This window comes from Oncorhynchus tshawytscha, linkage group LG18 (genome assembly GCF_018296145.1).
Source record: "Oncorhynchus tshawytscha isolate Ot180627B linkage group LG18, Otsh_v2.0, whole genome shotgun sequence".
Classification (NCBI taxonomy): domain Eukaryota; kingdom Metazoa; phylum Chordata; class Actinopteri; order Salmoniformes; family Salmonidae; genus Oncorhynchus; species Oncorhynchus tshawytscha.
In genome coordinates this window covers 30965725-31037813 of record NC_056446.1, presented here as the reverse complement: position 1 = coordinate 31037813, position 72089 = coordinate 30965725, and the positions used below count along the sequence as shown (strand labels likewise).

Here is a 72089-nt window from a genome sequence, read left to right as displayed (position 1 = left end):
ATAAAGCAGACATGTTATGCTCAATATTTAGTCATCTGCAGAGTAAAGACTGTAAAAACATCAGAACAATATGTCAAATTGACCTTAAGTGTGAAATTGAGGATGAGATCTGGTTGAAGATCTTGTCCAGGTCAGGGAGGAACACAAGGGAAGCCAGGAGGAGACTTGCTCAATATAAGATACTACATAGGTTTTATTTGACCCCAACAAGGCTTTAGAAGATGTGGCTGACTAACAATTTTCTGTGTTGGAAATGGCAAAAAGACACTGGGACATATTTTACTCACAATATGGGAATGTACATTAGTGCTACCTTGCTAGAAGAATGTTTTGAAATATTTGGAGGAATGGTTGGGGTGAACAACTCCAGTTTCACAGAGAATATGTCTCTTGGGCGATAGAGTTACCTAATGTAACAAATGATCACTGTTGGTATGGTTACAGCAGCTAGAGTAGGGTCATGCCACTCCTACTCTGAAACAGTGAATAGAATTAATGTTGGAGGAAGCATCTTATGAACAAATGCTTGTTAGGATCACTGGTAGAAATTACAATGGACACATTTTATTTGTCATGTTTCTAAGACTGGGATGTGATGACTTATGCTTGTGAATCCATTTAGTTTTGTATTATAGCTTGTGAGATGTGTGCTGTGTTGGAGGATATGTCTGGATGTCATGCTCAATTTTTTTTATGCTGTGCAATTTTTTATTTGTTTGTTTGTTTGTGGAAAAAATGAAAAAAATAAATACAACTTTAATAAGAACAAATGAAGGATTGCATGGCCAGGCAAAGGGATACGTTGTGTAATATTTTGACACGTTTAAGGCGTATTAAAGTGTATTATATAAGAGGGAAAAAAAATGCTGATTTGAATGTCATTGAGAAAACAGAGAAATGTCAAAGATTTTTTTTCCGCAAACAGCCTTTCTGAATTTATAAGTAATCCTTGAAGTAATCATCTAGGTTTTCAAAAGTATCTGTAATCTGATTACAATACTTTTGCTGGAAATGTAAAGGATTACAGTAACAGTTATTTTGTAATCCCTTACATGTAACGGCTTACATGTAATCCGTTACTCCCCAACCCTGCTAACCAGGGCTAGGACATTATCTGCATCTATATACTGGTATATATCTGTAATGCTTGATCATAAATAAATTATGGACTCATCTCCTAATACAATGCTCGATCTTAATGCTCAATCATACAATAACAACACCAATCACCTAACTGAAAAGAGGACTATCTCCCCCAGCGGTTTCTGAAACCTCTCACTCTGGTAAAAGAAAGGCTCAATAAGCCAGTGGCATGGCAAACTGGCATAAGCAAATATTCAACTCTCTGGCATAATTAAGAGATGCACCTCAGGACACCACTTTGTGTGAGTCAGACACACACACACACACACACACACACACACACACACACACACACACACACACACACACACACATACATAAACCAGTCCAAATCCCAATCAAATCTAACAAAGACAGTCAGTTGTGGACTGGCTCGGTCAGTGAGTGGAAAATAAAAATTGAAATTATGGGGCTTTATGTAATCTGTTTATCTTGACGTGAACGGCCTAACAATGCGCCGAAAAAGCTGTTTGTTTTCATCAAAACAAAGATGGGTGCCCGAAGGTCTCCTAGCTTCTTCTTCTTCTAGATGGTTATGCAACACAAAACATATGGTGGAATTGGATTTGTTTCATTGGTCAATGGAGCCACAGGTTACATAATAATACACAGTAGTGCTCATCAAACCAAACATTACTTGTCACATGCGCCAAATACAACAGGTATTCAATTTCACCTTACCGTGAAATGCTTACTTACAAGCCCTTAACCAACAATGCAATTCAAGAAAGATCACAGCAAGTTGTGATACAGCCCGGGATTGAACCAGGGTCTGTAGTGACACCTCTAGCACTGAGATGCAGTGCCTCAAACCCCTGTGTCACCTGTTCGGCCCGGATTTTCCTGTTGTCCACGATCAGCTCCTTTGTCTTGCTCACATTGAAGGAGGGGACTAAGCACACACCCCTGAGGGGTCCCAGTGTTGAGGATCAGCGTGGCAGATGTGTTGTTGCCTACCCTTACCACCTGGGGCGGCCCGTCAGGAAGTCCAGGATCCAGCTGCAGAGGGAGGTATTTAGTCCCATAGTCCTTAGCTTAGTGATGAGCTTTGTGGGCACTATGGTATTGAACGCTGAGCTTTAGTCAATGAACAGCATTCTCACATAGGTGAATTTGCCCAGGTGGGAAAGGGCAGTGTGGAGTGCGATTGAGATTGCATCGTCTGTGGATCTGTTGGGGCGGTATGCGAATTGGAGTGGGTCTAGTGTGTTCAGGATGATGGTGTTGATGTGAGTACACATCCTGGTAATCCGTCTAGCCCTGCGGCTTTGTGAATGTTGACCTGTTTAAAGGTCATGCTCACATTGGCTACCTAGAGCGTTATCACACAGTTGTCCGGAACAGCTCTCATGCATGCTTCAGTGTTGCTTGCCTCAAATCGCATTTAGCTCATCTTGTAGGCTCACGTCATTGGGCAGCTTGCCACTGGGTTTCCCATTGTAGTCCGTAATAGTTTTTAAGCCCTGCCACATCCGACGAGCGACAGGGCCGGTGTAGTAGGATTCAATCTTAACTTCTTGGATATAGGGGGCGCTCTTTTAATTTATGGATAAATAAACGTGCCCGTTTTAAGCGCAATATTTTGTCACGAAAAGATGCTCGACTATGCATATAATTGGCAGCTTTGGAAAGAAAACACTCTAACGTTTCCAAAACTGCAAAGATATTATCTGTGAGTGCCACAGAACTCATGCTACAGGCCAAACCAAGATGAAACTTCAACCAGGAAATGGGCAGAATTTTTGAGGCTCTGTTTTCCATTGTCTCCTTATATGGCTGTGAATGCGCCGGGAATGACCCTGCACTTTCTATCGTCTGCAGCATTGTGACGTATTTGTAGGCATATCATTGGAAGATTGGCCATAAGAGACTACATTTACCAGGGGTCCGCCCGGTGTCCTTTGTCTAAATTGGTGCGTAATCTACAAGCTGTACGCAGTCATCCAGTGATTGAGAGGAGAGAGGAGGCTTTCAACGAACGATATATCATGAAGAGATATGTGAAAAACACCTTGAGGATTGATTCTAAACAACGTTTACCATGTTTCAGTCGATATTATGGAGTTAATTTGGAAAAAAGTTCTGCGTTTTGATGACTGATTTTTCATTTTTTTTTGGTAGCCAAACGTGACGCACCAAACGGAGCGATTTCTCCTAAACAAATAATCTTTCAGGAAAAACTGAGCATTTGCTATCTAACTGAGTCTCCTCATTGAAAACATCTGAAGTTCTTCAAAGGTAAATGATTTTATTTGAATGATTTTCTGGTTTTTGTGAAAATGTTGCCTGCTGATGCTAACGCTAAATGCTACGCTAGCTGCGCTAGCTGTTACACAAATGCTTGTTTTGCTATGGTTGAGAAGCATATTTTGAAAATCTGAGATGACAGTGTTGTTAACAAAAGGCTAAGCTTGAGAGCTAGCATATTAATTTCATTTCATTTGCTATTTTCATGAATAGTTAACGTTGCGTTATGGTAATGAGCTTGAGGCTGTATTCACGATCCCGGATCCGGGATGGCTAGAATCAAGAGTTAATCCTGTAATGACGCTTTCCCACAACTTGAAATGCGGATGTTGCCTGTAATCCATGGCATCTGGTTGGGATATGTACGTACGGTCACTGTGGGGATGACGTTGTCGATGCACTTATTGATGAAGCCGATGACTGAGGTGGTATACTCCTCAAATCCATTGGATGAATCCCGGAGTATATTCCAGTCTGTGCTAGCAAAACAGTCATGTAGCGTAGCATCCTCATCATCTGACCTCTTCCGTATGGAGCGAGATACTGGGACTTCCTGCTTTAGTTTTTGCTTGTAAGCAGTAATCAGGAGGATATAATTATGGTTAGATTTGCCGAATGAGGGCGAGGGAGAGCTTTGTATACGTCTCTGTGTGTGGACTAAAGGTGGTCAAGAGTTTTATCCCTCTGATTTAAAACTTCTTCGGGATCGGTGTCCCTTCCACGGGACGGTTGAGCTAACTTAGGCTAATGCAATTAACATGAGGTTGTAAATAACAAGAACATTTCCCAGGACATAGACATATCTGATATTGGCAAAAAGCTCAAATTCTTGTTAATCTAACCGCACTGTCCAATTTAAAGTAGCTATTACAGTGAAAGAATACCATGCCATTGTTTGAGAAAGCACAATTTTGAACATGAAAAGCTGTTAATAAACAAATTAGGCACATTTGGGCAGTCTTGATACAACATTTTGAACTGAAATACAATGGTTCATTGGGTCACTCTAAAACTTTGAACATACACTGCTGCCATCTGGTGGCCAAAATCTAAATTGCCATGGGGCTGGAATAATACATTATGGCCTTTCTCTTGCATTTCAAAGATGATGGTACAAAAAAAATACAAAAAAGGTTGTTTAAAAAAAATATATTTTACCAGATCTATTGTGTTATAGATCTAGTGCACATACTCTATCTTTTCTTCACACAAATGAGGGGGATTTGGGCCCGCTCCCGAGAAAGCAGTATATCCTTCGTGTCAAACTTCTTAAAGAAAAAATCTTTGTCCAATTCGAGGTGAGTAATCGCTGTTCTGATGTCCAGAAGTTATTTTCGTTCCTAAGAGATGGTAGCAGCAACATTATGTACAAAATAAGTTTAAAAAAAAGAAATATCAAAATAGCACAGTTGGTTAGGAGCCCGTAAAACGGCAGCCATCCAATCCGGCACCATTCTTAAAAAATAAATCAAATAAAAATCCTTCATGTATTATTCACTAAAAGGGAGAATATTCATGCGCTTCCCTGTGTTGTCTGCCATTATATGTTCCATCATGTCATGGAGATAAAAATGTTTACGTTTCAAATAGATGAGCAGAATTATAATGACACCGCAAGCTAAGAAGTCATAGAATTTGCTCAATATTATCTCTTGTGAAAGTCAAGATGACTGTGTGGGAAAAAAAGTAGTTCTTGTCAAACTAACATTCAACTAAGTCAATAGTTAATGTTTCGTTACTAAAACAAACACCTAATCACCAGTACAATCATGTCTCTCTCTCGTCTACAGAATACTGATGCAACCTCTGGCAAGAAATAATCTAAAATGTTTGTAACCGGACATCGTCTTCTCCATTTTGCATCTTTTAATGTTCTCCTTATTTTTGGAGTTTCACGTTTCAGAAGAAAGACTGAAGTGCTTGAGAGGAACACACCACTAGATGTGATTTAGCCCTGAAAAACTGAAAGGGACAAGTGCTGCCAAGAGCCTGGAAGGGGAGGAAGCATATGCCTTAATTCTTAATAGGCTGGAACCAAAGATAACATAGAAACGGAGTCACACTGAGGCATGCATGAGAGCATCATTCTCATTGACGGGGCTGTAGTGGAGCAGGTTGAGAGCATCACCAACAAACTAGAATGGTCCAAACACACCAATACAGTTGTGAAGAGGGCACGACAAAGCCTATTCCCCCTCAGGAAACTAAAAATATTTGGCATGGGTCCTCAGATCCTCAAAAGGTTCTACAGCTGCTACATCAGGAGCATCCTGACTGGTTACATCACTGCCTGGTACGGCAACTGCTCGGCCTCCGACCGCAAGGCACTACAGAGGGTAGTCCGTACGGCCCAGTACATCACTGGAGCAAAGCTGCCCGCCATCCAGGACCTCGACACCAGGTGTTGTCAGAGGAAGGCTCTAAAAATTGTCAAAGACCACAGCCACCCCAGTCACCAGTCATAGACTGTTCTCTCTACTACCGCATGGCAAGCGATACCGGAGCACCAAGTCCAGGACCAAAAGGTTTCTCAAAAGCTTTTACCCCCAAGCCATAAGACTCCTGAACAGGTAACCAAATGGCTACCCAGACTATTTGCATTGTGTGTCCTCCCCAACCCCTCTATTACGCTGCTACTCTCTGTTTATCATATATGCATAGTCACTTTAACTATACATTCATGTACATACTACCTCAATTAGCCCGACTAACCGGTGCCCCCGCACATTGGCTACCCAGACTGTCTGCATTGTGTCCCGCCACCCACCAACACCTCTTTTACGCTACTGGTACTCTCTGTTTATCATATATACATAGTCACTTTAACCATACAGTACCTACATGTATATACTACCTCAATTAGCCCAACTAACCGGTGCCTGTATGTAGCCTTGCTACTGTTAAAGACTCACTACTGTATATAGCCTTGCTACTGTTATAGACTCACTACTGTATATAGATAGCCTTGCTACTGTTATAGACTCACTACTGTATATAGCCTTGCTACTGTTATAGACTCACTACTGTATATAGATAGCCTTGCTACTGTTATAGACTCACTACTGTGCATAGCCTTGCTACTGTTATAGACTCACTACTGTATATAGCCTTGCTACTGTTATAGACTCACTACTGTATATAGCCTTGCTACTGTTATAGACTCACTACTGTATATAGCCTTGCTACTGTTATAGACTCACTACTGTATATAGCCTTGCTACTGTTATAGACTCACTACTGTATATAGCCTTGCTACTGTTATAGACTCACTACTGTATATAGCCTTGCTATTGTTATAGACTCACTACTGTATATAGCCTTGCTACTGTTATAGACTCACTACTGTATATAGATAGCCTTGCTACTGTTATAGACTCACTACTGTGCATAGCCTTGCTACTGTTATAGACTCACTACTGTATATAGCCTTGCTACTGTTATAGACTCACTACTGTATATAGCATTGCTACTGTTATAGACCCACTACTGTATATAGCATTGCTACTGTTATAGACTCACTACTGTATATAGCCTTGCTACTGTTATAGACTCACTACTGTATATAGCCTTGCTACTGTTATAGACTCACTCCTGTATATAGCCTTGCTACTGTTATAGACTCACTACTGTATATAGCCTTGCTACTGTTATAGACTCACTACTGTATATAGCCTTGCTACTGTTATAGACTCACTACTGTATATAGCCTTGCTACTGTTATAGACCCACTACTGTATATAGCATTGCTACTGTTATAGACTCACTACTGTATATAGCCTTGCTACTGTTATAGACTCACTACTGTATATAGCATTGCTACTGTTATAGACCCACTACTGTATATAGCATTGCTACTGTTATAGACTCACTACTGTATATAGCCTTGCTACTGTTATAGACTCACTACTGTATATAGCCTTGCTACTGTTATAGACCCACTACTGTATATAGCCTTGCTACTGTTATAGACTCACTACTGTATATAGCATTGCTACTGTTATAGACCCACTACTGTATATAGCCTTGCTACTGTTATAGACTCACTCCTGTATATAGCCTTGCTACTGTTATAGACCCACTACTGTATATAGCCTTGCTACTGTTATAGACCCACTACTGTATATAGCCTTGCTACTGTTATAGACCCACTACTGTATATAGCCTTGCTACTGTTATAGACTCACTACTGTATATAGCCTTGCTACTGTTATAGACCCACTACTGTATATAGCCTTGCTACTGTTATAGACTCACTACTGTATATAGCATTGCTACTGTTATAGACCCACTACTGTATATAGCATTGCTACTGTTATAGACTCACTACTGTATATAGCCTTGCTACTGTTATAGACTCACTACTGTATATAGCCTTGCTACTGTTATAGACCCACTACTGTATATAGCCTTGCTACTGCTATTTTTCACTGTCTTTTTACTGTTGTTTTTTTATTTCTTTACTTATCTATTGTTCACCTAATACCTATGGTTATGGCCTGTAAGTATGCATTTCACTGTATGGTCTACACCTGTTGAATTCGGCGCACATTTGAACTCTCTATCTCCTTCTCTCTCTCTCGCTCTTCCTCTTTACCTCTCAGGTTTAAATGACAAAGACAACTTGTGGTAATATACAAGCAATGGCAATATAAGACGCAATGCCACATCCTTTTGGTAATTTACAACTTCACACATGGGACTTTTCTGGACATGTTTCACTTATAGACAGACCAGGAAGATGCCTAGGGTTACAAACACATTGAGATGTGTTTCATCCCCTATGATTATGGTAGGTGTAGCTATGTTTCCCTCTACCTCTCATTCCTCTCTAACTTTAGTTCTCTCTTTCTCTCTACCTTTTCTCACTCTCCTTCCCTCTCTACCTCTCTCCACCATTCTCACTCACAGGAGGTTGGTGGCACCTTAATTGGGGAGGATGGGCTCGTGGTCATGGCTGGAGCAGAATAAGTGGAATGTTATTAAATACATCAAACACATGGTTTCCATGGTTACTTCCAGGTGTTTGATGCCATTCCATTTGCTCCATTATGGCCATTATTATGAGCCGTCCTCCCCTCAGCAGCCTCCTGTGCTCTCACTGTACCTCTCTCTCTCTCCCTCAATCACCCTCTCTCGCCCTCCCTTTGTAGTTTCTCCCATTTTATCCTTTAATATCATTTTAGAATAGCCATTTAGGTGTGTATGAGAAACACATCATAGATCGTAACTGTAGAAAGATGTTCTATTTGATCACGATAACCTGATCTAACCAGTGTAGTCTACTAGCTGAGTACTGTGGGCTGCTGAATAAAGCAGAACAGATCCCGGCGGCCGGAGGAGTGCAGCAGTGTAGCCATGTTGTGCTGGGTCGGCTGGGCTGGACACATGTCCCCGGAGCTGCTCAGACAGTGCCAGGTCTTTGTACCTAGCCAGCGGGGCTTCTTGTCAGTGTCCCAAATATCACTCTATTCTCTATGTTGTGCAAATGTTTGAAAATGACGTTTTATTGTCTGCTTCATTACATGAGTTGCACGTTCTGTTAAGATGCATTACCATAGTCTAAATGTGACTTCTGTCATTCTGAGCAACGTGCGTGGACGCCCTAATGGGTTATACACCGAACGCATATGGATCTGGTACATTTCTCAAATAGCAGATCGATTCAAATCTTCCCGGTCACATTGTCCGGTGCCACATTAAAGGAAACCCTGGGTGTGTAAAAGACAAGCTGAAGCCTGAAGCTTGCAGTGTAGCCATGTTGGGTCGGGCTGGACGCATGTCCCCGGAGCTGCTCAGACAGTGCCAGGTCTTTGTACCTAGGCAGCGGGGCTTCTTGTCAGTGTACCAAATGTCACTCTATTCTCTATGGTGTGCTCTACTTTGGACCCGAGGGCGCTACATAGGGAATAGGGTGCCATCTGGGACCCAGACCTTCTCTCTGTGAGTGCGGCGGTTACACTGGAGAGAGATGCTAGCGGAATGGGCTGGCACCTGAAGCTCCATTTCTGCCTCCAAGCTCCAATGCCTCGCCTGATTGCATAAGAACTTGGCGTCAGTGGCCAAGGTTAAAAACTGTCTGATGTCTTGTGTGCCCATATGAATGTCTTCTCCTGTTGAACTACAATGATGAAAAAAAATGTTTTCTTCTATTTGTTTTCAGGCTTTTTATATCTTATCTTATAACCATGTTGCCACATCCCAGACTTTACTGTGTGTTAATGGTACACTCACTGTGTTAATGACGGCTCTCTGGTATCCTCACTGTGTTAATGACTACTCTCTGGTATCCTCACTGTGTTGATGACCGCTCTCTGGTATCCTCAATGTGTTGATGACCGCTCTCTGGTATCCTCAATGTGTTGACGACTGCTCTCTGGTATCCTCACTGTGTTAATGACTGCTCTCTGGTATCCTCACTGTGTTGATGACCGCTCTCTGGTATCCTCACTGTGTTGATGACTGCTCTCTGGTATCCTCACTGTGTTGATGACTGCCCTCTGGTATCCTCAATGTGTTGATGACCGCTCTCTGGTATCCTCAGTGTGTTGATGACCGCTCTCTGGTATCCTCAATGTGTTAATGACTGCTCTCTGGTATCCTCACTGTGTTGATGACTGCTCTCTGGTATCCTTAATGTGTTAATGAATGCTCTCTGGTATCCTCACTGTGTTAATGACTGCTCTCTGGTATCCTCACTGTGTTGATGACTGCTCTCTGGTATCCTTAATGTGTTAATGAATGCTCTCTGGTATCCTCACTGTGTTAATAACTGCTCTCTGGTATCCTCACTGTGTTGATGACTGCCCTCTGGTATCCTCAATGTGTTGATGACCGCTCTCTGGTATCCTCACTGTGTTAATGACCGGCCTCTGGTATCCTCACTGTGTTGATGACTGCTCTCTGGTATCCTCAATGTGTTGACGACCGCTCTCTGGTATCCTCACTGTGTTGACGACCGCCCTCTGGTATCCTCAATGTGTTGACGACCGCCCTCTGGTATCCTCACTGTGTTGACGACCGCCCTCTGGTATCCTCAATGTGTTGACGACTGCAACTCTGGTATCCTCAATGTGTTGACGACCGCCCTCTGGTATCCTCACTGTGTTGACGACCGCCCTCTGGTATCCTCACTGTGTTAATGACTGCTCTCTGGTATCCTCACTGTCTTGATGACCGCTCTCTGGTATCCTCAATGTGTTAATGACCGCTCTCTGGTATCCTCACTGTGTTAATGACCGCTCTCTGGTATCCTCACTGTGTTAATGACTGCTCTCTGGTATCCTCAATGTGTTGATGACTGCTCTCTGGTATCCTCACTGTGTTAATGACCGCTCTCTGGTATCCTCAATGTGTTAATGACTGCTCTCTGGTATCCCCACTGTGTTGATGACTGCCCTCTGGTATCCTCACTGTGTTGATGACTGCTCTCTGGTATCCTTAATGTGTTAATGACTGCTCTCTGGTATCCTCACTGTGTTAATGACTGCTCTCTGGTATCCTCAATGTGTTAATGACTGCTCTCTTGTATCCTCACTGTGTTGACGACTGCTCTCTGGTATCCTTACTGTGTTAATAACTGCGCTCTGGTATCCTCACTGTGTTAATGACCGCTCTCTGGTATCCTCACTGTGTTGACGACCGCCCTCTGGTATCCTCAATGTGTTGACGACCGCCCTCTGGTATCCTCACTGTGTTGACGACCGCCCTCTGGTATCCTCAATGTGTTGACGACTGCCCTCTGGTATCCTCAATGTGTTGACGACCGCCCTCTGGTATCCTCACTGTGTTGACAACCGCCCTCTGGTATCCTCACTGTGTTAATGACTGCTCTCTGGTATCCTCACTGTGTTGATGACCGCTCTCTGGTATCCTCAATGTGTTGATGACCGCTCTCTGGTATCCTCAATGTGTTGACGACTGCTCTCTGGTATCCTCACTGTGTTAATGACTGCTCTCTGGTATCCTCACTGTGTTGATGACTGCCCTCTGGTATCCTCATTGTGTTGATGACCGCTCTCTGGTATCCTCACTGTGTTGATGACCGCTCTCTGGTATCCTCACTGTGTTAATGACCGCTCTCTGGTATCCTCAATGTGTTAATGACTGCTCACTGGTATCCTCACTGTGTTGATGACTGCCCTCTGGTATCCTCAATGTGTTAATGACTGCTCTCTGGTATCCTCAATGTGTTGACGACTGCTCTCTGGTATCCTTACTTTGTTAATGACTGCTCTCTGGTATCCTCGCTGTGTTGACGACTGCCCTCTGGTATCCTCAATGTGTTGACGACTGCCCTCTGGTATCCTCAATGTGTTGACGACTGCCCTCTGGTATCCTCACTGTGTTGACGACCGCCCTCTGGTATCCTCACTGTGTTGACGACCGCCCTCTGGTATCCTCAATGTGTTGACGACCCCCCTCTGGTATCCTCAATGTGTTGACGACCGCCCTCTGGTATCCTCACTGTGTTGACGACCGCCCTCTGGTATCCTCAATGTGTTAATGACTGCTCTCTGGTATCCTCAGTGTGTTAATGACTGCTCTCTGGTATCCTCACTGTGTTGATGACTGCCCTCTGGTATCCTCAATGTGTTGATGACCGCTCTCTGGTATCCTCAGTGTGTTGATGACCGCTCTCTGGTATCCTCAATGTGTTAATGACAGCTCTCTGGTATCCTCACTGTGTTAATGACCGCTCACTGGTATCCTCACTGTGTTAATGACTGCTCTCTGGTATCTTTACTTTGTTAATAACTGCTCTCTGGTATCCTCACTGTGTTGATGACTGCTCTCTGGTATCCTCAATGTGTTAATGACTGCTCTCTGGTATCCTCACTGTGTTGATGACTGCTCTCTGGTATCCTTACTGTGTTAATAACTGCTCTCTGGTATCCTCACTGTGTTGATGACTGCCCTCTGGTATCCTCAATGTGTTGATGACCGCTCTCTGGTATCCTCCCTGTGTTAATGACCGCCCTCTGGTATCCTCACTGTGTTGATGACCGCTCTCTGGTATCCTCAATGTGTTGATGAACGCCCTCTGGTATCCTCAATGTGTTGACGACCGCTCTCTGGTATCCTCAATGTGTTGACGACTGCCCTCTGGTATCCTCAATGTGTTGACGACCGCCATCTGGTATCCTCAATGTGTTGACGACCGCCCTCTGGTATCCTCAATGTGTTGACGACCGCTCTCTGGTATCCTCACTGTGTTGACGACCGCCCTCTGGTATCCTCAATGTGTTGACGACCGCCCTCTGGTATCCTCACTGTGTTGACGACCGCCCTCTGGTATCCTCAATGTGTTGACGACTGCCCTCTGGTATCCTCAATGTGTTGACGACCGCCCTCTGGTATCCTCAATGTGTTGACGACTGCCCTCTGGTATCCTCAATGTGTTGACGACCGCCCTCTGGTATCCTCACTGTGTTGACGACCGCCCTCTGGTATCCTCACTGTGTTAATGACTGCTCTCTGGTATCCTCACTGTGTTGATGACCGCTCTCTGGTATCCTCAATGTGTTAATGACCGCTCTCTGGTATCCTCACTGTGTTAATGACCGCTCTCTGGTATCCTCACTGTGTTAATGACTGCTCTCTGGTATCCTCACTGTGTTAATGACTGCCCTCTGGTATCCTCAATGTGTTGATGACTGCTCTCTGGTATCCTCACTGTGTTAATGACCGCTCTCTGGTATCCTCAATGTGTTAATGACTGCTCTCTGGTATCCCCACTGTGTTGATGACTGCCCTCTGGTATCCTCACTGTGTTGATGACTGCTCTCTGGTATCCTTAATGTGTTAATGACTGCTCTCTGGTATCCTCACTGTGTTAATGACTGCTCTCTGGTATCCTCAATGTGTTAATGACTGCTCTCTTGTATCCTCACTGTGTTGATGACTGCTCTCTGGTATCCTTACTGTGTTAATAACTGCTCTCTGGTATCCTCACTGTGTTAATGACTGCTCTCTGGTATCCTCACTGTGTTGACGACCGCCCTCTGGTATCCTCAATGTGTTGACGACCGCCCTCTGGTATCCTCACTGTGTTGACGACCGCCCTCTGGTATCCTCAATGTGTTGACGACTGCCCTCTGGTATCCTCAATGTGTTGACGACCGCCCTCTGGTATCCTCACTGTGTTGACGACCGCCCTCTGGTATCCTCACTGTGTTAATGACTGCTCTCTGGTATCCTCACTGTGTTGATGACCGCTCTCTGGTATCCTCAATGTGTTGATGACCGCTCTCTGGTATCCTCAATGTGTTGACGACTGCTCTCTGGTATCCTCACTGTGTTAATGACTGCTCTCTGGTATCCTCACTGTGTTGATGACTGCCCTCTGGTATCCTCATTGTGTTGATGACCGCTCTCTGGTATCCTCACTGTGTTGATGACCGCTCTCTGGTATCCTCAATGTGTTGATGACTGCTCTCTGGTATCCTGACTGTGTTAATGACCGCTCACTGGTATCCTCAATGTGTTAATGACTGCTCTCTGGTATCCTCACTGTGTTGATGACTGCCCTCTGGTATTCTCAATGTGTTGACCACCGCCCTCTGGTATCCTCACTGTGTTGATGACCGCTCTCTGGTATCCTCAATGTGTTAATGACAGCTCTCTGGTATCCTCACTGTGTTAATGACCGCTCACTGGTATCCTCACTGTGTTAATGACTGCTCTCTGGTATCTTTACTTTGTTAATAACTGCTCTCTGGTATCCTCACTGTGTTGATGACTGCTCTCTGGTATCCTTAATGTGTTAATGACTGCTCTCTGGTATCCTCACTGTGTTAATGACTGCTCTCTGGTATCCTCAATGTGTTAATGACTGCTCTCTGGTATCCTCACTGTGTTGATGACTGCTCTCTGGTATCCTTACTGTGTTAATAACTGCTCTCTGGTATCCTCACTGTGTTGATGACTGCCCTCTGGTATCCTCAATGTGTTGATGACCGCTCTCTGGTATCCTCCCTGTGTTAATGACCGCCCTCTGGTATCCTCACTGTGTTGATGACTGCTCTCTGGTATCCTCAATGTGTTGATGACCGCCCTCTGGTATCCTCAAAGTGTTGACGACCGCTCTCTGGTATCCTCAATGTGTTGACGACTGCCCTCTGGTATCCTCAATGTGTTGACGACCGCCATCTGGTATCCTCAATGTGTTGACGACCGCCCTCTGGTATCCTCAATGTGTTGACGACTGCTCTCTGGTATCCTCACTGTGTTGACGACCGCCCTCTGGTATCCTCAATGTGTTGACGACCGCCCTCTGGTATCCTCACTGTGTTGACGACCGCCCTCTGGTATCCTCAATGTGTTGACGACTGCCCTCTGGTATCCTCAATGTGTTGACGACCGCCCTCTGGTATCCTCAATGTGTTGACGACTGCCCTCTGGTATCCTCAATGTGTTGACGACCGCCCTCTGGTATCCTCACTGTGTTGACGACCGCCCTCTGGTATCCTCACTGTGTTAATGACTGCTCTCTGGTATCCTCACTGTGTTGATGACCGCTCTCTGGTATCCTCAATGTGTTAATGACCGCTCTCTGGTATCCTCACTGTGTTAATGACCGCTCTCTGGTATCCTCACTGTGTTAATGACTGCTCTCTGGTATCCTCACTGTGTTAATGACTGCCCTCTGGTATCCTCAATGTGTTGATGACTGCTCTCTGGTATCCTCACTGTGTTAATGACCGCTCTCTGGTATCCTCAATGTGTTAATGACTGCTCTCTGGTATCCCCACTGTGTTGATGACTGCCCTCTGGTATCCTCACTGTGTTGATGACTGCTCTCTGGTATCCTTAATGTGTTAATGACTGCTCTCTGGTATCCTCAATGTGTTAATGACTGCTCTCTTGTATCCTCACTGTGTTGACGACTGCTCTCTGGTATCCTTACTGTGTTAATAACTGCGCTCTGGTATCCTCACTGTGTTAATGACCGCTCTCTGGTATCCTCACTGTGTTGACGACCGCCCTCTGGTATCCTCAATGTGTTGACGACCGCCCTCTGGTATCCTCACTGTGTTGACGACCGCCCTCTGGTATCCTCAATGTGTTGACGACTGCCCTCTGGTATCCTCAATGTGTTGACGACCGCCCTCTGGTATCCTCACTGTGTTGACGACCGCCCTCTGGTATCCTCACTGTGTTAATGACTGCTCTCTGGTATCCTCACTGTGTTGATGACCGCTCTCTGGTATCCTCAATGTGTTGATGACCGCGCTCTGGTATCCTCAATGTGTTGACGACTGCTCTCTGGTATCCTCACTGTGTTAATGACTGCTCTCTGGTATCCTCACTGTGTTGATGACTGCCCTCTGGTATCCTCATTGTGTTGATGACCGCTCTCTGGTATCCTCACTGTGTTGATGACCGCTCTCTGGTATCCTCAATGTGTTAATGACCGCTCTCTGGTATCCTCACTGTGTTAATGACCGCTCTCTGGTATCCTCACTGTGATAATGACTGCTCTCTGGTATCCTCACTGTGTTAATGACTGCCCTCTGGTATCCTCAATGTGTTGATGACTGCTCTCTGGTATCCTGACTGTGTTAATGACCGCTCACTGGTATCCTCAATGTGTTAATGACTGCTCTCTGGTATCCTCACTGTGTTGATGACTGCCCTCTGGTATTCTCAATGTGTTGACGACCGCCCTCTGGTATCCTCACTGTGTTGACGACCGCCCTCTGGTATCCTCAATGTGTTGACGACCGCCCTCTGGTATCCTCAATGTGTTGACAACCGCCTTCTGGTATCCTCAATGTGTTGACGACCGCCCTCTGGTATCCTCACTGTGTTGACGACCGCCCTCTGGTATCCTCAATGTGTTAATGACTGCTCTCTGGTATCCTCAATGTGTTGACGACCGCCCTCTGGTATCCTCACTGTGTTGACGACCGCCCTCTGGTATCCTCACTGTGTTGACAACTGCCCTCTGGTATCCTCAATGTGTTGACGACTGCCCTATGGTATCCTTACTGTGTTGACGACTGCCCTCTGGTATCCTCAATGTGTTGACGACTGCTCTCTGGTATCCTCACTGTGTTGACGACCGCCCTCTGGTATCCTCAATTTGTTGACGACTGCCCTCTGGTATCCTCAATGTGTTGACGACTGCTCTCTGGTATCCTCACTGTGTTAATGACTGCTCTCTGGTATCCTCACTGTGTTGATGACTGCCCTCTGGTATCCTCAATGTGTTGATGACCGCTCTCTGGTATCCTCACTGTGTTGATGACCGCTCTCTGGTATCCTCAATGTGTTAATGACCGCTCTCTGGTATCCTCACTGTGTTAATGACCGCTCTCTGGTATCCTCACTGTGTTAATGACTGCTCTCTGGTATCCTCACTGTGTTAATGACTGCCCTCTGGTATCCTCAATGTGTTGATGACTGCTCTCTGGTATCCTCACTGTGTTAATGACCGCTCTCTGGTATCCTCAATGTGTTAATGACTGCTCACTGGTATCCTCACTGTGTTGATGACTGCCCTCTGGTATCCTCAATGTGTTAATGACTGCTCTCTGGTATCCTCAATGTGTTGACGACTGCTCTCTGGTATCCTTACTTTGTTAATGACTGCTCTCTGGTATCCTCGCTGTGTTGACGACTGCCCTCTGGTATCCTCAATGTGTTGACGACTGCCCTCTGGTATCCTCAATGTGTTGACGACTGCCCTCTTGTATCCTCACTGTGTTGACGACCGCCCTCTGGTATCCTCACTGTGTTGACGACCGCCCTCTGGTATCCTCAATGTGTTGACGACCGCCCTCTGGTATCCTCACTGTGTTGACGACCGCCCTCTGGTATCCTCAATGTGTTAATGACTGCTCTCTGGTATCCTCAGTGTGTTAATGACTGCTCTCTGGTATCCTCACTGTGTTGATGACTGCTCTCTGGTATCCTCAATGTGTTGATGACCGCTCTCTGGTATCCTCACTGTGTTGATGACTGCCCTCTGGTATCCTCAATGTGTTGATGACCGCTCTCTGGTATCCTCACTGTGTTAATGACCGCCCTCTGGTATCCTCACTGTGTTGATGACCGCTCTCTGGTATCCTCAATGTGTTGATGACCGCCCTCTGGTATCCTCAATGTGTTGACGACCGCACTCTGGTATCCTCAATGTGTTGACGACTGCCCTCTGGTATCCTCAATGTGTTGACGACCGCCCTCTGGTATCCTCAATGTGTTGACGACCGCCCTCTGGTATCCTCAATGTGTTGACGACCGCTCTCTGGTATCCTCACTGTGTTGACGACCGCCCTCTGGTATCCTCAATGTGTTGACGACCGCCCTCTGGTATCCTCACTGTGTTGACGACCGCCCTCTGGTATCCTCACTGTGTTAATGACTGCTCTCTGGTATCCTCACTGTGTTGATGACCGCTCTCTGGTATCCTCAATGTGTTAATGACCGCTCTCTGGTATCCTCACTGTGTTAATGACCGCTCTCTGGTATCCTCAATGTGTTGACGACTGCTCTCTGGTATCCTCACTGTGTTAATGACTGCTCTCTGGTATCCTCACTGTGTTGATGACTGCCCTCTGGTATCCTCATTGTGTTGATGACCGCTCTCTGGTATCCTCACTGTGTTGATGACCGCTCTCTGGTATCCTCACTGTGTTAATGACCGCTCTCTGGTATCCTCACTGTGTTAATGACCGCTCTCTGGTATCCTCACTGTGATAATGACTGCTCTCTGGTATCCTCACTGTGTTAATGACTGCCCTCTGGTATCCTCAATGTGTTGATGACTGCTCTCTGGTATCCTGACTGTGTTAATGACCGCTCTCTGGTATCCTCAATGTGTTAATGACTGCTCTCTGGTATCCTCACTGTGTTGATGACTGCCCTCTGGTATCCTCAATGTGTTGACGACTGCCCTCTGGTATCCTCAATGTGTTGACGACAGCTCTCTGGTATCCTCAATGTGTTGACGACTGCCCTCTGGTATCCTCAATGTGTTGACGACCGCCCTCTGGTATCCTCAATGTGTTGACGACCGCCCTCTGGTATCCTCAATGTGTTGACGACTGCCCTCTGGTATCCTCAATGTGTTGACGACCGCCCTCTGGTATCCTCAATGTGTTGACGACTGCTCTCTGGTATCCTCAATGTGTTGACCACCGCCCTCTGGTATCCTCACTGTGTTGACGACCGCCCTCTGGTATCCTCAATGTGTTGACGACTGCCCTCTGGTATCCTCAATGTGTTGACGACCGCCCTCTGGTATCCTCACTGTGTTGACGACCGCCCTCTGGTATCCTCACTGTGTTAATGACTGCTCTCTGGTATCCTCACTGTGTTGATGACCGCTCTCTGGTATCCTCACTGTGTTGATGACCGCTCTCTGGTATCCTCAATGTGTTGACGACTGCTCTCTGGTATCCTCACTGTGTTAATGACTGCTCTCTGGTATCCTCACTGTGTTGACGACCGCCCTCTGGTATCCTCACTGCGTTGACGACCGCCCTCTGGTATCCTCACTGTGTTGACGACTGCCCTCTGGTATCCTCAATGTGTTGACGACCGCCCTCTGGTATCCTCACTGTGTTGACGACCGCCCTCTGGTATCCTCACTGTGTTGACGACCGCCCTCTGGTATCCTCAATGTGTTGACGACCGCCCTCTGGTATCCTCAATGTGTTGACGACCGCCCTCTGGTATCCTCAATGTGTTGACGACCGCCCTCTGGTATCCTCAATGTGTTGACGATCGCCCTCTGGTATCCTCAATGTGTTGACGACCGCCCTCTGGTATCCTCACTGTGTTGACGACCGCCCTCTGGTATCCTCAATATGTTAATGACTGCTCTCTGGTATCCTCAATGTGTTGACGACCGCCCTCTGGTATCCTTAATGTGTTGACGACCGCCCTCTGGTATCCTCAATGTGTTGACGACCGCCCTCTGGTATCCTCAATGTGTTGACGACCGCCCTCTGGTATCCTCAATGTGTTGACGACCGCCCTCTGGTATCCTCAATGTGTTGACGACCGCCCTCTGGTATCCTCAATGTGTAGACGACCGCCCTCTGGTATCCTCAATGTGTTGACGACCGCCCTCTGGTATCCTCAATGTGTTGACGACCGCCCTCTGGTATCCTCAATGTGTTGACGACTGCCCTCTGGTATCCTGAATGTGTTGACGACTGCCCTCTGGTATCCTCAATGTGTTGACGACTGCCCTCTGGTATCCTCAATGTGTTGACGACTGCTCTCTGGTATCCTCACTGTGTTGACGACCGCCCTCTGGTATCCTCAATGTGTTGACGACCGCCCTCTGGTATCCTCACTGTGTTGACGACCACCCTCTGGTATCCTCACTGTGTTAATGACTGCTCTCTGGTATCCTCACTGTGTTGATGACCGCTCTCTGGTATCCTCAATGTGTTAATGACCGCTCTCTGGTATCCTCACTGTGTTAATGACCGCTCTCTGGTATCCTCAATGTGTTGACGACTGCTCTCTGGTATCCTCACTGTGTTAATGACTGCTCTCTGGTATCCTCACTGTGTTGATGACTGCCCTCTGGTATCCTCATTGTGTTGATGACCGCCCTCTGGTATCCTTAATGTGTTGACGACCGCCCTCTGGTATCCTCAATGTGTTGACGACCGCCCTCTGGTATCCTCAATGTGTTGACGACCGCCCTCTGGTATCCTCAATGTGTTGACGACCGCCCTCTGGTATCCTCAATGTGTTGACGACCGCCCTCTGGTATCCTCAATGTGTAGACGACCGCCCTCTGGTATCCTCAATGTGTTGACGACCGCCCTCTGGTATCCTCAATGTGTTGACGACCGCCCTCTGGTATCCTCAATGTGTTGACGACTGCCCTCTGGTATCCTGAATGTGTTGACGACTGCCCTCTGGTATCCTCAATGTGTTGACGACTGCCCTCTGGTATCCTCAATGTGTTGACGACTGCCCTCTGGTATCCTCAATGTGTTGACGGCTGCCCTCTGGTATCCTCAATGATTTTATGTCTATTACAAGTTTTATGTGTGCTTCTTTTCAAAATAGTCAAATGAATGAGCTAAACTAAACTCCGTAACCGTCACCACCGGTGGGAAGCACCATGACGACGATAACAACAACAATCATGTCTGAGTAGACAGCTTGCTAGGAAATAACTGATTCAAAATTATAATCTTGATAATCTTATGTAATTATTGTTTTACTCTGATTTGACAGTCAATTTGATATGCAAATTATATCCAGGTCTCACAACAAATAGATCAATATACATACAGCCACCAGGATTTAGTGATTCAAATTAGGGATTAATTTCCAGCATAAGATTGAAAAGCTTCACAAGTCTACCTAGCCTATCTATCTTATTAAAGTCAATAATGTTTTCCTTAATGTCTGACACTAATCTGATTAGAGATTACCAGAGGATTAGGGGTGCAATCAGATTAAATTATGGACTGTGACACTGCAGAGCCATTTCAACCTCTATCTTTACACTATTACTCCCTCTCTCTCCCTGTATCTCCTCTCCATCCCTCTATCTCCCTGTCTCTCCTCTTCATCTCTCTCTCTCCCTGTCTCTCCTCTTCATCTCTCCCTCTCTCTCCCTGTCTCTCCTCTTCATCTCTCTCTCTCCCTGTCTCTCCTCTTCATCTCTCCCCTCTCTGTCTCTCCTCTTCATCTCTCCCTCTCTCTCCGTCTCTCCTCTCAATCTCTCTCTCTCCCTGTCTCTCCTCTTCATCCCTCTCTCCCCGACCCTCCTCTTCATCTCGCTCCCTGTCTCTCCTCTTCATCTCTCCCTCTCTCTGTCTCTCCTCTTCATCTCTTCCTCTCTTTATCTCTCCCTCTCTCTCCCTGTCTATCCTCTTCATCCCTCTCTCTCTGTCTCTCCTCTTCAGCTCTCTCTCTCTCCCTGTTTCACCTCTTCATCTCTCTCTCCCTGTCTCACCTCTTCATCTCTCTCTCTCCCTGTTTCACCTCTTCATCTCTCTCTCCCTGTCTCACCTCTTCATCTCTCTCTCCCTGTCTCTCCTCTTCATCTCTCTCTCTCCCTGTCTCTCCTCTTCATCTCTCTCTCTCTCCTCTTCATATCTCTTTCCCTGTCTCTCCACTTCATCTCTCTTTTCCCTGTCTCTCCTCTTCATCTCTCTCTCTCTCTCTCTCTCTCTCTCCCGTTTCACCTCTTCATATCTATCTCCCTGTCTCTCCTCTTCATCTCTCTCTCTCTCCCTGTCTCTCCTCTTCATATCTATTTCCCTGTCTCTCCTCTTCATCTCTCTCTCTCCCTGTCTCTCCTCTTCATCTCTCTCTTTCCCTGTCTCTCCTCTTCATCTCTCTCTCCCTCTCTCCTCTTCATCTCTCTCTCTCCCTGTCTCTCCTCTACCTCCCTACACTTTTCCTGCACCACAGACACATCATCCAGTCCTATCAGCTATTGCCATCTCTGACAGAGCACCAAGCCAATAATTTGGCTGTGGCCAGCCATCGATCGGAACACGAAGGGAGATTGTGTTGCCATCAATAACCCAGGAATCCTTTACAGCCAGCCGCCCCAACCATTTATGGCCTGTTTTCTTAGGAAGTGTGCCGCTATGCAATAACACACGCAGGTTCACACACAAACACACACACACACACACGTGCATACAAACGTGCATACACCCACATACACAGGTGCACACACACACACACACACACACACACACACACACACACCCAAACACATGCATACACACATGCACGTGCAGTCCGTGTACACACAGCCACATACAGACACAAACACACCTCTAGTTTCCCATTTCTATGTGTGAGGTGAGAGAGGAAGCATTAAGTAAACAAACAACAAATTCAGTCAATCTGAGTGTTCTTTACCAAGGGAGTCTGGGTAATGAAATAGCAGAGGCTATGATAATGTTAATGAGATCAGATGACCAGAAAGACCTAACGAGAGCTTTGGAGTCTCAAATGCTTGGCAGATCTGAGAACGGCTGTGTTCTGTCAAGGATGTGATGCAGAAACAGAAACCAATTAGTTGGACAATCGTGTATGTGTGTGGGGTGGGTGTAGTATAGTGTGTGCATGTGTGTGCGGGAGTGTGTGTGTGTGTCTGCGTGCGTGTCAGGGTTTCCGTTAGCCGGTTTCCATTAGCCATATATTTTTTTAAAGACGATAAATAAACATTAATTAACGTAACCAAATTACAGAGATTAACGATTCATTTACTACTGGTGACATGTAATGGGGAATATATTTAAAAAAATGTTTTATCAAAGGGAAAACCATTCACACAATGAAATGATGAATGCACAAGAATAGGCAGCTGAGCCATTGTGGAGCCATTTCCACCTGAATGACGTGCCCAAAGTAAACTGCCTGTTGCTCAGGCCCTGAAGCCAGGATATGCATATAATTGGTACCATTGGAAAGAAAACACTTTGTTTTGTAGAAATGTTAAAATAATGTAGGAGACTATAACACAATAGATAATGGAGGAGAAAATCCAAAGAAAAACTAACCGGATATTTGTTTTTTTTGAGAGACCATCCTCTTACAATGGCAAGTATTAGGTCCTACTGAAAAGTAGCTCCCTGGATGCAATTCCTATGGCTTCCACAGGGTGTCAGCAGTCTATGTTCAAGGTTTCAGGCTTGTAACTTCAAAAACGAATAAGAAATTACAGTTTTAGTAGAAGGACACAGTCTTGGAAATTTGTGTTTGCGTGCCATGAAGACAGAACGCACCTGCTAAAATCGCTTTCCTATTGAACATACTTCTTTCCATTAGAAATATTATAGTTTGGTTACATTTTAGGGTATCTGTGGAGTAAATAGAAACATATTTTGACTTGTTGAATCAAAGTTTAGGGGTAGTTTTTTGGATTCCTTTATCTACATGTTGAACAAGTGGATAACTCAAATCGATGGCGCCAACTAAACAGACTTTTTGGGATATAAAAGAAGGATTTTATCTAACAAAACGACACTACCTGTTATAGCTGGGACCCTTTGGATGACAAATCAGAGGAAGAATTTCAAAAAGTAAGTGAATATTTAATTGCTATTTGTTAATTTATGAAACCTGTGCCGGTGGAAAAATATTTTGTGGGGCGCCGTCCTCAAACAATCGCATGGCATGTTTTCGCAAGATTAACAAGAATTTAAGCTTTCAACTGATATAAGACACTTACATGTACCTAAATGTTTAATATCCATAATTTGTATGATTATTTATTTGTACGCCTAGCCCTAAATGCATTACCATAATCTAAATGTGATTTCTGTCATTCTGAGCACTGTGAGTGGATGCCCTAACGTAGAAGAATCTGGTAGTTTTCTGAAATGGCAGGTAAATTAAATTCACATTTTCTTAAGGGAAACCCTGGTGCATGTGTAAAAGACAAGCTGAAGCCTGGTGTGTCTGAGTGGATCTTCTTCACACTTTTTCAGGAAATGCTATTTTCAAAGAACAGCAGTCATCCTACACATTGGTGTGAGACACTATGCCTTCTTGTCACTTTGGTTGAATTACAGCAGCAATTTACCCAAAATGACCCTGTAGATCCCTCCTAGCCCAGCGAAGAATCTTTCTTTTCGGGCGTTCTCATTGAAAATCCTCTCATTTCTCAAACTGTCATGTGTCCTCCCTCTGGCACAGCTGTCGTTTGCCAAGCTGCTGAGAGAGAGAGACACACTTGGGCTGTGAATTCAGCTTTCAAAACAAGGTGACATTTTAGATCACTGCATACATTTGTTGGCTTATTACTCAGTTCGTTACAAACATATATATTCGGACCCACCAATTGGAAATGTGGACATATCATTTAACATTTCTTACTTTAGTAAAGCAAGAAACTTTGGTGAAAGGCTCCCATGTTCAAGGTGGAAAAGAATGAAACATTAGAAGAAAAATATCTGCATTCATCACTCTTTCAAGTCATTCAGGACAGTATGTACCAGGGAGTAATCTGAATATACTGCACACTGGTATTTTTTCTTTAATTCACAACCAAAAACAGGTGAGGTTTCCCCTGTGTCTGAAGCCATTCAAATCAGTAAAATTGGAGACTGCTGTGCTTAGCTAGAATGATGAATTGTGCCGAAAAGGCCCACTGACAGCATTTTCAGGCAAGTTTTTTGCTTACCTTATTGTCTGGGATTTGAAGAATAACTTCTGTTCTACAAGGTTTTCCAGGACACAACTGACTCAACCTGTGCTTCCCAGTGGCGCAGCAGTCTAAGGCACTGCATCTCAGTGCAGGAGGCGTCACTGCATCTCAGTGCAGGAGGCGTCACTGCATCTCAGTGCAGGAGGCGTCACTGCAGTCCCTGGTTCAAATCCAGGCTGCACCATATCCGGCTGTGATTGGGAGTCCCTTAGCCCAGTGTTGTCTGAGTTTGGCTGGGGTAGGCCGTCATTGCAAATAAGAATTTGTTCTTAACTGGCTTGCCTAGTTACTTTTTTTAATTACAAAAACCTCTTCTTGATGAGGCCAAAACATGTCAACGTCATGTTTTCACCTCAACGTCATGTTTTCACCACAAAGTCTTCTGCATTGGAACTAATTGATGCACTATTGCTGTAGCTCATCTGAATTGAAGCCCTCGATTATGTTTTATCATACTGTGGTAAATGCTGAGCACCCCAGAGGATTAAAGTTACAAGTATGTTGTTATTTAGAGACATTGACAACAAATTCCAAATGATTATTTATGAAGTAGAGGATGTAGAGGATGTAAGTATACAATCTAGCCTGATGATTAGGGATAATGTAAACTAGGGGTGATCTGTAATTCAAGGTAGGTGGGGCAGAGCCTGTTTTGCATGTTATTTTGGCATTAATACGCATCACATATCAGTTTGCAAACACAGATTTAAAAAAAAATCTGTTAGGAAATCGGGTCTCTTTCTAGAGCTCCGACCTGAAGATCACTGACGTCATCATGATTCAACCTTGTTTATTTCCCGGGTTGCCAGTTGTTTTGAAAGCACCATAAATCCACACAGACTTTGATGACAAAGTTTCATGACAGAATTTGCCCACAAAGGACTGCCTTGCCACATTCCTGTTCAAGTGAGCACAACAAGGTGAGTCCAAAAATGTGTTGTATCCTGCTGCATATGCCAGGGAGATAAGTATACTGCAGCTCATAAAGCGTAAGTGTATGTTGTGTAGTAAGCTGTAAGTAGCCCATGTGTCTCACCCTAATCATTTGGTCCCTTTTCCCCTCATCATTTTGTGTACTGTTCAGACTTGGTGGTGTTGTGTGTAGCCTGTTTTATAGAAATGTAATCATTGAATATTGAAAGAGCTTTCATTGTCTGCTTATATGCCCCCTTTATTTATCCTACAGATCTGACTTGGTGTACAGGGAAGATACTGTAAGATGTCACGTTCTGAATTCTCTCGCTGTACATTTCAAAAGTCCTGAACAAATAGTTATATTGACTATGTCCGTCCTAGCTCGCTCATTAATGTCTTATGTGTTTTAAAAAGGCAGTAAATGAGGCTGAATTAACATATTTTACAGACAGCCAGGGGCACCCTACAACATTCAGGCATCTTTTACAGACAGCCAGGAGCACACTACAACACAGACATCTTTTACAGACAGCCAGGGGCACCCTACAACATGCAGGCATCTTTTACAGACAGACAGGGGCACACTACAACACAGACATCTTTTACAGACAGCCAGGGGCACACTACAATACAGACATCTTTTACAGACAGCCAGGGGCACACTACAACACAGACATCTTTTACAAACGAAACATCAGAGGCAGTAGGGATAACCAGGGATGTTCATGAGTGAATTGGACCTCTTTCCTGTCCTGCTAAGCATTGGAAATGTAATGAGTACTTTTGGATGTTGGGGAAAATGTATAGAGTAAAAAGTACATTATTTTCTTTAGGAATGTAGTCAAGTAAAGGTAGTCAAAACTATAAATAGTAAAGTACAGGTACCTAAAAAAACGACTTAAGAAGTACTTTAAAGTATTTTTACTTAAGTACTTTACACCACTGGCTGATAGCCAGGTGTAGCAGCGGTAAGGTGTTGGGACTGCTGTTGGGACTCTGCTGTTGGGACAGCTTTATGTAGGCCTTAAAGGTTTGTGGGCACTGTTTGTCACTGTTATAGTGAAATTAATATATTGTTTAGTGTTGTGTTGTGTAATGACTTTGCTTGTATGCATCTTAAACAGTATTATTATTTTTTGCCCCACCAAGATTTACATTTGCCACTGATGTAAACATAGACTAGTATGCCGTGCCTGTGCCTCAAAGTATCCCCTTCCATCGGTCTGTATGCATTAAATGACTGCCCTCTGGTGGAATTTATCTACAACCGGCCAACGTCCGAGCCACTGTAGGTGCATTATCCACAGGTGACACCAGACGTGCCAGGGGCAGCAAGGCATATAGCAGAGTATGATAAGATTTGAACTATGCACATTGCCCCATCATTCAAATAAAGAAATGTCCTCCTATTCAATGCCAGGTAAAACATACGCCAACTGACGACACATACTGTTGTATTTAAGTCCCTGGGCACTGTAAGCTCACTCTCTATTGCAAGGATGGCCATCATACTGGCTCTACAAATCTGTCATGTCATGCCATCAACTTCAAGGATCCGATGCCTTATATAATAATGGTTTGTAATGAATGCATGGTATTTGGTGTACGAGGTTGATACGTTTTACAGTAGGCAGGCAACATACGTTTCTTGGAGAGGCAAGCTGTTATGCTCTATGGCCTTGATATTTCTCAAAGGCTGTTCATGTCATTTTTTATGTCCATAGTGGAGAATGTTGCATTGTAAAACGCAACCCTGGGGGCCATGTTCTCTGCCTATGTTCTGACATACCTGTGAGCACATCAATCAATCTTTATAAAGCCTGATTATAGAGCTGGCATTGCACAAAGGAAGTACTACTTTACACAATGGATTCGAATTTCCCCAGAGCTGTCTGAATCCATGGCAATGTACATTTTTAAATATAATTCGTATAGGTCAACATCTTGCCATTTTATGAGTACCTTAATCACATATACAGATACATGAAAAAACTAGATATTAACTAAATTAAAAATGAATTCCAACCTCTTGCACTCCAGTATCATGTAATTATTTTTAACAATTTTCCGGATTCATTTCAGCAGTAGCGTGAAACACGCCCACAATACTGTTTCAACGTCACTATTGGCCAAAGAGGAAGCTAATTTCTGTTTTATTGGTCGATATCGTATGGGTCCTATATACTAACCAATGACATTTGTGTATGGAAGACATGATTTTTACTGCGTTGGAGGGAGGGGTACACTTGTTATTGTACCATTGAAAGTTGGGGGTGAAAGTGGCGCTATCGGGGTGCAAAGACGTCGGATCTCCCATTCAAAATAGGTATTCGAAGAAATCACCGGTAAGTGTAAGTGACCGGTCAACTTTTAAAAACCGTTTTGTGGCTAATAAAGAAACGATAGTGGCTGAACATGGTAGCCAACGTTAGCGACGCAGAATCATTCACCGTCAAGCGAGTTCACATGGATTGAATAAGCCGCAGGTAGTGATATTGCTAATTTAGCTAGCCTACTCGTGTTAGCCCAAATCTGATTTCATGCATGGTGTGTTAGCTAGTTAGCTACCTTAGTCCATTATCTAACACTTGCCAAACTACAATTTCAATGTATCAAATAATAATAATACAACTTCCAAATACGGAGTTATTTTCTGCAATGAAATGGTTCTGGTCATGAGCCTGACATGAGTGCCGCTAACTCATTCATCGACAACTGAACCTGCTGTATCTGTGCGTTACGTATTAACGCCCCGAAAGCTCTGCAAGCTTTATAATGACAAAATACTTTCGTTGATCACCAAATATGGAGTTTCGCTGTGCAACTAACTTAATTTACTCCCGTTGTGGCCGGTATATACTTCCAAAAAAGGTCTAGATACACATTTACAACCAACCAACACCGGGGGTTACTAAGCTAACGTACGGAATTGTTTTACGTTGGTCGTACCATGGCTCATTTAGATATTTGATTTGGAATTTTAGGACCCCTTTAGGTATCCCCCCCCCCCAAAAAAAAAAATTAATTTGAATTTGGCTACTATACTACTATAACCCATAGAGAAGCATCGAAAAACAAATGCATAGATGGCAAATAATAAATCACAAGGAATAAGATATTGAAGTGTCCAATATCTAGGAGATGTAAGAAAGCTCAGGAAATATAGCCATTTAACCTCATATTGTTGTTGGCACAACTTCCGCTATACTTCAATTCATTTGTGTGGGTTACCTTCAGATGAGTCCCATGACACTTGTGGGGGTCTCACGAACCCGGTCGTGTTCGTTAGTCTCCCATTTTCATTGAGTGGTTCAGAAGGTTGTAGGCCAAAACATTCATACGCTACAGACATTTTGAAGGAAAAGTACTGGAGTATTGGTGCAGGTACAGCCAACTAAGCGCATAAATAATATTGTGATATATTTTGAGTCCTCTACTAATGGCCTGTTGTTCAAACTAGGCTTAGGTGATATACTGTACACTGGGGTAGTTATGTCCAGCTCAGGGCTCAAGCTTTTAATTTGGTTTGTGAACTTTCTAGCTAAGTGGCTAGATGACAAGATCAAGCTTCTTGTCTCTGCTGTAACCAATCAATCCCTGCCTGGATCAAGATGCTGCCTAAATTGTTTTGTGCATAAAGAAATGTATAAAATACATAATAGTGCCTCTTGTGTGTACTTCCAGTAATACCGTATATGGTATACTCCGGTATGGTACAGAAATGTTATGAAAATCTGGATACTGCCCAACCCTAGTTCACATGTATCTGCCCTCATTGGCTAGAAGGGTCCCACCTGTTCTCGCCTCCTCCTGCTTGCCTTCCATCTTTGAAGACATTTATTTCCATTGTTAGAGGGGTCACTTGACTATCTTGTCAATTTTATAGACACTCCTTGCCGTGGGTGAAGCTAACCACTGAGACAGGTTTTCGAAAGCTAAAGTGCTACTAGTGAGTGAGCCAGACAACTAGCTAGCTATTGTACTAACTAGTAGTTAGCGAGTTAATTTGCTAATTGATATAGGTGCTAGCTAATGTTATTTAGCTGCCTGCTTAATCCGACCCTTGCATGTTCATAAACTCAGCAAAAAAAAAACGTCCTCACTGTCAACTGCGTTTTATTTTCAGCAAACTTAACATTTGTAAATGTTTGTATGAACAAAACATTCAACAACTGAGACATAAACTGAACAAGTTCCACAGACATGTGACTAACAGAAATTTAATGTGTCCCTGAAGAAAGGGGGGGGGTCAAAATAAAAAATAACAGTCAGTATCTGGTGTGGCCACCAGCTGCATTAAGTGCATTAATCTTCTCCTCATGGACTGCAACATGTTTGCCAGTTCTTGCTGTGAGCTATTACCCCACTCTTCCACCAAGGCACCTGCACGTTCCCGGTCATTTCTGGGGGGAATGGCCCTAGCCCTCACCCTCCGATCCAACAGGTCCCAGACGTGCTCAGTGGGATTGAGATCCGGGCTCTTCGCTGGCCATGGCAGAACACTGACATTCCTGTCTTGCAAGAAATCACTCACAAAACGAGCAGTATGGCTCATGGCATTGTCATGTCAGGATGAGCCTGCAGGAAGGTTACTATATGAGGGAGGAGGATGTCTTCCCTGTAACGCACAGCGTTGAGATTGCCTGCTAACAACAAGCTCAGTCCGATGATGCTGTGACAGACCATGACGGACCCTCCAGCTCCAAATCGATCCCACTCCAAAGTACAGGCTTCGGTGTAACTCTCAATCCTTCGACGATAAACGCAAATCTGACCCCTGGTGAGACAAGACTGCGACTCGTCAGTGACGAGCACTTTTTGCCAGTCTTGTCTGGTCCAGTGACGATGGGTTTGTGCCCATAGGTGACGTTGTTGCCGGTGATGACCTGCCTTACAACAGGCCTACAAGCCCTCAATCCAGGCTCTCTCAGCCTATTGCGGACAGTCTGAGCACTGATGGAGGGATTGTGTGTTCCTGGTGTAACTCGGGCAGTTGTTGTTGCCATCCTGTACCTGTCCCGCAGGTGTGATATTTAGATGTACCGATCCTGTGCAGGTGTTGTTACATGTAGTCTGCCACTGCAAGGACGATCAGCTGGGTCAGCCATAGTACAGTGTCCCTGGAGCAAATTGGGATTAAATGCCTTGCTCAAGGGCACATCGACAGATTTGTCAGCTCGAGTATTCAAACCAGCGACCTTTCAGTTACTGGCCCAACGCTCTAACCGCTGGGATTCCTGCCACCCTATACATTACATTTACGGATAGCCAGGGGCACACTCCAACACTCAGACATCTTTACAAAAAGCATGTGTTTAGTGAGTCCACCAAATCAGAAGTAGTAGGGATGACCAGGGATAATCTCCTGATAAGTATGTGAATTGGACCATTTTACTGTCCTGCTAAGCATTCAAAATGTAACGAGTACTCTTGGGTGTCAGAGAAAATGTATGACGTAAAATGTACATTATTTTCTTGAGGAATTTAGTGGAGTAAAAGTTGTCAGAAATATAAATAGTGAAGTACAAATGGGAACATAACTAGCTGACTGGACCACCTGAGAACTTGGCATTTTTGTGTTGTGCTCAGACCAGACTGAGACATTACTTCATCGCCTGATCCATTACTCTCGCTGATCCATTACTGTCCCATCCATTGTGAAACGATGCCTGTTAGACATACATGGACAGCTGAGCTGAGAGCGGGGCATTTTGATGTCTGCCTGTGTGCTTTGTTTCAGTTGGAACGCAAGGCATCTTGTTGCAGCATTTCTTCAGTCAGTGCTGTCACTGTTATGGCAGATGGGTTTTGTGAATATGGACCATTTGTACCTGGAAATGACTGAACCGAGTAGGCTAAACTTCCTCTTGACCCTTGTTTGGCCTCAGGCAGTTTGAAAAGCTGAAGAATCATACCTACAATTCTGTAGCCTAATTGGAGCAATGCATGATATTGTTTCCTGTAGAGGGGTTGCTGAACCATGACTAATCAATTACTGTTAGAACTTTGTTCAACATTCCATAGAAGCCATATATTATGCTGAGTAATGTTTGACCTTATTAACATGTAGCTTTAGGCTTTATGGACAGAGTGCAAAAGACAATTTGAAGTAAACTATTGTCTCATCGCAAACAATATTGGCATAGTTTTCCCGCCCAAAATTCTCGCCTTGCCGCTCCAGCTGGCAGAGAAGGGACTGGGGTGGGGTGTGTAAAGTCTTAGCTAATCCACAAACGTCCTCCGCTCAGTTTTGTACTACATCTGACTAGGACTGGGTGATCTATCAATAATTATCGAGGTAATTACTTCCCTCAATATTGATATATGTTTAGATTAATTTTTGATAATGTCGATATAGAATAATTAGGTACAGCAGTCCATTTCACCTCTGTAACGCAGCAGGAACGTGCGGAGAAGTGACAATATGCACGTGTAGAGGTATACGCTCACTAAAAAACACTTAGCACCTCGAGTGATGGAGTAGCTATTATTAACCACGTGAAATGAGTGATGTAGGTGAAAACAGTGGTAGTGATAGGCATGGAGAAGGAGCAGCTTCCAGCAAAATTATTATTGATAAAAAGGGTTAAACTGTTTCAGTAATTTGGATGTGGTTTGGCATTTTGAAGTCCGACAAAGAGCGGAGCAATGTTCGGTGCAAATTGTGCCGTAAACGGGTGGCCACGAAGTCTGGTAATTCTACAAACCTTTTTCAACATCTGAAGCAAAATCACTCTTTGGAACATGCAGGAAGTTTGAGATTGGCTGGTGCTTGAGGGGAGTTTATCAATACCAATCTAGGGATGTTTGCCTGAAGCAGTCAACACTGATAGCGTTTATGCCCTACAAGCAAACATCGAAAAGACCAAGACATCACACATGCTATTATGCATTGCTAAGGACATGTTACCAATTATGTGGAGCTCACATAAGAAAAAGTAACCTTTTTATTTAACTAGGCAAGTCAATTAACTTATTTACAATGACGGCCTATCGGGGAGCAGTGGGTTAACTGCCTTGTTCAGAGGTAGAATGACAAATATTTTACCTTCGATCTAGCAGACTTTCGGTTCCTGGCCCAACTCTCTAACCACGGTTTGATTCATATCGTGATAATTATCGTTATTGAATGAAAAAAATATTGATATCGTGATAATTTGTCATATCGCCCAGCCCTACATCTGACTGTGTCTGAAAAACAGGATGCGTTTGCTTGCCACTTCCATAACCAGTGAGAGGGTTGCTGTTTGTGTTTTTGAGCCTCTGCTATAGGGTGAATTAACAATCAGCAGTAGCATAAGCATACCTTACACATGGTCTGATTTTGATATTTTAGCACAAAAGTGCTTTATGCTTTTTAGCTGCCCTAAAGCTTTGCCAGAATTATTGTATGATTTGTTGGTTCTTTTAGTCTTTATCATGTTGCGTTTTATTAAAACCCATTCTTTATAAAAAAAGCTTTTTTTAAAGAGAGAGCGAGCCTACATTTGGCTTTGGTAGTCATTCGTTCAAGTCTAAATTGAGCTTTGCGTCACAAGCTTCTTTGGGGCATAAAATTCATTATTCCACAGGATTTCCTCCAATAGCCTAAATAATATTTTATTTTGGTAATAGGCCTAACTAACAAAGTAGCCTAATTCCTCTGAGCTTTATTCAAGACATATGCCCTAAGGGTTACAATCACAGTTGTGCTGTTCAGATGATCAGCTCTTTCAAGGCATAGAGAAGTGTTTAACATAACCATCTCAGTAACACATTAACACACCATTTAAGAAAGCGTACAGTATTATATAGAGCCATTATTGCATGGAACTCTGTTCCATCTCATATTGCTCAAATAAACAGCAAACCTGGTTTTTAAAAAACAGATAAAGAAACACCTCGCTGGCACAACGCCTCCCCCTATTTCACCTAGATGGTGTGTGTAGGCTACTTGTGCCTAAAGAAAAATTTTGTACTGTTCTTGTCTATTTAATGTTCTGTATTATGTCATGTTTTGTGTGGACCCCAGGAAGAGTAACTGCTGCTTTTGCAACAGCTAATGGGGATCCTCATGAAATACCAAATAAGGCCCTACCCTATGATATATTGGCCTAGCAAACTTATCATATAGCCTAGCGACTGCTGTCTGCTTTAGCCTAGCGACTGCTGTCTGCTTTAGCCTAGCGACTGCTGTCTGCTTTAGCCTAAAGCGTGACTTCCATAAGGACGGGCTAGCAACATCACCACGTTTTAAACCCCTTCAGATGTCCTCTACAGTTCAGGCAGTTGCCATGGTGCAGCAACATGCTGAATCAGCCAAAGGGCCACCTGGAATCGCTTCAGACAGCAGCAGTACAGACCAGAGACTCATTGTTCAGACTGGGATGAGCAGCTTGGGTTGCCCTCTGGATAGGCCTAGATAGGTTGACTGAACACTTCAATCCATCAAGCAGCCATTAGGCTACCTCAGAACAACTGTATATAGAGCTGTATAGCTCTATGGCTACCTTGTTCATAGACAACTAAACACCATATCCACCATTAATGATGGAGTTGAGTGGTGACAATTTTTTTATTTTATTTCAGCACCCAAAGGATAGCCTACAATTACACAGACCAATGCTGAAGTCAGTAGACCAATGTTGTGTGTAATTACGGACTGTTATTTGGATGCTGAAATCAGTCATTTTTGATAACTTAATTTTGTTACGTCGGCGCTCCTGTCCGCCCACTCGAGTCGCCGTTCAACTCCATCGTAAGTTGTGGAGTTGAATTTAATCAGCCACATTGTTCAATGTCAAACTGTTACATTAGGTGATGCATGTTGGTAACACTGGGAAGTGTCCCTAAAGCATGTCAAACTGTGACATTAGGTGATGGATCCTGGGAAGTGTCCCTGAATCCTGGAAAGTGTCCCTAAACCATGTCAAACTGTGACATTAGGTGATGAATCCTGGGAAGTGTCCCTAAAGCAGTCGACTAGCCTTAGCCTACATGCTATAGTAGCCATTTTTCAGATTTGTATTTGTTTTCAATATTGGCATTCCAAGATTTTATTTTTCCACTTAACTCATTTCCTGTCTGGGAGAAAAATGATTTGTTTATGACCTGTACTGCTGCTATGTAAATCATCATCTGGCAGTTCCTGTTGCACCCAACCTTTCTGTCTGGGAAACAAGTGTTTTTGAACTGAACTGCCCCGGTTCTATGGCTGCTCTCTGTTAGCACACACACTTCCTGCTCCGGTTTTATTTTTCTTATTGATATCCGGAGAGTAGAAGACTGTAAGGCTTTGTGTTGAAATCGAAGAGGGAGGTTCCAGTGTGTTGTGTGGAAGGAAGGGGTCCTAGAAATGTGGAGAAATGGACAAACATTTGGCCTACTACTCACAATAGTAGCCTATTTTAAAATAAAATGACACATTCTGCAATGAAGTTGAAGCCAGAGCTGAGGCATGAATCATGTTGGGAAAAAGTAGGCCTATACTGAACTCCTATCAATGTGTACATCTCTGGTTGAAAACGTCTCTAAACAGTCTTTGTCATAAGTATATTTATAGAGCCTATTTCTATGTATGCCTCAATGTTTTCAAATGCCAGTTTCCTTATACTAGGCTTGACTTCCAACCCATCTCACCTGCCGTATACTCAGGAACTGTTCAGTCGTTAGTCCCTAGTGTTTTACATTATGACATGTCAATGATGACCCAAAACCCTGGTTTATTCAGGCATTTCAGTTCGCCCTGCACTCTGCCAAATAATGTCGAACAGTTGACTCGTTAACATCTGTATGATTTTAATAGACGGGTCAGTGATAGAGCCTAGACATAATCCTGGAGAGTGTCCTCTGGCTAATAATCCTGTTCTCCTCTGGCTGCCTGCATGGCTGCCTGTCTGAGCTCTGCAGCGTGCTCATTGATTTCAGCAGCTGCTGGAAAAGGAGGGAGATTTCTGTTGTTTTGGTCCATGGGAACAGTCTGGAATAAGGGGGAGATTTCTGCTGTTTTGGTCCATGGGAACAGTCTGGAATAGGGGGGAGATTTCTGCTGTTTTGGTCCATGGGAACAGTCTGGAATAGGAGGGAGATTTCTGCGGTTTTGGTCCATAAGAACAGTCTGGAATAGGAGGGAGATTTCTGCGGTTTTGGTCCATAAGAACAGTCTGGAATAGGAGGGAGATTTCTGCGGTTTTGGTCCATAAGAACAGTCTGGAATAGGAGGGAGAGTTCTGCTGTTTTGGTCCATGGGAACAGTCTGGAATAGGAGGGAGAGTTCTGCTGTTTTGGTCCATGGGAACAGTCTGGAATAGGAGGGAGAGTTCTGCTGTTTTGGTCCATGGGAACAGTCTGGAATAGGAGGGAGAGTTCTGCTGTTTTGGTCCATGGGAACAGTCTGGAATAGGAGGGAGAGTTCTGCTGTTTTGGTCCATGGGAACAGTCTGTGAAAGCATTGGGGATATTATTTGGGCAGGGGTATAAAAGCTTAGTAACAGAGTGGAGACAAAAAAGACCAGGGATCAGGAGCAGCATTCAGGAATTGATCTAGTGAGCGAGCACGCTTTGACAGTGTGGAAGAGGTCCTGAAACTAACTACAGCGTTAAGAAGACATCATAACATGACCACAGAGATCCTAATTCTAGGAACATGACACTCATTAAGTGTTATTGTTTGACTCTCTTCCTCTTTTGCAGATATCTTATGTTTTGATTTGACTCCTCCCTCATACTTTTTCTATGACTTCTATTATAAACTGGGTGATTCGAAGCCCTGAGTGTTGATTGGCTGACAGCCGTGGTATATCAGACCGTATACCATGGGTATGATATAACATTTATTTTTACTCTAATTATGTTGGTAACCAGTTTAGCAATAAGGCACCACAGGGATTTGTAATGTATGGCCAATATATCACGGCTGAAGGCTGTGTCCTAGCACTCCACGTTGTGCAGTGGTATATCAGACCATATACACACATCTGTAAACACTATTTTGAGGCAAAATGGTGCCGACAGAGATGGTCGCCTCGCTTCCAGTCCTTAGGAAACCGTGTAGTATTTAGATGTATGTATTATTTCTAACATTGTTACCCCAGGAAATCTGAAGTCTTATTACAGCCTGGAAGAACTATTGGCGATAGTCAACTTACTAGAAGAAAAGAAACGCACACCTATTTTGGCGAGGTGCTGGCTAGCGGAGTAAATTTGAAAATAAAAGAGAGCCGCACACTCTATAGTTAACTTACCAGCATTACGACGAAAGAGCGATGTCAACTTACCAACATTATGACCAGGAATACGACTTTCCCGAAGCAGATCCTCTGTTTGTACCACCACCCAGAACATGGATCTATTCCCAGAAGCCGATCCTAAACAACGGCTCCGCAGACGGAGCGGCCTCCTGTTCAGGCTCCGTAGACGTGCACATCGCCCACCACTCCCGAGTATACGTCTCACCAATGTCCAGTCTCTTGACAACAAGGTAGATGAAATTTGAGCACGGGTTGCCTTCCAGAGAGACATCAGAGATTGTAACATTCTCTGTTTCATGGAAACATGGCTCTCTCAGGATATGTTGTCGGAATCGGTTCAGCCACCGGGCTTCTCTATGCATCGCCAGAGATGAACACCTCTCTGGGAAGAGAAAGGGCGGGGGTGTATGCGTCATGATTAACTCATTGTGTAATCATAACAACATACAGGAACTCAAGTCCTTCTGCTCACCCGACCATATTACCTCCCAAGAGAATTCTCGTCCGTTATCGTCACAGCTGTGTACATTCCCCCACAATCAGACGCCACAACGGCCCTCGAGGAACTAAACTGGACTTGATGTAAACTGAAAACCATATATCCTGAGGCTGCATTTATTGTATCTGGGGATTTTAACAAAGCAAATTTGAGAACAAGGCTACCTAAATTCTATCAGCATATTGACTGCAGTACTCGCCAGGGTAATACACTTGATCACTGCTACTCTAACTTTGACTATGCATACAAAGCCCTCCCCCGCCCTCCCTTCAGCCAATCCGACCATGGCGCATTCTTGCTCCTATCGTCTCAGGCAGAAACTCAAACAGGATGTACCATTAAATTGAACCATTCAACGCTGGTCTGACCAATCAGAAATCACGCATCAAGATTTTGATCACACGGACTGGGATATGTTCCGGTCAGCCTCAGAACAACATTGATCTGTACGCTGCCTCGGTGAGTGAGTTTATAAGGAAGTGCATTGGAGATGTGACTGTGACTTAACCTACCCTAACCAGAAACTGTGGATGGATGGCGGCATTCGTGCAAAACTGAAAGTGCGAACCACTGCATTTAACCGTGGAAAGAGGTCTGGGAATATTGCTGAATATAAACAGTGTAGTTATTCCCTCCGCAAGACAATCAAACAAGTGAAATGCCGGTACAGGGACAAAGTGGAGCCACAATTCAACAACCCAGACACGAGACGTATGTGGCAGGGTCTACAGGAAATCATGGACTACAAAAAGAAATCCAGCCCCCTCCTACCTTCTCTGTGGCTGACGTGAGTAAAACATTTACACGTGTTAACCCTCGCAAGACTACTGGCCCAGACGGCATTCCTAGCCGCGTCCTCAGAGCATGTGCTGACCAGCTGGCTGGTGTGTTTACGGACATATTGAATTGCTCCCTATCCTAGTCTGTTGTCCCCACATGCTTCAAGATGGGCACCATTGTTCCTGTAGTCAAGAAGGCAAAGATAACTGAACTAAATGACATGATAACTTCCCGTAGCACTCACATCTGTCATAATGAAGTGCTTTGAGAGACTAGTCAAGGATCATATCACCTCCACCTTACCGGCCACCCTAGGCTCACTTCAGTGTGCATACCGCCCAAACAGGCCCACAGACGATGCAATCGCCATCACACTGCCCTATCTCATCTGGACAAGAGGAATACCTATGTAAGAATGCTGTTCGTTGACTACAGCTAAGCATTCAACACCATAGTACCTTCCAAGCTCATCAAGCTGGTGGCCCTGGGTCTCAACCCCGCCGTGTGCAATTGGATCCTGGACTTTGGGGGGCTGTCCCCAGGTGGTGAAAGTAGGAAACAACATCTCTACTCTGCTGACCCCAAACCACAAGGGAGCGTGCTCAGCCATCTCCTGTACTCCCTGTTCACCCATGACTGTGTGGCCATGCACTTCTCCAATTCAATCATCAAGTTTGCAGATGACACAACAGTAGTGGGCTTGATTACCAACAACAACGAGACAGCCTACAGGGAGGAGGTGAGGGCCCTCGGAGTGTGCTGTCAGGAAACCAACCTCACTCAACATCAACAAAACAAAGGAGATGATCGTGGACTTCCGGAAACAGCAGAGGGAGCACCCCCCACCCCCGGAAATGCAATGGAGAAGTTTTAAGTTCCTCGGCATACGCATCACAGACAAACTGTAATGGTCCACCCACACAGACCGTGTGGTGAAGAAGCCGCAACAGCGCTTATTCAACCTCAGGAGGCTGAAAAAAATGTGGCTTTTCACCCAAAACCCTGACAAACCTTGACGGATGCACAATCAAGAGCATCCTGTAGAGCTGTATCATAGCCTGGTACTGCAACTGCACCGCCCTCAACCGCATGGCTCTCCAGAGGGTGGTGCGGTCTGCAAGATGCATCACCCGAAAAGATCATCAAGGACAACAACCACCGATCCACTGCCAGTTCACCCCGCTATCATCCAGAAGGCGAGGTCAGTACAGGTGCATCAAAGCTAGACTGAAAAACAGCTTCTCGGTCCCATCTCAAGGCCATCAGACTGTTAATTAAACAGCCATCCCTAACAGAGTGGCTACTGCCTACATACAGACTCAAATCTCTTGCCACTTTAATAAATTGATCACTAGTCACCTTAAACAATGCCACTTTAAATATTGCCACTTTAGTAATGTTTACATATCTTAAGGGTTTTCTAGTGATCAATTAGCCTTTTAAAATGATAAACTTGGATTAGCTAACACAACGTACCATTGGAACACAGGAGTGATGGTCGCTGATAAGGGGCCAATGTAAATATTCCATAAAAAATCTGCAGTTTCCAGCTACAGTAGTCATTTACAACATTAACGATGTCTACACTGTATTTCTGATCAATTTGATATTTTAATGGACCAACAAAAATGTATTTTCTTTCAAAAAGGAGGACATTTCTAAGTGACCCCAAACCTTTGAACGGTAGGGTATATAACTCTGTGTTTCTGAGGACAACCTGCTGGCCAGCAGCCGCAGTGCAAAAACGAGGAATTCGGACCATTTTGAGGAGGAAGTAATGAGGTGAGGAGGCCTAGATATGTTTGACAGCCTGATATGGACCACAGCCAAACAGCAGGTCCGTTCTCCATAACCATGTGTCATAACCAACATTTCTGTGCTTATGTTGGGCCTAGCTAGCATAGCCATAGTAGCCCCCACACAAGAAGATGCCTAATGGTGTAGATGCCCCCCCACACATACTGAGACATGGCTCCTTTGTATCGCAGTGCGTTTGACATTCAAACACCACCAGAACAGAGGTGCTATTGAGATCTATGTTGGAGGAATTCTACGCCTGGAGTCCCACGCGGTAATAAACTGGTAGTAAGGGTGGGTACGGCTGGGCAGGGCAGTGCACTCCTCTCTGTCCTATCTGGCTCTGAATACCACAGCAACCCTCAGTCTCTCTCACTGACGCCAATGCTTCAAGTTGTCATGTTGGCTGGATGTCCTCTGGGTGGTGGACCTTTCTTGATACACACGGGAAAATGTTGAACGTGGAAAAACCCAGCAGCATTGCATTTCTTGACCCAAACCGGTGTGCCTAGCACCTACTACCATACCCCATTGAAAGGCACTTCAATATTTTGTCTTGCCCATTCACCCTTTGAATGGCACACATTCACAGTCCATGTCTCAAGGCTTACAAATCTTTCTTTAACCTGTCTCCTCCACTTCATCTACACTGGTTGAAGTGGATTTAACAGGATACATTTAAGGGATCATAGCTTTCACCTGGATTCATCTGATCACTCTGTCATGGAAAGAGCAGGTCTTCTTAATGTTTTATACACTGTGTTCTCTCAATTAAAGGTCAAATACAGTGCATTTCAAACAGTCAGCAGTCGTACAAGCCCACGTGCCAATGAATAGCCAACTAATCTTTATATTTCTCCACCTTGGATCTTTTTGCTAGACAACAAGGTAGAACAGTTGAGTTAGGAACACACCCTTCTGTCTGTCTCCCAGCTGTTTGAACAGCATGCTAGACAAAACCGCAACTCGTCAGTGAAGAGTACTTTTTTGCCAGTCCTGTCTGGTCCAGCGACGATGGGTTTGTGCCCATAGGCAACGTCTTTGCCGGTGATGTCTGGTTGAGGACCTGCCATACAACGTGCCTACAAGCCCTCAGTCCAGTCTCTCAGTCTATTGCGGACAGTCTGAGCACTGATGAAGGGTTTGTGCATTCCTGGTGTAACTCGGGCAGTTATTGTTGCCATCCTGTACTTGCCCCGCAGGTGTGATGTTCGGATGTACCGATCCTGTGCAGGTGTTGTTACACGTGGTCTGTCACTGTAAGGATGATCAGCTGTCCGTCCTGTAGCACTGTCTTAAGCGTCTCACAGTACGGACATTGCAATTTTTTGCCCTGGCCACATCTGCAGTCCTCATGCCTCCTTGCAGCATGCCTAAGGAACTTTCATGCAGATGAGCAGGAACCCTGGGCATCTTTCTTTTGGTGTTTTTCAGACCTGGTAGAAAGGCCTCTTTAGTGTCCTAAGTTTTCATAACTGTGACCTTAATTGCCTAACGTCTGTAAGCTGTTAGTGTCTTAACGACCATTCCACAGGTGCATGTTCATTCATTGTTTATGGTTCATTGAACAAGCATTGGAAACTGTGTTTAAACCCTTTACAATGAACTGTGAAGTTATTTGGATTTTTATGTATTATCTTTGAAAGAGGGTCCTGTAAAAGGGACGTCTTTTTTTTTTTTAGTTTAGGATAAGTCTTTGCCAAAAAAAAAATGCTGCTAGCGGTAGCGCAATGCCCCTTGTGACAACCTGAGCTTTGATTTTCAAGAGATTTCTAAAAACATGTTTTCACTTTGTCATTATGTGTGTGTGTTGGTGGGTGAAGAAAAATATATATGTATTTCATCCATTTTGAATAGAGGATGAGTAGGATAGGCATTGTCGCACAGACCCCGAAACACACTTGCCTTGCTACAGAATCAGATCCACAGTCTACAGCACTTCACTACTGTTGTGCTACAGTGAGTGGTATTTGTTGCTGTCCTCACGTAGCATTCACCTCTGAGGTTAGACATGTAAACCAAGGCCAGATGTTAGGCCTACGTAGTTGCTATAAAAAGTCAGATTCAGAAGGACTGTTATGGTTCTTCTGTCATTATGAAGCTAAAACTCCATGAAATTTTTACCCTGATTGGGTGTTTTGGCTTGAGGGTGGTTTACGTTTTGAGTTCTTAGAATGGGCCAAATATGGAATTTAACTTACTGGGGATTCGGGGCATGAATTCCCCTCCAACATAGATCTACTCACTGTACGTGATGGTTGTCCAAAGACAAGATGTTTGAATATGGTCTAAATAGTCATTGTTGCTCTTGCCAGTTCTTCTACGAAACTCTTCCTAACAGAAGTTATTTTTAACTTTTGTTGATTTTATGTGCTCTTCCTTGGCTTTATAACAGGTTTTGTAGCCTTGATTTGAAAAACTGAAAAATACTTGATATTGTTGTTTGTGTGTCTTGCTAGATGCTACTTCCATTTCTTCAGTAGTGGGGGAATATACAGTGTTTCATAACAGCAATTGAATACAGCCAAGGGAGATTACACTGACCAAGTTATGTCATCTGAATACTGCTCTCCTGACTGCCACTTCCTCTTTCATCAATTTAAGACTGTCCATACTGAAACACAAAATGTCTTTCTGTGTAGGGTGTTCATCCATAACATGATTCATTCAATAGAGAAATGCACGAGAAAAACAATTAGCCCAAGCCCTTTGTCTCTACCATTACATAGTTTAAAAGTTAGACGATTTACTCAGAATTGAGCATGATTAAAGTGAATAGAATGTCATTACGGCCATAGTCAGTGTTTGCTGCTTAATAGGGCGGTCTCTGCTCCGTCGGCAAACCGCCGGTAACTCTGAACATCAACCGACAGTTAGCTAGTGGCTGCAGGTTTGTGTGATTAACAGGGTTTTTCTAAATGAAATCTGCTGAATACAAATCAAAATGGTGTGTCTGTAGATCTCGCTCTCTCAAAGCTAACGGACTAGAATGTATTGTTGAATACCTGATTCCCTAATAACGCACGGTTTATCCGCATGGTCGAATTCAATGGCAATAGTTCATTCTTACATGTTCTATGTTTTTGAGGTGCTTTTGAAAGAAAAAGTTGAATTGAAAACATTACTGACATTGTTGAATTCGTTTTTCATAATAGCAACCTAGGACTGATGGTTTGGTTAGCTAAACTAGCAAGTCTGTTTGGTTACCAAGGCAACTACTGTTACTCTCTAGTAAATTTGCCAGCTACTTCAGTGGATGTTGAACACATTTCTACCGGCAAATGTGTTAAATTATAGCCATGGTATTAAAGGGATAATCAGCTCGGGGCTCCATGCTTTTCTGGAAAGTAATGCATCTCTGTGGAAGGTAATTTCCACCTCGCTAGCTCATCGTGGAACACACCTTCCACGTCATTCATTATTTTCCTAGAACTCATAGCCCCTTGTTGATTATCCCTTCCATACAGTTGAAGTCAGAAGTTTACATACACCTTAGCCAAATACATTCAAACTCAGTTTTTCACAATTCCTTACATTTAATCCTAGTTAAAATGTCCCTGTCTTCAGTCAGTTAGAATCACCACTTTATTTTAAGAATGTGAAATGAAAGATTAATGGTAGAGTGATTTATTTCAGCTTTTATTTCTTTCATCACATTCCCAGTGGGTCAGAAGTTTACATGCACTCAATTAGTATTTGGTAGCATTGCCTTGAAATTGTTTAACTTGTGTCAAACGTTTTGGGTAGCCTTCCACAAGCTTCCCACAATAATTTGGGTGAATTTTGGTCCATTCCTCCTGACAGAGCTGGTGTAACTGAGTCAGGTTTATAGGCCTCCTTGCTCTCACACACTTTTTCAGTTCTGCCCACAAATCTTCTATAGGATTGAGATCAGGGATTTGTGATGGCCACTCCAATACCTTGACTTTGTTGTCCTTAAGCCATTTTTTCCACAACTTTGGAAGTATGCTTGGGATCATTGTCCATTTGGAAGACCCATTTGCAATCCAGCTTTAACATCTTGACTGATGTCTTGAGATGTTGCTTCAATATATCCACATAATTTTCCGTTCTCATGATGCCATCAATTTTGTGAAGTGCACCAGTCCCTCCTGCAGCAAAGCACCCCCACAACATGATGCTGCCACCCCGTGCTTCACGGTTGGGATGGTGTTCTTATGCCTGCAAGCATCCCCTTTTCCTCCAAACATAACGATGGTCATTATGGCCAAACAGTTCTATTTTTGTTTTATCAGAACAGAGTACATTTCTCCAAAAAAGTACGATCTTTGTCCCCATGTGCAGTTGCAAACTGTGGTTTGGCTTTTTTATAGCGGTTTTGGAGCAGTGGCTTCTTCCTTGCTGAGCGGCCTTTCAGGTTATGTCGATATAGGACTCGTTTTACTGTGGATATAGATACTTTTGTACATGTTTTCCCCAGCATCTTCACAAGGTCCTTTGCTGTTGTTCTGGGATTGATTTGCACTTTTGGCACCAAAGTACGTTTATCTCTAGGAGACAGAACGCGTCACCTTCCTGAGCGGTATGAATGCTGCGTGGTCCCATGGTGTTTATACTTGTGTACTATTGTTTGTACAGATGAATGTGGTACCTTCAGATGTTTGGAAATTGCTCTCAAGGATCAACCAGACTTGTGGAGGTCTACAATTTTTTTGTGATTTCTTTTGATTTTCCCATGATGTCAAGCAAAGAGGCACTGAGTTTGAAGGTAGGCCTTGAAATACATCCACAGGTTCTCCTCCAATTGACTCAAGTTATGTCTTCTAAAGCCATGACATTTTCTGGAATTTTCCAAGCTGTTTAAAGGCACAGTCAACTTAGTGTATGTAAACTTCTGACCCACTGGAATTGTGATACAGTAAATTATGAGTTAAATAATCTGTCTGTAAACAATTGTTGGAAAAATTACTTGTCATGCATAAAGTAGATGTCCTAACCGACTTGCCAAATCTATAGTTTGTTAACAAGAAATTTGTGGAGTGGCTGAAACACTTCGGTTGGAGTCATTAAAACTTGTTTATGTAAACTTCCGACTTCAACTGTAGCTACCCTCCAATAAACATCTGTTCCAGTTTTCACTGAGTTTCTGAGTCTTCCCCTTTTTTTAAGTTGCCATAGAAACTGCCCCTCTCAACAATGATTGACCAGGGCTAGGGGAATAGAAAGCCACAGATCTGGAGATGAAAATGGCGAGAGTAGCAAGGTGATTTTGATTGGTCCAAAGCACAGAAATGCCTCCTAATGTTACCACCTTCCCAATGACGAAATATGGGAGAGATGCAACCAATCACTGCGCAGTCTTAACTAGCAACCGTCACAACAAACTAACGTTCTTATTTAATCAACACTGTTCAGTACAAGCAGTTTAAGGTTGTAATATTGTAGAGAACGATTGAATGATAAATTGTATGTGATTCATAATGACATTGGCTAAATAACTAGGTGTGGACATTCATTTAGTAGCTCCCTCTTGAAATTAATCGTATTTCACTACTGGTCCCTTGTGGCTCAGTTGGTAAAGCATGGCGTTTTGCAACGCCAGGGTTGTGGGTTCAATTCCCACGGGGGACCAGTGCGAAAATTTAAATAATCACTGCTGTAAGTCCTGCTAAATTACTATAATGTCTAATGTAGATTCTAGAGCTGTATGTGAATGCCCTACACGGTGTGCTTCAACTTTAAGGCCTGCAATCTACTGTTTCAGTGGACTGAGATCAGATATCTCTCTCACGGACTACAGAACCACATGGGGGCTAGAGTCTTCCATGCTGTTTTAATGCAGTTTTGAGATTTGCTAGAATAAATACAATCTTTTTCTAATCTGGCCTGGCTGAACACCTACTAATCCCCAGTTTAGCTGATCACTCTGTCAATGTGTCGCCATTGGCAGATAAAAATAAATAAGGTTCCTGATGAACAATTGTGCTTTCACACTAAATCGAATCTACTTTTCACTGAGATGAGGCACCTTCCATGCTGTTTTAATGCAGTTTTGAGAAGATGGCCTTGCTGATCACCCGCTATGGCAGATGTCGTCCCCCCACCACAGGGGAAACACACACACACACACACACACACAACACATCTAGGAATCCTGAGGCAGCGGGGCGGTAGCATCACATGTGGCTTTCCTCCACTCTGAGAATCTCTCTTTCTCCTAATGAATTGGATTCCCAGGTCAAATCAGTTAGATCGTCAACAACAGACTGCCTGGCTGATATGCTATTCATTCAGGTCATTAGTATGGCCAATATTTAACGTGCATTTTCACATTTGCGATGACTATGATAATAAAGTCCTGCCATGTCAAGAAATCGTCTTCTTGACTCTGACAGAGCCTTTTAAGTACTTACTAGACCTAGATGACACAGATGTTTTCTCTCTCTGTCTCTCTGAGAATTGTCTGTCTCACACATTCACTCTAGATCCTCACTGAAAGTGACAGAGAAACATGTTCCTCAATTGTCTCTTCTGCTTCTGGGATGACTGAAATGAAGTTCCCCCTGGTCTGAATTAGAAGCAAGATAAGAGGGGTTCTGTCTGGCTGGCTTAGAACGCCTACAGTAGAATCAGTGTTGAGTAGAATATCTGACTGAATGTCCTGCTTCCATTTCAATGAGTAGTGTTGTCTTGGGTGTTTTCTTATGTAAATGTTGGATAGGAATCCATTGGTCTGTGAATGTCATCTCTCACAGAAGCGGGTGACTTGTCTTACAGGATGGCACCGACTCTTTGGTCTCTACAGAATTTCACAGCAGTCGTTGAAAATACTGTTAGCAGGAATCCTGGCGATAAGTGCCAATTCACTTAACACCAATGAACCTTCCCTTTTTGCTAACAGTCACTGTGGCAGTGAGGAAGCCCTGAGGGGTTCCACTACAGAAGTACCATCTGCATGTGCTTCCCCCACTGTCCAACAACCCATGGTATCCATGGCAACAGTTTACTGGCCAGACAGCAGGAGGCTGCAGGCGGTTAGCAAGTGGTGTGTTCAGAAGGACTGAGGAGACTAGATGGATCACGTTGTCCCTAATTCCTGACAGGATAGGAGATCTGAAAATTAGAGGTCAAGGACAACACCCATTCTTCACCGTGACACTACCACAGCTCCAGACTGACTGATCAATCCGCATCGCATTATCACCAGACTCCCATACTTACACGCTGGACGTCTTTCTGCATGATGACTCTCCATCACATTTTTATCTAGATAGAAGCCTTAGCCTACACCCTGCACAGCACTAGTCTGTATGTCTACTCAGTAAGCAGGCTTGTCCTGTAGATGCCACTTCATCATGCTATGAGCAACACCACATCACTGTTAAGGGACTGGCCATGATTTGGCCTCCATTGAATGACCAAAGCCTTTCAGACCCTCTGGAGAGCGACACTATCCTATCTCTTCTGACGAGGTGCAACACTGGTGCTTGTGTTATTACTGTATTAGGGTCACTGGGCTGGAAAATTCCACTCTGCTGGAAAAACATGTTTATTTTCTAGAACTCTGCATGTGTCCCAAATGTCTCCCTATTTAGTGCAGTACTTTTTTTTTTCTCTGGGGCTCTATGGACCTGGTCAAATGTAGTGCACTAAAAAGGGAATAGGATGCTGCCAATGTCTCTTGCCAATTCCAGTACCTTCTGTGTCTGTCAGCGGAAACGCAGACTGAATCTCTCCATTATCATTCCAGAAAGGGTGAGAGAGAGGAAGAGGCCGTTTGGTCAGTGAAGTGTGTATCACGTGCGGTGAGTAGAGGGGTGTGTAGCTTGGAGAAGACCACTTGTGTTAAACCATGGGGATCCTCGTGTGTGTCATGATACCAGGTTTAGTATCAAAATGATACCACTCAGCGACGTCACTAGAGATTCATGGGTAGGGGGGCTAAGCCTCTTTTTAGGGGGGGGTTGGGCATACTCCCCCAGGATATGAAAGCACCCAAAATGTCTTTTCATCATGTATTTTTAGTCACAACGGGTGTAAAATCGATCAAAGTAAGGTTATTTTTAAAAGGATACCGGTCTCATAATTTGTTAGACACTAATCTAATATGACTTACTTAAATTCTATCCAAATAAAGAAATTAAAGTCCCCTCTGTCCCCATCCATCCAACAAAATGCACAAAAATGTCTGTACTATCGAGCCAAAATACTTTTAGAGAGAGAGAATTATACCATTAGCTAAAATCTTTATTTAAATTTCACCTTTTTGTTAATTGTTGCTCAAAATTAACCCAGTAATTCAGATGCATAGAACATCTTAAACAGTATCATCCACAATGGGGCAAAACTAAATTCAACTAATGAGCTAAATACAATTTTAAAAACTGAAAAAGAATTAGGAGTTCACAAACAAATATTACAGAAATGCTCCTCCTGCTTCTCTCTTCTGATGCTTATTTTGTGGGTGGACGCATCAAAGTGCACCTCCTATTGTTAAAGGTGGCAAAGCGGTCAATAATACTATTGTGGCTTAGTGGCCCAAGCACTTCAGCCTCAATGGACATGGCTGCAAGACTTGCAAGCCTTTTCTGACCCATTTGTCTTATCCAACTAGGAGTGCGTCCGGCACAGTGCACTAAAGGACCTCTCACAGGAGCAGCTGCTCACAGGGATTGTGAGGACAACCTGAATGATTTCCTTCAGAGAAGGAAACGCATCATCATCCAGGAGGTTATGCACAGCAAGCATATCTTTGGGAGAGACATCCAGCCTCTCTTTTCTGGCCACAAACATCTCTTCTGTTTTAACATCAATACCATAGTGCTTGGCAAACTCAGTTAAGCATTATGTTTCTAGGGAGTTTTTTGAGTTGGGGCTGCATACCGGTATGCCGTTGAGCAGACCTGCATCTACAGTCGAATCGCTGGTCAAGCTCACAAACCATCCTGCCCAAGCAGGGGAGCAACAACTCTGTTTTCATTGTTTGGGAACATTACAATTCTGTGCCTAAACCCAAGGAGGTCTCCACCACAATCTCCCATTTTCCTTTGTTTGTGCTTTCTTGCCGCATCTGCCTCTGGAATACTGTGAACTTCAGTGATTTGGTTCAGTCATAAAGTTCTGTGGCAAATGCATCTGTGCGTTAGCCTATCAGTGTGTCACATACAGCTTGTTTGCTGAAACAAGCTTCTGACAGGTCTACAGTCTCTTTCTGGAGGAACTGATGAAGTCCCTCAGTTACAGAAAGGAGGGACTGAAACATCAGTAGCAAATACACAGTGGAGAACTGATGAAGCTTTGCTCTCAGACCAACAGCCATGGGGGATCCAGTGGCAGATAGACAATCCAAAATAACAGTTAGTCTCCAGGACTGCATTTCTGGATCGCAGCTGGCTGCCCAGCGAGTGTTTGAAGGCTGTACAAGTTCAGCTGATGCTATTCTAAGTTTGGACTGAGCTTCTTTGAACTTGTGGTTAACTTGGGCTGTACTGAAAAACAAATACACATTCTCTAAGAAACTGAAACTCAGCAGCCTCCGGAATAGCCCTGTAAGTATGACACAACACCAAATGAAGCTCATGAGCAAAGCAATGTACATAAATAGCCTCCAGATTCAGCACTCTGAAATGTGCTTGTACACCTCCTTTGGACCATCATAGTGCAACGCACTTTAGGCCTGCTACCCCTCATCGTAGGTCTGTGCAACGCACTTTAGGCCTGCTACCCCTCATCGTAGGTCTGTGCAACGCACTTTAGGCCTGCTACCCCCCATCGTAGGTCTGTGCAACGCACTTTAGGCCTGCTACCCCCCATCGTAGGTCTGTGCAACGCACTTTAGGCCTGCTACCCCCCATCGTAGGTCTGTGCAACGCACTTTAGGCCTGCTACCCCCCATCGTAGGTCTGTGCAACGCACTTTTTATTTTATTTTTTATTTATTTCACCTTTATTTAACCAGGTAGGCAGGTTGAGAACAAGTTCTCATTTACAATTGCGACCTGGCACTTTAGGCCTGCTACCCCCATCATGGGTCTGTGCAACGCACTTTAGGCCTGCTACCCCCATCGTAGGTCTGTGCAACGCACTTTAGGCCTGCTACCCCCATCATGGGTCTGTGCAACGCACTTTAGGCCTGCTACCCCCATCGTAGGTCTGTGCAACGCACTTTAGGCCTGCTACCCCCATCGTAGGTCTGTGCAACGCACTTTAGGCCTGCTACCCCCATCGTAGGTCTGTGCAACGCACTTTAGGCCTGCTACCCCCATCGTAGGTCTGTGCAACGCACTTTAGGCCTGCTACCCCCATCGTAGGTCTGTGCAACGCACTTTAGGCCTGCTACCTCTCTCAATTGGAGCTGCTGTTGCAACTCATTTGCTATCGATTGGGCATCAAATGACTTGATTTCTGCTAGTACTAGTAAACGCTCCTTGACTGTGCCCTCTGTTACATACCTAACACACACTGTTCAGACTGCCCATCCCTGACCTCATCCGCCATAATGGAATACATTCCAGACTTTGACATCTGAGACCGTGGTGTCCATAATCTCTTGAGCACAGCATTCGATCATGTCATTCTGGAGAGAGAGATGTCACATTTGATGGAGTATTGTACCTTTGCAGGAAAAGGTCAAACTCCTTCAAAAGCTCCATACATTCAAGAAAGTTCCCTCTATTTGTGCTTTCACTAGATTCATCATTGACATGGAAAGAGTCCCTGTCTTCCTAACATTGAGGTGACCGCAACAATTCTCCTCAGATACTCCCTTCTCTCTGCAATATCACTAGCATGGGCAGATGTTAAAATCTGAGCAATATTCCCATGACTGCTAGTTGCCGGTTAGCTTTGCCATGCCACAACACTGTCTCTGTGTGTTTATGCCATTTCATGTTAACTGAAGATAAGCAACGCTTCCCCCCCCCCAAAAAAAAAACTCCACATGGAAAGCAGAAGGCTGTGTTTTTGTGGACAGAGTCCTCTACCCAATTCTATTTCTCAAACCAGCAGTGCTGAAATGCCCTTTTCGGTGTGGGTAGCTATTCAGCTTCACTTGTTTGGGTGCCCAGTGTCTGTCATCTAAATCGCTCTCATTTCTGGAAGGAGTTGCTGCAGTGGCTTAATTACTTTCTCTCTCTGGATCTGTTTGTTGGCCCTCCCTCTCTGGATCTGTTTGTTGGCCCTCCCTCTCTGGATCTGTTTGTTGGCCCTCCCTCTCTGGATCTGTTTGTTGGCCCTACCTCTCTGGATCTGTTTGTTGACCCTCCCTCTCTGGATCTGTTTGTTGGCCCTCCCTCTCTGGATCTGTTTGTTGGCCCTCCCTCTCTGGATCTGTTTGTTGACCCTCCCTCTCTGGATCTGTTTGTCGGCCCTCCCTCTCTGGATCTGTTTGTCGGCCCTCCCTCTCTGGATCTGTTTGTCGGCCCTCCCTCTCTGGATCTGTTTGTCGGCCCTCCCTCTCTGGATCTGGTTTGTCGGCCCTCCCTCTCTGGATCTGGTTTGTCGGCCCTCCCTCTCTGGATCTGTTTGTCGGCCCTCCCTCTCTGGATCTGGTTTGTCGGCCCTCCCTCTCTGGATCTGGTTTGTCGGCCCTCCCTCTCTGGATCTGGTTTGTCGGCCCTCCCTCTCTGGATCTGGTTTGTCGGCCCTCCCTCTCTGGATCTGGTTTGTCGGCCCTCCCTCTCTGGATCTGGTTTGTCGGCCCTCCCTCTCTGGATCTGGTTTGTCGGCCCTCCCTCTCTGGATCTGGTTTGTCGGCCCTCCCTCTCTGGATCTGGTTTGTCGGCCCTCCCTCTCTGGATCTGGTTTGTCGGCCCTCCCTCTCTGGATCTGGTTTGTCGGCCCTCCCTCTCTGGATCTGGTTTGTCGGCCCTCCCTCTCTGGATCTGGTTTGTCGGCCCTCCCTCTCTGGATCTGGTTTGTCGGCCCTCCCTCTCTGGATCTGGTTTGTCGGCCCTCTTTCTCTGGGCTTGCTTGCTCTCTCACTTATACAGCCTGCATGTTGATCTCTGCCTTGCGTAGAAGCCTCTTTCTGCATGACCCTTTAAGATATCATGAACATAATTTATTTATGCCTAACAAAAGTAAGACACATGCTGTACAAATTTAACTGAAAGATGAATCAGTTTAAGTTTTAATTAGTTTGTTTGAACTGGTAAAATCTTAATTTCTCATCGGATTGGCCTTCGGCAGAGCTGCTGTTAGTCGTTAGCTAGCCTACATTTGAGAAATTGAGGATAATACAATGACATTGTGATCAACACTGTCACCTTTTCTACACATGACCTACTAATAATTGTTTTGCAATGGCCTACTGAATGAAAGCAATTGAGTATAACAAGATATACGCATGATGTTATGTCCTCTGTCTCATTTATAGCCTGGCACAGATAGCAAATCTACATTTAAATACAACGTTAACTAGATATCATCGCCACATAACTTATGTTGAATTTAAAAGACACCGTTAATGTTACCGTTAGTTAGCTCGCAACATCTATTACACTGACTCACATAAAAACGTATTGGTTAATAACAAAGCTTTGATGATGACCGAAGTCTATAGTAGTGAATACTCTCTCTCTCTCTCTGTTCTAACTTACCACACATTCACATCGTAGCTTATCTGCATGAATCCGTCCTGTCAGAGCATTTTCCTGTCAGTATACTGTTAGCTCCTGCTGTGGCAGTAGACTGCTAGCTAACATTAACCAAAATGTTAGCTACAAGTAGACCTAACTGTCACTAGTGCGTGCAGCAGCACCCCCCAGGTCCTAGTGCCTGCCCGGTAAGAAGTTTAAGATGCGATGGAACTGTTATATTAAAATAAAAATATATTGACTGATATATTGATTTATTTAGGGGGGGGGGGCAAATGATTATTTTAGGCCTAGTGACGTCCCTGATATCACTGCAAAAAATGAAATCATATTAGCCAAAGTCTAATATGGCACATGATCCAGACAGATAAGCTCAGCTACTGTTCAATCGTCAGGCATGTTTTGAATTCAATATCATTACATTAGACATTTTCTACATCAGCCATGTATGCATTCATGAATCAATTATATAATACATTTTACTTAGATTTGTAAAAACAAACTACATAACAATATAATGGTAATAATTTATTTGAATGGTACATCTCTATTGTACCATTCAATAGAGATGTAGCCTTGGTCTATTCACAATACAGGTGAAGGCATATTCAATAGGAGTGCGTGCATGCATTGAGTTATTGAGCTTGTTTTGGCTGATTTCATCGGGCTACAGATGACACAATTTGAAACCCTTCCATTTGGGACTTATTTTATTGAACTGATCAACAACCTTTGCATGAAGGAAGCTTATTTTCTAAAAGTGTGCGCTGTCTCTTTAACCAGTGATGGCTTCATTCAGGAGGCAGTCAGTTTGCTGAGGCAATAGATGGATTAGCTGACAACGTCACTATAACGATGTGCACGCTTCCATGGGGCAGAAGTCAGCATGTTGTGATGGCCAGATTGCTACAAGAATGACAAACTGCCATGTGGGGAATCGCAAGTGACTCGTTTCACTTTGTTTCATCATGTTCTTGATACCATGTCCTGTTTTGACTGATTTCATATCTATGCTAATATTGCAAAACATTTGCTAGCTAGCTAACCAGCATCTGTAACGATGTATTTGAGACAAGTGCTCATTTTGCAAATGCATTTGTTTTCAATAAATATTGAAGACAAATAACTTACATGTTGTCAACAATCTAAGCCAGCCCCATCTGTTTTGCCTCATAGTTGCGCACGGTTCGAGCCCTGAATGCTGATTGGCGGACAGCTGTGGTATATCAGACCGTATACCACGGGTATGACAACATTTTTTACTGGTTTAATTTCGTTGGTAACCAGTTTATAATAGCAATACGGAACCTCAGGGTTTGGTATACTGTATGGCCAATATACCACAGCTAAGGGCGTTGCGTCGTGCCTAAGAACAACCCGTAGCCGTGGTATATTGGCCGTATACCACCACACCTCGGGCATTATTGCTTAAATAACCTTTGGGAGTGATGTGAGAGAGACCGATTTTTAAAAAATGTGTGTGTTTTTAAAGTGAACGAGTAACGTTTTGCTGGCAATAAGCTTTGAAATGGGCTTATTTTCTTTCTGGTTTCATGCTACGCTAATAGACAGAGTTGCTCCGTGAGATATTTGACAGAAGTGCCGTAAGGAACAAAAATACTAGTACCAAACTGTTTTTCTGAAGTTTTGGTATAGTGTGTGTGTGTGTGTGTGTGTGTGTGTGTGTGAATAAAAGACCAGTCATGTTGAACCATGGGGATCCTCCTGCGCTCCACTAATGACCATATAAGGAGTGCTGCTCAGCTCCACCACTGAAACAATCCCCATGGGACCAGACCGGCCCTCCCCATCCATCCCTCCATTCATCCTCTCTTCCCTCGCTCCACAGCCAGGCAGGTTTGGTGGAGGGAGTGAGGAATATTTTCTGTGACAGATGGGAATCGACGTTGAAGGAGCAGATATGTCTATTTTTGTCCACTCCAGAGTGATAAAGGTGTATTGTGACCCACCAGAGCATTGGAGGCTAAGGGGCTGTCATTAGGACCAGAGGCCCTAAAGCAGAGCTATAATCTGGGGCCGCCTTAGGACAGGACCTGGTCTAAGGGAAACCCAGTAGAGCGAGGTGTGTGTGTGTGTGCGCACACTTGAGTGAACAATGCAAGTCATCTCAGTGAAACCAGGTCAGCACGTCTCTCCTTGGCTGGGCTGTGTGGACAATCTTCAGGGTTGTCCAGTTGATTTGCACCTCCTCTTTTCTGATGACTTCATTTCCCTGCCTACACATTGGCACACAGTGGTGGGAGAAAATGGTTGCTTGTGTTTGACTGCTTTTAAGGATTTTTGACAAATGTCAGCTACATAACATGTAATGTTGGTATTGGGGATTTAAAAAAACAAGAACATTTTGTACTTCCACATTTAGCTACTCCTGCACATCTGTCTTTTTGTCTAGCCTGATTTCCATTAACATTCCTCAATATTACATTTGTCAGATCTGATGGTGAACCAGACAAACAGTCATGGATTTCAGAATGTTGATCTTTCCTGGCACATTACTGCTGTGTGTTACTAGTCTATGCCCAACACGGTCATAACACTAGGCCTGGGACAATACCAGTATCACGATGCCCGTTAGAATCGTGGCAAGGAAACAAAAACACAACACACAGCGGCTTTACCTTATTCCGGAAAACAAACATGTTGTCATCCAGAGTCACATTTGATTTATTTTCCGATCTATAGCACACAATTTTACATACAGAAGGTTTTTAAAGTACAAAAGTGTCTGCTTCGTGTTTTTCCTTTTTGCCATGGAAAAAATATTGCGATACTGGTATCATCACTGCCCTACGCAACACAGGACCTTTTTGTTTTGAAGTGTCTTTTTACAGTAAGCCTATGCCATGCCTCTTTTTACAGTAATCTATGCCATGCCTCTTTTTACAGTAATCTATGCCATGCCTCTTTTTACAGTAAGCCTATGCCATGCCTCTTTTTACAGTAATCTATGCCATGCCTCTTTTTACAGTAAGCCTATGCCATGCCTCTTTACAGTAAGCCTATGCCATGCCTCTTTTTACAGTAAGCCTATGCCATGCCTCTTTTTACACTAAACCATACAGGCCTGCAGTATGTGGGACAAATACAGAGTGACATTGTTGCTCTACACATTTGAGTCATTGCTCTGTGGCAGTCCCTGTAGTCATGATAGGCCTCATCGTGTGTGTGTCTCGGCACGTGTGCTCTTGCCCTGCGGTCTGGGTTTTCAGTAGGCTAGGACTTGGAAGATGTCACTGCTGGATATTTAATAGCCCAGTTAACATGGGACAGCCGAGAGATGCGTTGTTAATTATCGTGCCTCCGCCTGCCGCTTTGTTGTTTTAGAATGGCGCTATGACTTTCACTCCTGAATCATTTAGGTACGTGTTCAACCCAGGAGAAAGTTGATAAACGGAATCCTAGTACTGTTCGTTGTTGGGACACAGACGTACACACATAGTCAGAGGCACAACGAGAACAATATGGTCATATGTACCCTTCACTGTTGATCTAACGCTCATTGACAGTGCTTACTTTTGGATGTTCAGAACTCTGTGCAAGGCAAGACAATGAGATGGTGACAAGTGTTCTGGATTGTTTTTCAGAAACCAAGAAGAAGTGGATGCTCTAGAAGGGAAGCCAACTCCTCCTCCAGAAACGGTACAGTAACACATTTCTTCATCACATTGTTTAGACGTGCCTGGATTCATAGTGTCAGAGTAGTTGTTATGCAGATCGAGGATCCGTTTTGCCTTTTAGATCAGAAAGATGACATGGTATCCTAGATTAGCACTGCTACTCTGAGGCTTGGTGAAACCTGGCCCTAACCACACCACCGCACTTTACTCATTCAGTGATGCGTAACAGCCCTGTAACAATGCCACTGTGGTTATCATGATAACATGGTACTTATCGCTAGTCTAAGATTAGCCTCGATTTGTTATTTAAAATACAGGACTTTCTCTTTCAGTCTGTTGCCATGTTGTCACAGCTTTAGGGTAATGAAGACTGAAACATGTTTATGAGGTGGTTGATCAGACCCAGGTGAAGCTTTACTCCTGCAGTAAAATCCACAAACCCAAGTCCATATCATGTTTAAGGCCAGGGTCAGATTCAGTAGAGCAGTTTTGCAACAGTAGAATATAAATCTACCTTCTTATTGCACAAGTTTAATGTTGCACATCCTCAGCTCTATAACACAACATGGGAGTAGGACTGTTGGTCTGGGCAACCACTCGTCAGGGTTTAGTTAGTAACTTAAGACCGTTATGAAATATGTGCACCAAAATGATTTCCTGGTTTCAACCCAGAGCAGAATATGTTGTGGTTTGTGTTGTTTTCTCTGGACTCGCTCTTTTCCCCAACGGAGGTTGTTTCAAATCTTAACGCAGCGAGAAAAGCAGTTTTAGCATGCTGCTCGTTTGGACTTTAATTGCACCGAGCGAGTTTAATTACAAAGCACAATGCGTGATGCATATCTCTCCGTTTCCACAACAGGAAAGTATTCAGCACCTCTTTACTGAGGAATACAACTCTGTCACAGCAGAGAGATGAAGTAAAACAACCATTTAGACTTTACATTTAGACAGCAGTATTCATTTCTGTCTTTCTAAAAGACTTAACTTTAAAATATGGGTTATGATGTTACACAATGGCTCTTTTCATAAAGCTGGTGAAATAAGAGCTCTTTATGGAGACATTGTGTTTCCAGGTTGACCCAGTCCTAGACAGGAATCACAGAGAAATTCAATCATTGGTTTTCAGGTTAAAACATGCAGGTAAATAGTTATGAAAGTGGAATCAAGCCGTTCTGAATCCCCCTGCTCTACATATGTACCATTCTGTCAGAGGCTTCTTAGGGTTACGCTGGGAAGGTCTTCTAAAGACTTCCACAGACACATCCCGACCGCCAAGGAGTCGTCATTCATTATTACTGTCAGTTCACTGCAGAGGCAGGTCAAAAGGGGGAGGGAGAGTGTGTGTTTAAACATGCCATATTCCATGATTTTTCAAAGGAATTTTAATAGGAACATGTTTGTTTGTATTCAGTGTTCCTGACGTTAGGCCTTCTATGCAGACCATTTCAGGTCATATTGAGGCCAATTACCATGGGTATTTATCGTGCTACCAGCCACTTTTTACCCCCGTGTACATGTACACCTTCCTCCGCCACTCCAGTGTCCCTGCACATTGGAGTAATGGTACAGCCACTGACCTGAATGTAACTTCATTGGATTCTCATTAGATAAGAATCTATTTTAACACTTTTATTCTGCGTTGTTGGGAAAGAGCTTGCAAGTAAGCATTTCACTGTACTGTTTTCCACCTGCTGTATCCGGTTCACCTGACAAACGTTGAAACGTGAAACTAGGCACCCTAAAGGTGATTAATAGTACACTAATAATACAGCTCGTCAGCACATTGTTGTTACTATGGTGATACCCACTACCCCCTCTCCTTCTCTGAATTATTAGCTTGTGCTTGTTTAGACTGGCCCTGAGCCTGGACTTGTTGACTCTTCATTTGAGACTGAGACAGGAAACGCTAGTGAATATCCACCATCTAACTGATAACCGGCCAGCCAAGCAAGGCAGAAACCCCATTGTGTTCCACGTCCTCCTCTGCCTCTTTACCAGGCCTCGCTGGGATGACTGCAGGGCTCTCCAACTCTCGTCCCAGAGAGGAAACCGAGGGTACAGGCTTTTGTTCCAGCCTGGCACTAACACGACTGATTCGTCTAATCATGTTCTCAGGAATCTTTACAATTGAGACCATGATTGGATGAATTAAGGTATGGATGGTGGAGAGAAGCAAACCTAGTGGTATACTCTAGTATAGCCTGCCCTATTCACGGAAGGACTGGATTGTACTGGGAATAAGCACCATGATGCAACACCACCCCCTAGCAGCAAAAGTGGTGCTCTGTTTTTGAATTGTAGTATGATGGCTCTCGTGCAGATAGGTGCATTTAGTTTTTTATTTCCATATTTTCTGTGGATTACATTCCCAGGAATATGTGAGGGACTAAAGATGGCAAATGGAGTATTGACCGGTGGACTTACACTGCCTTCAGAAAGTATCCAGACCCCTTGACTTATTCCACATTTTTGTTGTTACAGCCTGAATGCATCCATCTACACACACTACCCCGTAATGACAAAGAGAAAACATGTTTTTAGAAATGTTTGCAAATATATTGAAAAAAATAAATACAGAAAACCCTTTATATAAGTACTCAAACTGCTTTGCTATGACTCCAAATTGAGCTCAGGTGCATCCAATATCCTTTGATCATCCTTTTTTCTTCAATTGTTTGGACATGATTTCGAGAGAAACACTCCTGTCTATATAAGGTCCCACAAATGAGTGTATGTCATAGCAGAAACTATAGTCCATAGATCTCCTAGATAGAATTGTGACTAGGGATATATCTGGGGAAGGGGAGGAATCCATTTCCAAAGTGATGAAAGTTTCCAAGAGCACAGTGGGAAATTGAAAAAATATGGAATGACCCAGACTCTGGGCGCCCGACCAAACTGAGCAACCAGGCAAGAAGGACCTTAGTCAGGGAGTTGACCAACAACCCAATTACCACTCTGACAGAAATACAGAGTTCCTTGGCTGAGATGGGAGAACCTGCCAGAAGGACAAGGTTTTATACAGCACTTCACCAATCTGGGCTTAATGGGCGCGTTGCCAGACGGAAGCCACTCCTGAGAAAAAGTCACACGACAGCACACCCAAGTTTGAAAAAAAGTATGTGAAAGATTCTGTGGTCTGATGAGACAAACTTTGGCCTGAATGCGAAGCACTATTCTGGAGAAAACCAGGCACAGCTCATCATCCATTTAATTCCATCCCTACCATGAAGCATGGCGTTGGCAGCATCATGGTATGGGGATGCTTTTCGGAGGTAGAGGCTGGTAAGGATAGAGGGAACAATGAATGGAGCCAAATCCTTGATGAGAACCTGCTTCAGAGTGCAAACAAAGATTTCCGTTCCAACAGGGCAATGACCCCAAGCAGACAGCCAAATCACCACTGGAATGGCTTCAAAACAAGAATGTGTAAGTCTTGAGTGGCCAAGCCGAAACCCAGATTTGAATCCCATTGAAAAATCCCCAAATGCAGATGTTCATTAACTGATCCAGTCATACCCAAGACGACTCAAATCTTTAAGGTGCTTCTACGAAGTGTTGACCCTCGAGGGTGTGAATACTTATGTAAACAACATCTTTCTGTATTTCATTTTCCATACTGTGACGTAGAAGTCCGTCACTGGCCGCGGGCAGCATTTGGTTCTTTAACGCACACACATATTCATCACTCCTCCCTGCGCCATTATACCATAAGTTAACAATGTGGGTCGACACACAATTTAACTTCTGTCTTGGTGCATGCATTTCACACTTGTCAATGTTCATATTTGAGAGATACAATAATTATTATACTTATCAATGTTGTGGATGAGCGCATTGTTTGTTTGTTCTGTTCCTCTCTCTCCATCTCTGTAGCTTCTGGGTATGCTGGAAAAGGACCCGAGCTAAGGGAATTGGGTTGGCTTTATAGTGCCTGTCCCAAATGGCTCATTAATGCATATGGGCATATTGAAAGATATTGTCAGTAATGATGTAATGTTGTAAATGTTATGTTGTGATATTGTTTAAAACCGTGTTGCAATGTATATCCTTTAGTATGTTTAGTTCATGGAAAATGTAGGTTTGTATTGTTAATTGATTAATTAATTAGGGTTAATTGTTCTGAGGGGAGGGGCTAGCCCTACAAAAGGAGCCTCTCTCCAGTCTCTAAGGGGGATTTTTTGGATTGAGCTGTGGATGGGGCAGCATTGTTGTTAAGCTGTCCCATAAGGTAGACGTTGATGGCAGTACTGTTATTTTCTGTTCCGGAATCACTTGTAAATAAACACCTTTGCACAGAAGAACTTTTGCGGTTCTGCCATCTTTTTATTTTTATAGAGGTTAGGTTATCCAGTTTAGCCATCTGGCCTACTCTACGTGACACATACATTTGAAAAAAATTAAGAAACGTGTTTTCAGTTTGTTAATATCCAATATTGTATTTGGATGTGTGAGTATTTTTTTAAAATCCAATTTTGAATTTGGGCTGTAACACAACCAAATGTAAAATATGTCAAGGGGGGGGAGTGAGTACATTCAGAAGGCAGTGTAGGGGTGCATTCTGTGTAAGTTTTAGCCTATCACTGTAAAGATCTAACCGTAAGAGATGAGGGAGACGTGTGCTGTGATGATCATATATATATATATATATATATATATATATATATATATATATATATATATATATAGAAAATTATATGTTTTACTGACACCCTTAGCTTATGGACCAATCAAAACACCGGCATAAGTAGACACACAGCCAATAGGCCAATTGTGATCATCTCCCTAAATCTGGCACTCATTTACTCTCCCCGTTCTGTTTGGTCCAGCAGGGACTGCATCAGATCACCCGCTCTTAAGGCAGTAATCATGTTCACTAGTCTCTGATGTAGCTAGGCCGCTGTGTAATTATGTGTTATAGTGACCACCCGCTAAGCATTGCTTAAGGTAGCCAATCCTCTGGAAATTACTACCGTCTTGTTGCCTCCAATGAAACGGTTTAAAGAGTAGTTCAACCGGCGTTTAAGACTTAACTAGCCCTTTCTGGGATCTTAAAGGACTTTATCTTCTAAAGACTTGATCAGAATGTTATTCTACCCTCTGTTTCATTTCCTTAGGCCTTTAAATACACATGCACAGCCACACACACACTGTGAGACATGGAGGAGCCACTGTTGTTCCATTACACAGGCCTTGTACATGCATTCCATGAACACCTAACCACACAATTTAAACTAGCTAAATCACATCACTAGGCCTATATCTTGATGTTGTGTAGAGGACACCCTCGGTTAATAGTGGAATGTTGCCACGCGCACTGAGAGAACCTAATAGTGGAATGTTGCCACGCGCACTGAGAGAACCTAATACTGGAACGTTGCCACCCGCACTGAGAGAACCTAATGGTGGGATGTAGCCATGCGCACTGAGAGAACCTAATGGTGGGACGTTGCCACGCTCACTGAGAGAACCTCATGGTGGGACGTTGCCACGCGCACTGAGAGAACCTCATGGTGGGACGTTGCCACGCGCACTGAGAGAACCTCATGGTGGGACGTTACCACGCGCACTGAGAGAACCTCATGGTGAGACGTTGCCACACACTGGTGAGAGCAGGGGTTCCCAAACTCTGTCCTTTGGACCCCAGGGCCCTTCACAGCTCATGCAAACTATCAAAGCTTGATGATTAGTTGATTTATTTGAATCAGCTGTGTAGTGCTAGGGCAAAAACCAAAACGTGTCCCAAGGACAAAGTTTGGGCAACCCTGGGTTGGAGAGTGCTAGTGGACTGAATGTTTGACAGCGGTCTTTAGACGAGTGTCTCTGTGAGGGAACCAATATTACCAGTCCTGCCTCTGAGATGTAGTCACTTTACACAATTATTGTCACTGTGGTTATCCAAGTCCCTATAAAAGGGAGAAACAAGTTGAAATAACCTTTTTGTTGGTGTGCTATGTACTGTGAAATGTATTCAAAGGGGATTACAAATGAATGCATTCTCTTTTTAATCCTTGAATGTTATTTCTACTCTTGAATCATTTGACACATTGCATTTGTAAATATATTTAAATGTGTCTAAAAGTATTTATTTTTGTTTTTATCATTTTTGATCAGGTTTGCTGGAATGGGTAATCTTCTAAAAGTCCTTACAAGGGAAATAGAGAACTATCCACATTTTTTCCTGGACTTTGAAAGTAAGTCTGAAGGAGGAGTGTGCAGGAGTTTGACGGGAGGTGTAAGCATGAAACGCTTCCCCCAGTCAGTCAGCAAGTGGTTTATATCTATGGGTCCCCTCTGGACATAAAGCTGTGTCTGCCTCTGCCTGTACCTGTACCTATCTCTAACACAACACACCTCTTTCTCTCTCTTTCTTCTCTGGCTTTCCTCTCTTTCAGAAACCAAATGGGGAATCTGTTAAAAGTGCTCACTTGCACTGAACTTGAGCAAGGACCAAACTTTTTCCTTGACTTTGAAAGTGAGCACAGCTATTGCCTGGCCTGTGTTCTTCCTTCTCTAGAGCTTTACTTCTGTAGAGCTCCTTTACTAACCAGGGTTTTGGGACAGTTCCATTTCAATACGCTTCCAATTGCACAACTGAGAAGTAACAGTTATTTTCAATTCGGATCATTTTTTAATTGGCCGAATTGAACTGGAATGAATTCTGACCCTGTTACTAAGCTACCTGCATGTTTCGTAGTCTATGCTCCTAGAACAGCCCCTTGCTTGCCTATTGTCTCTCGTCTAATCAAGAGATCTGTTTTCAAGCGGTTTGTTTTTGTTGTTGCATGCACCTCATTTCCTCATGTCTAATGGCAGTAAATTATTCATTATCAACAAACAAAACTCAAACTGATGTTATCCTATTCGACGTTTAATATGTCCTGATGATGTCCTGACCTTTTCAGTGCTCTGCTTTTCCTGATTTAGTTGTCCTGGAGTAGAAAGCAGAACTAGGCCCAGATGTAGTTAGAGCTGACATAGTCATCGTAAACCATAGCCTCATGTTATTGTAAATCGTGTAACATCTGGGTGTGGCTCGGCTGGATGTCCATTGCTTCATTGCCTTGCAACTCTTCCTACATATGATATAGGCTAGAGACAGCAGCTGAACTGTTAACATAATCAAATATACTCTTGGCTTAAAAAATGACACGGAGACATGGGGGAAGCACTCACGCCAAGCATATTCCTTAGCAGTAGCCTATTCCACTCGCACCAAGCATATTCCTTAGCGGTAGCCTATTCCACTCACGCCAAGCATATTCCTTAGCAGTAGCCTATTCCACTCGCACCAAGCATATTCCTTAGCGGTAGCCTATTCCACTCGCGCCAAGCATATTCCTTAGCGGTAGCCTATTCCACTCGCGCCAAGCATATTCCTTAGCAGTAGCCGATTCCACTCGCGCCAAGCATATTCCTTAGCGGTAGCCGATTCCACTCGCGCCAAGCATATTCCTTAGCGGTAGCCGATTCCACTCGCGCCAAGCATATTCATTAGCAGTAGCCTAATTCCTTCTCTTGTTTATCTACCATAGAGAAAGAGAATGTTTTACAATGCATACTCTCCACAGTCATAGTATTTTGACATCAACTGATGTTCTATGTTTAGTCTGTTGGGAAATAATGTAGGTTACTGACTGACTGTATGTGTGTTAGCTGCAGCTTCTAATATGAAAATGCCTTGAGTATGATTAAGAGCTTGCCATCTAAAGGGCAGAGCTATAAGCCGCTGCCTTCTGTAGCCTTGTAGGGAGCAGCAGGTCGTGCTGTTATTATACTGGCAGATCCCATGCTGCTCTTCTGTTTACCACAGAGTAGCCTTTCCCTGTCTCCTCGTGCTTAGATTATCTTTGAACCAGAGATATTCATGTTTGTCATGCTTGCTGAATGTTTTACAATTCCCTCACTAAAGTATATTGTATCATGCTATTAGTTGCAGAGATTCTATTCTAAGCATTATAAATGGTATTACTGTGTTAGAAAACGCCCTATGCATACATGCATGATTGGTTTTTGACAATCAAATAAAGGCATACACATAGTTCCCAATTCCTGTTAAAGGACAGTTTGTATCACATAATCATTGAAAACCAAATTGTCAGAATGTGTATGAGTTCAATGTCCACTCCAGTACAGTGTTGTTGTGTTGTCTATATGCTGCCTGCTAGCTAGCCAGGCTAACTGTTGTGTTGTCTATATGCTGCCTGCTAGCTAGCCAGGCTAACTGTTGTGTTGTCTATATGCTGCCTGCTAGCTAGCCAGGCTAACTGTTGTTGTGGTGTGTGTCAGATGCACAGCCCACAGACTGTGAGAGAGATGTATGGAACCAGGTGAACGCGGTGCTCCAGGACTCTGAGAGCATTCTCTCTGGCCTACAGGCCTACAAGGGAGCCGGACAGGAGATACGAGAGGTATGTATATCTACTGGATATGCTTACACACACACACACAGTCGTAGGCACAGGCTATGCATATTCACACTCACTCAAACAAACTTATAAATGTAAAGCTCAATTGATGATTTCATACCAGACATCTCAGGATGGTTTTCATTACTCATTTTTTTTAAATTCCATATAGATGATGTACATTTAACCATAGCGTCTGTCATTGTTTCCGCCCAGGCCATTCAGAACCCCAATGACATGATCCTACAGGAGAGAGCCTGGAACTCAGTCTGTCCCTTAGTCATACGACTCAAAAAGTTGTACGGCTTCTCGCTGAGACTAGGTAAGTCCAACCTTTATCCTTCCACGAAGAAGCACTTAGCGTGGTGGGGGATGACATTTTGAATTACTATCAAAAGCCAATCAATTAAATGTTGGTATACTATTAATAGTATATTATATTTTTTTAATGTAATCTTTCTCACATTGGAGACATGAAACATGTTTTTATTTTTTTTACAACCTTACCATTTTCCTTCTTCAGGTGTTTGAAGAGGGCCCTCCATAGCCTGCTGGAGAGCATGGGTGTTTAAAACTTACCTCATGTTTGTAATGTATTAACTGTGTTTCTTCTCCTGTAGAGAGGGCCCTTCAGAGCCTGCTGGAGTCCCTGACATGCCCCCCGTACACCCCCACCCAGCACCTAGAGAAGGAGCAGGCTCTGGCCAAACAGTTTGCTGAGATCCTTCACTTTACCCTGCGCTTCGACGAACTCAAGGTCAGTCACACACACACACACACACACGTAATTTCAAACGGTTAATTTCTGTACACAAGTGCAAAGTTAGCACCTATTTTATTCCCTCTTGACAAATAACACTTCCCATGTTGTCTGTTGGAACTAAATGAATGTCCTCTTAACTTTCAGATGAGAATTCCTGCCATCCAGAATGACTTCAGTTATTACAGGAGGACCATCAGCCGAAACAGGATAAACAACATGAATGTGAGTCTGAGAGAACTGTTATGTCGGTCTAGGGTTGCAAAAAATCATGTAACTTTACCAATCTTCCAACAGGGATTTCTGAAAAACCTGGTCATTTTTGGAAAGTTACCAGAATTTTGTGACCGTAGTCATGTCTGTTTTTAGTCTGAATGTGACAGAATAGCTTGTCTAAGGCCTGGTTAGCAGTCCTCTGTTGACATCCACTCTCCTCTGCCTTGAAGCTAAAGATGGATCAGATGTTGACCCTCTTCCTGTTTTGTCTTTAGTTGGATATAGAGAGAGAGGTCAACAATGAGATGGCCAACAGAATGTCACTGTTCTACGCCGAGGCAACGCCCATGCTGAAAACCTTAAGCACAGCTACGACAAACTTCGTAACAGAGGTAAGAGACTTCCTTCTTATTGTTAGCTGCTCTGTGAAAAGAGTTGATGGTTAGATTTGTGTTAAGTTAATAGCAACAGTGTCTATTAGAGTTCAGTTGTGTTACTCCCTGTTTAGTCAGATTTTGAAGCAGGTGGGTGTTGTAAGTTAAGTCTGGTTCCCTTATTTCTTCAGTCTGATGATGGTTTGTGTTGTTACCTTGTTATATCTCCAGAACAAGACATTACCCCTGGAGAACACCACTGACGTTCTCAGTACAATGGCCAGTGTCTGTAAAGTCATGCTGGAGACACCGTGAGTTGACTTGATGTACTTTACCTGTAGACATTTAGCAGAGTGACTATATCCAGAGTGAGTCTGTTTATCAATGCCACGCTATAAACAACTGTTCAACGTGTACTGTGAATTGGCGTGTGTGTGTATCCCTCTCTCCCTCCAGAGACTACACGTGCCGGTTCAACAGTGAGGACACGCTGCTGTTCTGTATGAGAGTGATGGTTGGAGTCATCATCCTGTACGACCACGTCCATCCCAACGGAGCCTTCAACAAGTCCTCCAAGATAGACGTGAGAACCTCCTCTCTCACCTATACTGATACTACCGGGCTGTTTACAGGGGAAGGTGACCTGGAGGTTACAGAAGGCTCCCAGTGCGGAGGAGTTGGTTAAAGCAGGAAACAAATTCCCATCCCGTATGGAATAATAAATCTTCTATAATACATCTTCTATACATACAGTGGCTACTGAAAGCCTGACGTTAGCATCATGTGTATCTCGCTGTTTTGTCTAAGTCATGCCAATGGAAAATGTGTGTGAATTTCTGTTTGAATGTTTTACATGTGTATCCAGAGTAATAGTGCATTTTTTGTTGTTTTTCACCAGATGAAGGGATGCATAAAGGTCCTGAAAGAACAGCCAGCAGATAATGTTGAAGGTCTCCTGAACGCCCTCAAGTAAGTCTCTATCCTCGCTTTAGTTTAGTACTTCTCTGATGTCTCACCTTATTCAGTTGAAATGCCAGATGATTTATAAATGGTATTGTGGTAGGAGTGCTCCTTAGCTTCCAATATTACTGAATGGTAGAGGGTGCTCTCTGGATTGCTCCCACGGCAATACAGCAAACAATCCCAAGGCACTTCTGTATATCTGTTAAAAACCTCCATTAAATTGGCTTATTTTGGTAAAGGTTAAAAACAAGCTAGGTGTTTCAGCCCTATGCCTTCATCCTGCTTTGTCTTTCAGGTTCACCACCAAACACCTGCACGACGAGTCCACTCCAAAAAACATCCGCTCCATGCTTCAGTAACGTTTTTATATGAAGAGGATCAATGTACTGACCTCAACGAAAGATGTATATGTTTACATAATTTAAAAGACTGAATGTTAATACTTGTGTATTTACATAGTCATTCCCTGCAAGTTGCTGAAACGTATAGAACGTATACCCTTTTCTTCGAAAAATGAATTGCCTTTTACTGTTATTATGTTAACATACCTTTCAGCCTTACAAACTGAGCTTGGCAAGTAGCATTTGGAGAAACAAGCACTCTGGTTGGTTCCTGTGACTGAGCCAAGCACTCTGGTTGGTTCCTGTGAGCGGGCGAATGAAAGGTGCTTCATCTGTGGTTTGTGTCAACAAAAGATGAATTCCAAATCAACTCCTAGCCTGGGGTGTATTAATTAGTCGGATTCCGTTTACAAAGGAAACCGTTTAAACGGAAACAAACCGAGCAGACGGAACCAAACTTGGAGGGACCTACCTGCATGCGTCCAATAGAAACTCTTGTTTCTGTTGCAAAACGGTTTCCAATTGAAATAAACGTTTTCCGTTGCAAAACTTTTGCAAAGGAATCCGACATAATGAATACACCCTATGTTCCAGATCTGTTTGTCCTGTCTCCTGTGGATGGCAAGGTGAAGATTGTTCAACCCTACTCAATCCTCTCCTATCTACAAGAGTGCCTAGGAAGTAGAGGCTAGCTAGGGGCTGGTTTGGAATTAAGCAGGGGATGCGTTGAGGGGAAAAAGTGATGGCTTTCATATAACGTGTTCTCAGTAAGTTGGTGGACTTTGTGCCTTGTTGGCAAGAAAATGACAAAGGCAATTACGTGCCATAAGAAATAAACAGATCAACCAAATGTTTATTTTTTACCTGTATGACAGGAGGATTGGGACACAGTGTGATTTTAGGGGTTTTTCTTGTGTGTATCTGGGACTCTATCTAACAGAAATCTATTGTTCAAAAAAGCAGCTTTAAATCAAAACTGTCAGGTTATATTTAAGTGACACGGAGCGGCAAAAACAATTCCTTCCACTGCTTTTGTGATCTCTACTCCGGTAGTAGGATGGCGGTGATGATGATGAACCTTCTAGTCATTCTCCTTTATACTGTAAGACCAGTCAGACTGTTGTCCCATTCTCTACCCCTATAGGCCACCACAGTATGAGTCATAATACCCATAAAACCTAGCGGTCAAATAAGGAAATGGTTCCAATTGTTTTTCTACCATTCGTTTTTCCTATAGGGGATTTTAGAAACACTTAAAATAAGGGCTGTCTTTCATGTAGGCTAACCCTGGTGTGAGGTTTAGATAAATGTTACATTTCTCTAGGACAAAGTGACTTTTATCAATATATTCGCCTCTATTTAATCCCCCCAAATGAAATGCTAATTAGTTGCTATCATAAAGAACTACAAATGCCATGATGAGCTGGACTAGACTGCCAAATTTAGGCAAAGGTAGTTAATCCAGAGATTCTTATCTGTTAGCTAAATGTATTTAATAAATCAATTGGCTACATTTCTTTAAATTGACAATTCTGTGAACTGTCTTTTGAACGTTTTAAATTGACCGGTGGTGTACAAATACTTTAAAGTACTACTTAAGTAGTTTTTGGGGTATCTGTACTTTGCTGTTTATATTTTTGACAACTTTTAATTTGACTTCACTGAATTGCTAAAGAAAATAATGTACTTTTTACTCCATACATTTTCCCTGACACCCAAAAGTACTCATTACATTTTGAATGCTTAGCGGGATAGGAAATTTGTCCAATTCACACACTTATCAAGAAAACATCCCTGGTCATCCCTGCTGCCTCTGATCTGGCGAACTCACTAAACACGAATAGTTTGTTTGGAAATTATGTCTAAGTTTGGAGAGTGCCCCTGGCTGTCCGTTAAAAAAAAATATATAGAATTGTGCCGTCTGGTTTACTTAATATAAGGAATTTGAAATGATTTGTACTTTTACTTTGATACTTAAGTATATTTAAAACCAAATACTTTTAGACTTTTCCTTAAGTATTTTACTGGGTGACTCACCTTTTAATTTTCCATTAAGGTTTCTTTACTTTTACTCAAGTATGACTATTGGGTACTTTTTCCACCACTGAAATTGACACAATACCTCTTAGCAAAGGTGTCAGCTAGAGATGACGTGCAGTAGTTTGTAGGGATTTGTAGTCTTGTATGATGTCTATTTTGATGCTAATTAGCATTTTATAATCTGAGAGTAAATAGAGCTGAATATATTGATAAAAGTCACCTTGTCCAAGAATGATTTTCACGGTTATCAAAATGCCACACCAGAGTAAGCCTAGACGAAAGACAGCTCTTATTTTAACTGTTTCTAATATCCCCTATCGGAAAAATGAATGGTGGGAAAACGATTGGAACGATTTCCTTGTTTGGCCTCTAGGTTCTATGCTGTTCTTTGTGTAGACCATTGTTTCATGCTAATGAACGTTGACCAAAGGGGCATTATAGGAGTATTCTCTCAACTCATTCAGCTTGTATACAATGGCGTATGTATGTATATTTGACATGGTTCAGTGGTCAATTGAATTAATATAATTATTAACTGGAGAACAATATTGGAAAGTTGTGTACAAAACGGCAGGATTGTGAGTTGCGTCTCTAATGAAAATACATGGTGTTCTATGAATTGGAGAAACCGTTGTTTGGTGATCTGACTTAACATATAGGTCAGACAATCGCATGTTAGGATTAATGACTTGTAGAAATCCTGTGGTGTGCTGCGGTCTCGCTCCTGTCTGTCCAGACTAACGTGGAATTTAAGATGGACTAGCTTTTTGGGTTACCGTACCACCGACTGCTCTGTCCGGACGAACGTGGAATTTAAGCTGTTTTAAGATGGACTAGCTTTTTGGGTTACCGTACCACCGACTGCTCTGTCCGGATGACCACTAAAGTACCCCCTCGTGCATTTAGCAGTAAGCCTATGGTGTAATGGGTCTTCTCAAGTACCCCCATGGGTCCTAGTACCCCTGGTTGGGAACCACTAGACCAATAGGCCATTGTCATGTTGAGCAGCATCCAAACAATTATTCTGCTCCTACCAATTCCATTTCTGCGTTTACATAAGGAGCCCAATTCTGATCTTTTGCCCAAGTATTGTCAAAGGATCTGATCTGATTGATCAAAGATTCAATTAGTGAAAAAAAGATCAGAATAAGTCTGCCTGTCTGAACGCAGCCAATGAGTGACGGAGTTGGCATGATGTGACAAACAGACTGGCACTAAAGACTGACTACTAAATACTAGCTAAGCTTCTGCAAATGTATCCTGTTCACATTTTTCCTTATCAGAGAAAGACAAACCTAGGACCATTTTTAAAATGGGCTTTTCACTAGACTAAAGTAGCTTGTGCCTTTAGTTGTCGCTAAGTCAGCAATATAGACACCAACCTCAGATAATTATGAATTAAATATATTTAATTAGACAGTAAATAGGATTTACAGTGCTAATGTGAAATGAGACAAATGGCTATAGATTTTGAAATCCATGCCAAATCAAAATACATACCTATATATTACCGTATCTATTTTGATACTTCATACACACTCTCCATCTGTGTACTCATCGTAATATAAAATACTAGTAACTAACATTTGTTGAACGACCATCAAATGTCCACAGTGGATTTTAACATTCATGTTAATTGTTTATTTTCTATAGTTTCTGGTAATACATAATACATTGACAATTTAGACATACTTTTTGTGTGAAGGACTATTTGTATATGCAATGAATGAATACTGTACATGGACAAGACATTCAGCTAAATGTACAGTATGATATTGATACAAATACTGAGGTTTAATTCCAAAACCAATTTCTGTCAAACCTCTGTCAGTATTGAACTCCAAAATGCCTTTTTCAGCCCAATATATGCTATTCTGATTATGGTGTGTTGAATGAAGCTCTATTGAATATAAAGAAGGGGGGGGAAGTTAACTGACAACTGTTTCATAGTTTGGAATGCTGGTTCAATGTTTCTAAATGGCTTTAGCTTTATATTGCATATTGAATGGGTGTGTGAACTGAAAATAAAACTGGTACATTTCCTGCACCTGCATTTGTTCTAATGAATATTGTATTTACATTTTCCAGACGTAGCCATATGTTTTTATATTATGTATTTCTGTCATGATGAAACTTAGTGGAAATGAAGGTAAACATGATTTGATGTAAATCCTATGCCAAGAGGATACTATCAGTCCATCTTCCCAGTACTGTGTTGGTTGAACAGCTTCTTTTCTGATTCTCCCTCCCAATTGCCTCTGTCCCTGTAGTCTGCAGTGCTATTTGGCGTCTGAGTACTGCAGTACTTAAGTGCTCCACAGGGTGGCGATATGAGGATCCACCACTGGAAGCTGGTAGTTGTGGTGTTGCTAAAACCCCCAAAACATGTACGTGAATGATATGTGATACAGTAGATGCACAATAAGAAAGAAAGCTTTGATTGAATAAGAATGTAATGTCACATGTTGCCTTGGACAGAGAGACTTCAGCACAGAGACCAAGGATTCTTATTTGATGGAGAGCTTTATCATTCTGTTATAGTTCCACCAAGAATGTGCATTGAAGGAATTGGTCTTACTAGGTGTGATCCTGTGACCTTTGTGATGAAAGGAAGGAGCAAAAGAAGGTAGAAGGGAGGAAGGAAAGATGCATTTTATACATGCAGGTCATATTGTTTCGTACTTGTGTGATCCTGTGTGTCCTCATTGATGCCCTCAGTCTTTCCTGTCTGAGTCTGGGCACCGCTGACCTCCCCGGACCAGGACGTATCCCAGTGTTCCATTGGTTAGACCGAGACTAGATACTCCAGGCTCTGTGTGGCCCGCTGGGGGTGGAAACGATTCTGCTGCTCTGTTCCAGAACTTGGACTCAAGTCCAAAGACAGGAACATCTAAGAGGGACAACAGATGCAGACTATATTTTTGGTGTACTGTATGGTGTACTGTACTGTATGGTGTACTGCAAGCTGTACTGTATGGTTGACTATAAGATGTACTGGACTGTATGGTGGACTGTAAGATGTGCTGTACTGTA

The 72089-nt window shown here is 43.5% G+C and overlaps 1 protein-coding gene across 7 annotated transcripts; it reads left to right on the top strand.

Annotated features, from left to right (window-relative positions):
• Positions 1-27665: 27665 nt before the first annotated feature.
• Positions 27666-67841, top strand: LOC112217863 (CYFIP-related Rac1 interactor A). 7 transcript variants are annotated; one of them, XM_042300939.1, is made up of 13 exons: positions 27666-27801; positions 55922-55976; positions 62069-62148; positions 62350-62429; positions 64244-64365; positions 64579-64684; positions 64983-65119; positions 65270-65347; positions 65614-65730; positions 65944-66023; positions 66169-66295; positions 66611-66681; positions 66971-67841. In XM_042300939.1, the coding sequence occupies exons 4-13, from the start codon at positions 62357-62359 to the stop codon at positions 67032-67034; spliced, it is 975 nt and encodes a 324-aa protein (XP_042156873.1). In that variant the 5' UTR covers positions 27666-27801; positions 55922-55976; positions 62069-62148; positions 62350-62356; the 3' UTR covers positions 67035-67841. The 7 variants fall into 7 exon arrangements, with proteins under 7 accessions (XP_042156873.1, XP_042156874.1, XP_024234221.1 ...); XM_042300940.1 differs by having other exon boundaries at positions 27666-27807; XM_042300941.1 differs by lacking the exon at positions 27666-27801 and adding an exon at positions 27864-27942.
• The last annotated feature ends 4248 nt before the right edge of the window (positions 67842-72089 follow it).

What these genes read in the sequence shown, in the direction of transcription:
- LOC112217863 (XM_024378453.2), top strand. Translation starts at nt 62,357, where the DNA reads ATGGGGAATCTGTTAAAAGTGCTCACTTGCACTGAACTTGAGCAAGGA. An exon ending in TGCGCTTCGACGAACTCAAG is followed by an intron (nt 65,120 to 65,269) that starts GTCAGTCACACA and finishes CTTAACTTTCAG; the next exon opens with ATGAGAATTCCTGCCATCCA. An exon ending in ACAGGATAAACAACATGAAT is followed by an intron (nt 65,348 to 65,613) that starts GTGAGTCTGAGA and finishes TTTTGTCTTTAG; the next exon opens with TTGGATATAGAGAGAGAGGT.